Source organism: Schistocerca cancellata, chromosome 7 (genome assembly GCF_023864275.1).
Source record: "Schistocerca cancellata isolate TAMUIC-IGC-003103 chromosome 7, iqSchCanc2.1, whole genome shotgun sequence".
Lineage (NCBI taxonomy): Eukaryota > Metazoa > Arthropoda > Insecta > Orthoptera > Acrididae > Schistocerca > Schistocerca cancellata.
In genome coordinates this window covers 87,045,011-87,117,099 of record NC_064632.1, presented here as the reverse complement: position 1 = coordinate 87,117,099, position 72,089 = coordinate 87,045,011, and positions in this window count along the sequence as shown.

Sequence of the window (72,089 nt, the reverse complement as noted above, 5' to 3'; positions counted from 1 at the left end):
TGTGTTAATTTTCTTGTGCACATAATGACTTGTTGTAGAAGTCCTTTTGTTCCAGCTCTATTGCAGCTATGGGTGGCTTTCGGGGAGCCATGCGTATTAATGTGCCCCTGTTTGTTGGCAGTTCTACTTCAACAGTTGTTGTTTTCTTTGTCTCCTCAAGGGCTGCGTGAACTGAGTCAGCTTCCAAGTGAGAATTTCCAACTTCGAGAAACTTGTGGTTGATTTCCAAACGTCTTCCCTGAATCAAGATTTCTTCCACTTCTCTCAGAAACAAGATGGCAATAAAAATATTCCTGTTTTGTTCGGTACACGAATCGATGTACAGGTGTACCGCAACAATGTCGTCGGCCAGTTTCATCAAATAATCATATAGACAAGGAGCTATTCCTTGGCCACATCTTCCTGCCACTATTTCATTCCAAATGTAACATAGTGGAGACCATCCCTTGTGTCTCTTTACATAGATCGTCAAGTTTAAGGTAAAAAGTTGTCTTTCGTAGAAAAGGAGTGGATAGACATTTATGCAAATCAAAGGCCAGGGTTACTACATTGGAATTATGCTCAGCTTTCTTTTTATCACTGTCTTTCTGATCGTAAGCAGCCTGGACTAAATCCAAATGTTGCTGTCGTTCCACTTCAACCTCACAACGTTCAGCATCATCTGTACTATTCTTGAGTAACATGATGTGTTTGTCACATTTTGCACAAGTGTCGGTCTTCGGTTTCTGGAAGCTAAGACTGAAACAGGTCAGAAAAACTCTTCGATAGCACGCTTCACTTGTTGGCTTCGTACCTTCGGTTTTGCAAAATTCTTGATAGAGATGGTACATTGCTAAAATGCTCAAGTCTGGAGATAAATATTTTTTAGAAGAATGAGATCGAGAATAATGGCTTTCGTAGGAAGGAAACATGTTATTGTGTTCCTTTATTAAACCAATGTCGTCAGATGGAACTTTCGGATGATTAGAATGTTTACCATGTCCATCCTCAGAACACACTCCTCCTTCAAAGCCCCGTATTTTCTTCACAATTATTCTTACCTTCGTTTGTGTTAAAGAAAATGTACTAAGGAACATATTCTGACATACTTCTATCTTAGTCTGTAAAGAAGGACTATAAAGAAAGTACTTCCTGGGATATTTTCGCCTACTTGCAGTTCATTCAAGTTTGTTCCTTAAACGCTCCACATGTTTCTTTTCCTTGGATACATGATTAGCTATGAACTGATTTTGAGCTTCTGGGGACACTTTGTAATATTCCATAGACATTTTCTCTCTCTCATCGCCATTTACCTTCGCTCCGCGATTTTTCCTGCACTTGCAGGATGATTTCAGAACTTTTGCAGTTATAACTTTTCCTTTCTACGTCACATATTCCTTTCCTATAGTTTTCAGTTCTTTCCTCCGACTTTTCTCCCATAATTTTTGGTTTCACTTTCTTTTTCTGGCTTAATCCTGTGGATCACATTTTTTCCTCCACCTTCCACTGAACTTTGTTGTTTCGTTTTCAAGCTGCTGCCGAATTTGATCAATTTCTTCAATCCTCAAAGATCTTTCAACTGTATTTCGCACAGCTATATTCCCTCCCTCATTACTTTCATTACTACTTTCGCCACCACTTGGAACATACTCATCAGAATCTTCAAATACATCTTCATCAGAACTTGAAATCACGTCTGCCAATAATGAAAAATATGCATTTCCTACTGTACTGGTACTGGAATGAACTTAAAGAAAATAAAAATGAAATAAATTTAGTACGCAGTTGATAATCACTGGTCAACACTCATTTTCTTGCCAAGGATATTTGAGTGGCTTTAGAATGGGTTAGTGGTGCTGAGGACGAATATAGCAACCATTTATGCAGTTTGGCTCTAGTTTTTGAGATAATGCATGATTTATTCAAAAAATTAGAAAAAATTGCTAATACTGAACTCGAGCGCTACAAACTACAATGAAAAAAGAAAATAATCTTTATAAATAGCTTCTGTGAAAACCTGATAGGCATTTGTCCACGTATAAAACATAATTGAAAAGTTTCTCTATAAGTATATCATTTTCCGTCCATGACGAACCGCTTCCTGCACGCTTTCCTTTTATAGGTCTCTTCAGAACAGTCACGTTGCAGATTCCAGCAATAATCTGCCATCATATGCCTGTCCAATCTTCCTTTATATCTTACCTCTATTCCTTTCATATCTTGATGGAACCGCTCTCCTTGTTCCTCACTGAAATCACCTAGATTACGAGGAAATCGATCCAAGTGGCTGTGAAGGAAGTGCAATTTTATGCTCATGTTAGCTCCTAAGTTTTGAAAGTTAGTGAGCATGTTTTTGACCAGTTCCTCGTAATTGGGAGCTTTATGATTGCCCAAAAAACATTTTACAACAGCGACAAAACTGTTCCAGGCCGATGCTTCAGTGACAGTCATGACACTTGTAAAATTGGTATCGTTGATGAGCCTGCGAATTTGAGGACCATCAAATATTCCTGCCTTAAGTTTTTCACTACTGAGTCCAGGGAACGTATTGCAGATGTATGTGAAGCAATTACCATTTCTGTCTAAAGCTTTGGTGAATTGCTTCATTAGTCCTAACTTAATATGTAATGGTGGAAGAACAATCTTGTCCCTACTAACCAGAGGTTCATTAATGATGTTTGCTTCACCAACAGCCATATGTTCCCTTGGAGGCCATGTTTTCTGCTTCCAATGTTCGTGCTTTGCCCTACTATCCCACATGCAGGTAAAACATGGGTGCTTTGTGTATCCACTTTCTTGTCCAAGCAAGAAGTTCACCATTTTTAAATCAACACAAATCAAATATACTGAATTTTCTGCAGAACCATCTTGATGTTAGCATATGCTTCACAAAGTTTTGTTGAGTGGGCAATTGGAATAGATGCGTAACGATTGCCATTGTGTAGGAGAACACATTTTAAACTTCTAGTGGAACTGTCTATGAAGAGACGCCAGTCCTCTGGTCTATATTCCGGCAGCCCCAATTCAAGTAAAAGTCCAGGTATATTGCTGCAATACACTATAACCTCTTCTTGGTTGAAGTATGGAAGAAGGTTTTCTTCTCTCGTCCGGTAAGCTGTTATTTTAACACTTGGATGAAGACAGTTCTTTTCCTTAAGCCTGGATGCTAAGAGTTCTGATGCTTGCTTTGAAAGATTGAGTTCTCGTATCAAGTCACTGAGCTCCTTCTGGTCGAACTGCTGGGGTTGTGTCTCACGTCCTTCGTATTCCGAACCACTACTTGTACATTCCTCGCCGTGCACCTCGTCATCTGATGATGTTAGCGTGGGTAATGTTGTGAAGGTTGGTACAGGAACATCGTTGCTGTGCACCACCGGTCTTCTTGCTGACTCCATATCGGGATATTCCCACTTTCGTTTTTTGAACCTATTAAAACCTTTCACATTAACAATGCAAAAATAGCAATCTTCTGCTCTCGCCATACCATAGGCACTCCGAAGTTTAAGCTTTTCCTTTTTCGTTTTGTCCACTGCCGTAAGCACTCCACACAGCATTTACAAACTTTATGGGGTGCCCACTCCTTGTCTTGATCTCCAAGTTTAATTCCGAAATATGCCAGATACGCTTCCTTCACAAAAGGAGTGATATTCTTCCTGTTCTTTTGAAGAACGTATTCACCACAAATGTAGCAGAACTCATCTTGATGGTTCACGCAAAGACGGCGTGAAGAACTCATGTTTTCCTAAAACAAAATTGCACAAATACTACATATTATGCAGAACTTTCTTGTATTTGCATGTCAATCACATCCAACAAACATCATTAATTGTTTTGTGTGAAATGAATACTCACCTCTTATTTGCTACGTCACGATGAAAAGGTTCTATCTCCTTGAAGCTGCACTGCACATGTGTGTGACTTTCGACCATCGCCATTTTTCTTGTTTACACTGAACGCTACCTATCGGCTGTTGCGGGGATTACCTCGGCCAACAAATGAATGTCGAGTACCACCGAATTCAAATCTGCACAACCCTCAATATCTTCAACACACGCACCGCACAACAGGACTGAACACATGCTGACAGTGTGATGTTTGCATGATGTAATCCTCAACCACACAGATGCACTCCCTGAGCACAATTGTTTAATAAAGATAGTACAATATCACTAATTAAAAAACAGGTAGCAAATACATTACACCATATATGGACCCTGCAGTCGATATTATCCACATGAAACTCTCATTTCCACAAATAACCTATATCTCAAAAACCAGAGCCAATTTGGAAAAAGTACAAATATACTCGGAATGAGTATCATAACAATATCCCATTTTCGTTCAAACTTCCCTGGCAACGAAAAAAAATTTTATTTTGTAGAGCTGTGTAATATTTTAAATTGGCATTAAGTAGAAATGCCAGTCAATTTATGGTCTTGTGTTGGAAAAATTAGGGATAAATGCTCCTGATACTAGTTTATTTTAGTAAACGTACCTTCAAGGGAAAGTCACGAATTCAGCGGTGATATGTGCGGTGCAGTTTGTGTTGTTTGTGACCACCAAGACTGTCTAGACTCCTCACTAACGATGCGCCGAATGGTTAGGGGAGTTGTTAAAGGAGCAACTCTTATTACTGTGTATTCCCGCCAGATTTAAGTCCAATGTCACAGCACTGTTTCAATTTTTGAAACCATCTGTCAGCAAAAATGGCCAAAGTCGACATTGGTCCTTCTAACAACAAATGTAAAATAAGAGGGAAGGCCAGTGCCAAGACTGGCCCTTATACGCTGATTGGAACTTGATAATACACTTTGGGGCTTACACCTTAAAACCCCAGTATCTCTCATCCTATTTGGTTTAGACACTGGCCGTTTTAACATTATATAGAGCACGTGAAACTACATGACGTACACCAATAAAACTAGTTTTGACAAATATTGACATTGGCCCTTTTAGAACCGAGCTACAGAATAGTTACGAGCTGTCTGGAGACAGAAGCTGTACTGTCAGGTAGCTAGCTAGCCTCGAGGAACATGGAAGTAACGAGGGACTGGGAATGTTCTATATGATGCCAGCATTGGACGTCGTTCATTCAGCGTCTGTTTGTGAAGCAGGACTCTAGCTTTTCATAAAATAAAAACAGAAATGAGTTAATTTATATTACATGTAAGGTGTTATGAAATTAACCACTAAGTAGCTTTAGAGGATACAAAAACTTTTATATTCAGCGTGAGCCGTCCAGTGACAACTTACAAGGAAGTTGAAATTGTCTTATGTCCGAACTAGCTGGCTTTAGACGAATAATTTAGAAACTAGTTTTCACTTTAGAAGTGAGCACAGGACCTTATCAACAATGGATCCATTACTGCCCGTGTTGCAAATTTTAATTAGGACAGTGTTCTTGTGAGAACAGCTAAAAAACTTTTCGGCTAATTTCCAAGTAGTTTCGTACGATAGCCAGTTTAAAACTACTTGATATTTGACGTCCGTCATTTGCCGCTACAGTGTTGCCGCATCGGCTGTTGGTTACCGCTCGGTTACAGTCGACACACCAACACGGCGGGTCCCTTCACTGTTGCTGGTAACATTTAACGTGGAGCATTGTTGGAGGCGGCTGCCGTGAGGTGTGACGGAAATGAGATACGCTTTGCGGACAGCTGATTTTAAGTGATAAATGACGGAACTGTGGAAGCCGACGTATTTTGTAGCCCTGAATTTAAACTCATGTCCTAACCTAACCACGATCTCGTGATGTGCAATGTATCCGAGAAAACGGTGGTCAACAATGTGCGGCAGAACTGAAATCGGGACAGCTTCGTTTAATGTCACTGAAGCTAACCTCTACGAGCAAACTGAAGACAGAATTTCAGTTCCAGCGTTAAAAGCAAACTAATTTTTTGCCGTCATTGGTTACCTGGAACTATGCCCACACTGGCTACTCGCGCTGTCGCGTTAAGAACCGATGAGCAGTCCTCTTTGGCACTTGCTTGAAGATTACAGGCGACACAAGCAGATTCGAAACGCAAAAAGAATGACAACAAGAAAATAAGAGCAAATAAAAAAGTCAATACGACGATGAAACTGACGCAGCAAAGTATTAGTAATGAAAAAAATTGAATTTAAACCCATGAATAGAATAAAAATAATAATCAGAGTCGTTTGATTAGATTTACGAATAAAAGAATTTCACAGCATTTGACAAGATCCACGCCTAAGACCTTCTACATGTCAGGTTTGCATACTAACCATTGCGCTGCGCCATTACACTGCACAAGGCTGTTACATTTATGACTCTGCTGACCCAATCACAACGATTAATTCAGCTTTCAAATATTTGGCTTCATCCAATGTCGTGCAAGGTGTGGTGTCACCGCCAGACACCACACTTGATAGGTGGTAGCTTAAATCGGCCGCGGTCCATTAGTACGTGTCGGACCCGCGTGTCGCCACTCAGTACTTGCAGACCTAGCGCCACCACATGGCAGGTCTAGAAAGACGGACTAGCACTCGCCCCAGTTGTACGACGACTTTGCTAGCGACTACACTGACGAAACCTTTCGCTCATTAGCCGAGCAGATAGTTAGAATAGCCTTCAGCTAAGTCCATGACTACGACCTAGCAAGGCGCCATTAGCCTTACATAGCAATTGATAATTATCGTCTAAAGAATGTCTCAACAAGAACGATGTATACCAAAAGGATGGATTAAAGTTAAGTAAACAGACATTACGTTCTTTTCTTATTAGCATTCATTGAGCGTCCTGTTTCAGACTTCACGATATTCTGGGTGAGCTTATAGCGTGCATATCGGCCCCCTCAAAATAACACTGTGTCGGCTCTTATGTCGGCACAACACAAGGCTTATCTAATGTAAGCCGATCTCTGTGATTTATAATAACTGTATACGTGAAGCTGAATCGCATCTTGTGCGAAAGGGCCCAGTAGCGTTTGCTTAGTGAAAAGCGTGTATTTCGTTACCATTGTTGTGTTTGTGCGTGTGTTTTCGTGTGGTTATCGTGTGTAATGAAATAAGAAATAAAAGAAACAGACCCGGCAAAGCAAAGGAAGAAACCCGGACAAGGAATTGGAACTCACTAATTGTTGTGTCAGTCTGGCAACGACGAACTGTACAGGCGTGACATTGAGCGATCTGATTGGAGGAAAACTGCTTCAACGTGTTAAGTGTTAACAATCAAGTAATTTTAACAATAATTCCGAAGGATCTTACGTTCATGTGCGTATTTTATACAGCAGAATACCTTGAATTTCATTTCATTTCTTCAGCGGGTAATGAGAACAACTCGAAACTGATCTAGACTATTTCAGAGAGACTACATGTATAAAAACGTTCTCGGAAAAGCAAGCTGTATAGCCAAGAGGAATGGTAGAGTACTGAAATGTAGCACTTTTCAGGTCCCGAAAACAATTTCCAAATTATCCAGTTGAGCGGGCTGTATCATGGCAATAGAAAGCAAAAGCGGAAGAGAGGTGATCATTCTGACTAATGGGAACTCTGCAGCGACCTCCGCCTCCGCAGACGGCGCATTATGATGGGGAGACGCCGCCCCGGAAAGGTCAGGAGCGTGATGAGGAGCTGCGGGAACGCGAGGCAGGCCATCACCGACGCGGCGGAATGAGGATGGATTCTTCTAGCCGCAGATGCGCCCACGCGCGTTTGCACCAGGAGGCGCCCAGATGCCACCATCCTTCCTCATTTATAAACTAGTCACAAGTTCTGCTTTGTTTCTGTCGCTGATTTCCTCCAGGAGAAATGGTATACGAACACTCTCCAATCAGAGAGAATGACTGTTTTCGAAACACACACTTCTGAAGAACCTGTAATCACTAATTCAAAGAAAAAATATTTCAGAAATAAAAGAGAAGGGGAGCTAGAAATTAACTCCTTACGTTGGTTAAGCGTTGCATACGTTTTTCAAGCTGATCTGAATTCTTAAGATGCGATACTTTGGAATAAAATGTTATGCACTGGCTATGATACCAGTTTTTCAGTCAACGACGAAGAAGGATCCACCATAATTTATGGCGTTCCTTGCCAATTTGGTAGGTCCTAAATAAAGCAGATCAGTCGCACAGCACAAGAAAATTGCGTCGAACGTGAAATGTACAGCCGCCATCTTCGTCCTATAAAATCTGCAGTGGCCGAGCACGATAGTTCCACTTGATCATCAGCGAATTATGTCAACCTGGAGATTCTGAACATGGCTCCATCATCGCAGATAATCTTTAAAGCTGTAGGAATACGATAATTGTAAAAATTAGCCTCGATGCTTCTGTCGCTTCTCCCCGATACACAAACCATTCGGTGACTAATTATATCGCCAGAGTCATTCGATCAACCACAGTGCATCGTCATTGTGAATGGTGTTCCCTGGCGCGGGATGAGTTAGTTGATTGTAATAAGAAACTGTGACTGGATCTGACTGGTGTCAAGCAACTGGAAGCTGGATACCAAACGCACCTCAAGTATTATCCTGTGGAGGAGACTCAGCTAAGAGGGAGAACTCATAGTATTGCACCATCCCACCACCCAACACTTCCGAGGAGCTGCCTCCACTGATAATGAAACTGAGCCCTTGAGATATATTTCACCTGTTGGAAGGGGTAGGATGTATGAAGTGTCAGCAGTTCAAATGTACAGCGAAAGGCAAAAGGATGTGGAAGCATCACCTTGTGTACTTCGTGTGTATCCCTGCAGGCCTCATTCAACACGCGGAAGAGGATACTCCAGCGCCCAATGAGGGAACTGATTGCAACAAACTGCTGATTATGGCGCCAGTTTGAACGAAGGATGCCTGTCGTATAGGCATCCAAGTATCATTTCAGTGACTGGCTGAGAGGGTTGAGAAGACCAACTTCTGTCGTTAAAGCCCAATCTACATAATTGACGACAGAACTCATCGTCGCCCACTAGTTCTCATTCTAGTGGATGGCTTGAACCACAAACCTCGAAATTTCTGTAACAAGCTAGGCTATGACTTCATAGACTTGCACCATAAGGTTGAGAGCTGTAGAGTCTTCATTAATGGTACAGGGGTACACTACATATTAGAGACTGCTACCCAGGTGCCTTCTTATGTGTGCAGTGAAAGCAATATATGTTTTCTTAACTAGGCGATCCTCCATCTAGTACAGATAATCATTCTTGTCAGAGTCCCTAAAATTCACAAGTATTACAAAAATGAATGTATGTACGTGTGTATGTATGTATGTATGTGTGTATGTATGAATGTATGTACAGATATGAAGCAATTCTTAGAAGAAACAAAAGTCAGCTTTAAAACAGGCCCACGTGAGAATCTGACAGTAAATTATGTCATAGACGTAAGTCCGAAAGTCAGAGCACAGTTGGTTACGCAGAAAATGTTATACACTGGATTTTGCTCAGCCATTGTGAAGGACTACGTTGTAGACACCATATGCTACTACTGCCACGACTATGGGCACATTGCAAAATACTCTAAGGAAAACAAACTGATATGCTCCCACTGTGGAGTGTGTGACAATTTCAAAAAGCGAGCTCCAGCGTGTGTTTCTTGTGCGAAAAGGAAGAAATCGTGCAGGCAACTAGGTAAAGACTGTGCGACGTATCAGATGTTCTTGGAGCGGGAAATTCAAAGAATCGAATGTGGATTCTGAACCATTGTGCAGTCCGGTGGCTAGCATCATAGGAAACCACAGAGTAAATAGAAAGCAGCAAATATCACGACAGTTGAAGAAGATGAAACACTGTCCAGGAAGGAAACTATTAAACACGAGCCCACTGATCAAACGGATTATAAAATTACCTGTCATCCTTTTAAGAAACGGAAACCTCCATCGAAGAGCAATCGAGAGGCAGAAAGAATCAAAATATTCTGGTCCAATGTGGAGGGCAGAACGACAAGGGGCTTAGCGACACGAACTGAAAACGTGACTGACTATCTAGATAAGGCCGATAACGAGATGGACAATAAGAAGGAGAGAAGGAGCGGAGTTTGTGGAAGTGACTAAGAAGAAAGGAAAATAAGAAAGGGACAGTATGCCCAACTCTAGACACGGAAGACTTAACGAAGGACATACTATCAAACTCAGAAAAAATAAAACGCGCAATAAATGCAAGATCTGAAAGCAAGCAACATGTTATAGTAGCGGAGTGTGATAGCACGCAATTGCTAATAGAAGAAGATTATGAAAATACACAGATCGTAGAACATACAGACGGCAACGGGAATTACGAAAAGGATACAAGCAATGATGGACATGACATAAAAAATGGAAGAAGTTTATGGCCAGACCCGCGGCCTGTTTACGAAATGTGTGAAAATACACTCCTGGAAATGGAAAAAAGAACACATTGACACCGGTGTGTCAGACCCACCATACTTGCTCCGGACACTGCGAGAGGGCTGTACAAGCAATGATCACACGCACGGCACAGCGGACACACCAGGAACCGCGGTGTTGGCCGTCGAATGGCGCTAGCTGCGCAGCATTTGTGCACCGCCGCCGTCAGTGTCAGCCAGTTTGCCGTGGCATACGGAGCTCCATCGCAGTCTTTAACACTGGTAGCATGCCGCGACAGCGTGGACGTGAACCGTATGTGCAGTTGACGGACTTTGAGCGAGGGCGTATAGTGGGCATGCGGGAGGCCGGGTGGACGTACCGCCGAATTGCTCAACACGTGGGGCGTGAGGTCTCCACAGTACATCGATGTTGTCGCCAGTGGTCGGCGGAAGGTGCACGTGCCCGTCGACCTGGGACCGGACCGCAGCGACGCACGGATGCACGCCAAGACCGTAGGATCCTACGCAGTGCCGTAGGGGACCGCACCGCCACTTCCCAGCAAATTAGGGACACTGTTACTCCTGGGGTATCGGCGAGGACCATTCGCAACCGTCTCCATGACGCTGGGCTACGGTCCCGCACACCGTTAGGCCGTCTTCCGCTCACGCCCCAACATCGTGCAGCCCGCCTCCAGTGGTGTCGTGACAGGCGTGAATGGAGGGACGAATGGAGACGTGTCGTCTTCAGCGATGAGAGTCGCTTCTGCCTTGGTGCCAATGATGGTCGTATGCGTGTTTGGCGCCGTGCAGGTGAGCGCCACAATCAGGACTGCTTACGACCGAGGCACACAGGGCCAACACCCGGCATCATGGTGTGGGGAGCGATCTCCTACACTGGCCGTACACCACTGGTGATCGTCGAGGGGACACTGAATAGTGCACGGTACATCCAAACCGTCATCGAACCCATCGTTCTACCATTCCTAGACCGGCAAGGGAACTTGCTGTTCCAACAGGACAATGCACGTCCGCATGTATCCCGTGCCACCCAACGTGCTCTAGAAGGTGTAAGTCAACTACCCTGGCCAGCAAGATCTCCGGATCTGTCCCCCATTGAGCATGTTTGGGACTGGATGAAGCGTCGTCTCACGCGGTCTGCACGTCCAGCACGAACGCTGGTCCAACTGATGCGCCAGGTGGAAATGGCATGGCAAGCCGTTCCACAGGACTACATCCAGCATCTCTACGATCGTCTCCATGGGAGAATAGCAGCCTGCATTGCTGCGAAAGGTGGATATACACTGTACTAGTGCCGACATTGTGCATGCTCTGTTGCCTGTGTCTATGTGCCTGTGGTTCTGTCAGTGTGATCATGTGATGTATCTGACCCCAGGAATGTGTCAATAAAGTTTCCCCTTCCTGGGACAATGAATTCACGGTGTTCTTATTTCAATTTCCAGGAGTGTAGAATGAGACTGGCTAAATTAGAGGATATGCATGTGCTGCCCATAGCAATAAGACACCTGGTTAGGCACAACCATCCAAAAGACTTACCCACAAAATATCCTGACACGAAGGAAGCTGATCATATTTAGCTCAGTGTCAACAACTTGCCTACGAATACGAAGGAACTGCAGACACTACTTCGAGTCGTCCTTACTAGGAGACAGAAGATACTTGACATTTAGTATCTGTACAGGCAATTAATGGTGACACATGGTCGAATTGTGTATGATTACAGGTTACACTGGCCCCATAGCTGTCTTCTCACTAGGTTCCCGTACCAGTCACTTTCAATCAAATCACACCCCAACGGCAATAGAACAGGGACAAAAGATTACAACCGGCCAGATAAATGCGATGAGTAGTTCCATGGTTACGCAGGAACTCTGGAAACTGTTAGATGCGTTGTACCTACGAATACAAGGTAAACAGGAGCCATATTCCAGAAACGGTGCATTACCCCATATTCCAGTTACAGCACAGATCATAACAACAGTTCAACATCCAGTGGCTGCGATTGCGGTGCCAGATAATAACACAACAGTGACAAAGATGCAGCAACTCTGTGACAAATATGCCGTGGCAATAGAAATTACAACTGTCTTAGGAAAATTTTATATTACTAATGAGTATTTTCAATACAGTCAGGAAGTGCAACCACACACAGGAAACTTAAAAACAGCAGCAATACTGGGTTGACACGAGAGAGACATTTTTGTAATGAATGCAAACGTGAGATCAACAGTATGGCATAGCAGAATAACGAACGAAAGAGGACTCGGCCCTCAGGATATTATAAAAGAACTTCACTTCATGTCATGAATAGGCCACTCAACCGCCCTACTTTCCAAAATCGCCAGTTGCGGCAGCAAACATAGATATCACCCTCGCAAATTCGAAAGTCAGTGACCACACTGTCAACTGGAAAGTCTGTGCCGGACTTACAAGTGACCATAATTTCCTTTACTTCACAATTACAAACCAGATAATGACTTGGATACTAACATCCAGCCCGAGCGACTATGCAATCTATGCAGAGCGAGCTAGAAACTTTCAAAGGCAGAATTCCAGAAACAACCACTGCAGGGAATCGGATTTTATGTTCACGCCAAAGCAGACGAGTTGGTGCGAACGCTGCACGTGGCGTAAGACAAGGCGATCCCATCATTTGCTAGGAAGCCAAAGGGGTTTGAAATTCCCTGGAGTCCAGCTCTACAGTCCTTAAAACGTAAAGTAAGGCAGGCGAGGAGATACAACCGAAGATCTTTAGGGGAAACAAAACGAGAAAGAAGGCTGATTTTCTATCCAACAGGCAAAGAACAATAAAAATAACAACTGCACCAAGCAACACTAGAAAAATAGGGACGTACATTAAGGATCAAGAGGTAACAGATGTTTGGGGGTTTCCATAAAAACTTGCAGCAAATGAGTTTCGATCACCCACTGTGTTATCAACCCTGACGAGAGACTGGAAAACATCAGCGTAGTGCCTACTCAGAACTTCGTTGCCCGACGATGCAATGATGGAAAGCACAGAGTTCCAGCAGAATCTTCGCTCTAAATTACAGGAGTAGCATGTGAAAATCAGTGTTGTGATTCCATTTGACCAGGAGGAAGTGAGTCTGGCAATAACGAAGTTAAAGAAGAAAAAAGCACCAGGACCTGATAGAATAGTGGCAGAAGTGTTGCGTCAGCTAGTGAGCCAAATCGTGACATATATAACAGTGTTATTAAACGAATGTATTTTGAAAGGTCGGGTGCCCAGAATCTGGATAATCTCGAATATCATTATGCTAAAAATGGGGAGGAGAAAGACCCAAGAGGGCCGAAACCTTACAGAGCGATTTTCTTGGTCCATGCTCTAGCCAAAGTACAGGAAAAGCATCTGTGCCGCCGCCTGAGGGCTACAGACAGTTACTAGGTTGGTTCAAATGGCTCCGAGCACTATGGGGCTTAACATCGGAGGTCATCAGTCTCCTAGAACTTAGAACTACTTAAACCTAACCAACCTAAGGACATCACACACATCCATGCCCGAGACAGGATTCGAACCTGCGACCGTAGCAGTCGCGCGGTTCTGGACTGAAGCGCCTAGAACCGCTCGGCCACCGCGGCCGGCGACAGTTAGTAGGCATGAGCCCCTTGCAGTAAGGTTTCAGGAAAGGGAAATCCACCGAGGATGTGATAAATCACGCAGTGATACTGTGAACACCTCACACGACTGGTATAGTAAAGGCATAATTATTGATGTTGCTGGGGCGTTTGATAATTTGTAGTGGCCTGCCCTGTTCAAAAGACTGAAACAGGTGGATTGTCCAAGGTGTCACCGTAACAGTTTACGAGATTATTGCACAGACAGGCAGGTGCAGTCATAATATCCTGGAAACAGAATTGTGAAAGACATCACCAAAGGCTGCCTACAGGGCTGTTTTGTGGTCCAGAGTTCTGGGATGTGGCCGGCCGCGGTGGTCTAGTGGTTCTAGGCGCGCAGTCCGGAACCGCGGGGCTGCTACGGTCGCAGGTTCGAATCCTGCCTCGGGCATGGATGTGTGTGATGTCCTTAGGTTAGTTAGGTTTAAGTAGTTCTAAGTTCTAGGCAAGCAAGGCGAAATACCCTCAGACTTCAAGAAGAATATAATAATTCCAATCCCAAAGAAAGCAGGTGCTGCCAGATGTGAAAATTACCGAACAATCAGTTTAATAAGCCACAGCTGCAAAATACTAACACGAATTCCTTACAGACGAATGGAAAAACTAGTAGAAGCCGACCTCGGAGAAGATCAGTTTGGATTCCGTAGAAATACTGGAACACGTGAGGCAATACTGACCTTACGACTTATCTTAGAAGAAAGATTAAGGAAAGGCAAACCTACGTTTCTATCATTTGTAGATTTAGAGAAAGCTTTTGACAATGTTGACTGGAATACTCTATTTCAAATTCTAAAGGTGGCAGGGGTAAAATACAGGGAGCGAAAGGCTATTTACAATTTGTACAGAAACCAGGTGGCAGTTATAAGAGTCGAGGGACATGAAAGGGAAGCAGTGGTTGGGAATGGAGTGAGACAGGGTTGTAGCCTATCCCCGATGTTATTCAATCTGTATATTGAGCAAGCAGTAAAGGAAACAAAAGAAAAATTCGGAGTAAGTATTAAAATCCATGGAGAAGAAATATAAACTTTTAGGTTCGCCGATGACATTGTAATTCTGTCAGAGACAGCAAAGGACTTGGAAGAGCAGTTGAATGGAATGGATGGTGTCTGGAAGGGAGGATATAAGATGAACATCCAAAAGCAAAACGACGATAATGGAATGTAGTCGAATTAAGTCGGGTGATGTTGAGGGTATTGGATTAGGAAATGAGACACTTAAAGTAGTAAAGGAGTTTTGCTATTTTGGCAGCAAAATAACTGATGATGGCCGAAGTAGAGAGGATATAAAATGTAGACTGGCAATGGCAAGGAAAGCGTTTCTGAAGAAGAGAAATTTGTTAACATCGAGTATAGATTTAAGTGTCAGGAAGTCATTTCTGAAAGTATTTGTATGGAGTGTAGCCATGTATGGAAGTGAAACATGGACGGTAAATAGTTTGGACAAGAAGAGAATAGAAGCTTTCGAAATGTGGTGCTACAGAAGAAAGCTGAAGATTAGATGGGTAGATCACATAACTAATGAGGAAGTATTGAATAGGATCGGGGAGAAGAGAAGTTTGTGGCACAACTTGACCAGAAGAAGGGATCGGTTGGTAGGACATGTTCTAAGGATCACCAATTTAGTATTGGAGGGCAGCGTGGAGGGTAAAAATCGTAGGGGGAGACCAAGAGATGAATACACTAAGCAGATTCAGAAGGATGTAGGTTGCAGTAGGTACTGGGAGATGAAGAAGCTTGCAAGGGATAGAGTAGCATGGAGAGCTGCATCAAACCAGTCTCAGGACTGAAGACCACAACAACAACAACAACAAGTTCTAGGAGACTGATGACCACAGAAGTTAAGTCCCGTAGTGCACAGAGCCAGTTCTGGGATGTTGGCACAAGCTATTACTGAACCAGCTTCACAGTATAACAAACACTAGCGGTAGCATCGCCTACGCAGAGGATCTGCTAATTATAGTACCTGCTGACACAATGGATAAATTAGTGGAAAACGATGGGGTAGTATTTGAGAGACTAAGCAACTGGTGCGTAGAAAAACTACCAACAGCAGCGTACAAACAGTCTATATGTTACTAAAAGAAACATTATCAAGAACGGGATATCCCGCAGTCAGAATAAATGACCAACCTGTGAAAGGAAACGAAGTACATAGACACATCGATGAAAAACAAAATTTCCATGCAAAGGTAAAAATCGTTTGTCAGAGAAGCATTAAAATCCTAAATTAAATAGCACCAATTGGCCATAGAGGCTGCCATTAAGTGCAGTAAGAACGTGCCACAACCCAGTCTTACTAGTTGTTGTGAGCCACAGGTCGGGTCGAGCGTTTCAGCTCACAGAGCCAGAAAGGTAAGGAGAGCACAGAGGAGTGTACTCCCATGCCTGACAGGCGCGTACAGAACAACACCAACTGAGGCGTTGCTGGTGGTATTAATCTTGCTACCTGTGTACCTAGCAGTAAGAGAGAGTGGTTGGCACAAAAAGTTTGAATATGATAAAGTAAAGGAGATAGCACAAGAGCCGTATCGAATAAGGAAATAAAGCATTCATTGATAGATAATAGCAATAAATCTGGGCCAGGGCAGAAACAGGGAGGAGAACGTATCAATCCCTTCCTAACATAAAAAGAAAGAACAAGAAAGGCATACTTCCTGCCGACCAGGGGAGCTATGCACTACCTCTCGGGACATGGTTCATATCCCAACTACATACTAAACGTAGGACAGAGCACCACAGACACTTGCGAATGTGGAGCAATCGTACCCTGGATCACAGCGTCTGGAAGTTGCCGTTGGACAAGATGTTACGTATCAGGACAGGAACGCATTTGGAGATGCAACAGTCGATATCATATTAAGGGATGAGCAACTGTGGCATAAACTGAACTCGCTTATAGCTAAGATATCAGATTATGAACTGCAAGCGCACATGGCTGAGAGACAACCAAGAAGAGGCGTCACATCATGACAACGAGACGCTCCACGGCAGAACATCCACCTGCAACAACCTTCTGGAAGCAGTGAGCAGACGACCCTCGGGAAGGACCAGGAAGGGCTTCCTGAAACCCTGAAAGCCATCTCCCAATCTCTACATCTTGGCTGGCACAGCAGCACAGCCCCTGTGAATGCCGAGTTGCGTCTCAGTGCGCCGGGGACTAAAATCCAGAAAAGTGACAAATCCAGCAAGGTTCTAATACCAAGTGCAGTAGTGTATTGCAGTGCTGTGTAATATAGTGCTGTATAGTATAGTGTTGTAGTAGGGTAGCCCAGAATTATAATTTACAAAATTGTGACCTATCAATGCCGGGTAGTGTAACAGACCAGTAGTGTGTTCTTTCTGGATTCCGATGGAACAGATATCTGTGCACCAGATGTCCAAATGATAGTATTCAAAGTTTTTGTTTTTCCTTATTATTATTTACTTGTTTAATGTAGCTATTCAATGCTGATTGGTTAGTTATTACTAACACATTGGAAATCATTTTAAGATGTTGTGTGCCTTATTCATGCCAGTTCATGTGCAACATTCGGTCTGTTCTTTTTCATATATAACAGACTAAAAGAAAATAACAAATAAATAATGTATGTGTCTATGTCTCAAAACATGGAGAGATCAATGCTGGGCTATACAAGAAAGGATAGGAAAAGCGCAGATGACTTCCGGTCTGTGACGAAGGTTAACAACATCTTAGAGACAGTAGTTTCCTCGAAACGGCAGTGGGCTGGCCACATTGCAAGAAGAAAAGACAACAGATGGACGAAGCTAGTACTGGAGTGGAGTCCGAGAGAGCACCGGAGGCCTAGAGGAAGACCACCAGACAGATGGGACAAAGACATCAAGAAGATCGCTGGTAACACCTGGCAGAGAACTGCCCAAGACTGTCCCACTTAGAGAAGACTGTTGAAAGCCTACCTGAATCCATGACTCGAAGAGGCCACATCATTTAATGATTGAATTGGCTGATGATGATGATGATGATGATCTCTCACATTTTCTATATCTCTGGACCGATGTCAACCAAACATGGTACACATATCACTGTCAGGCAGCATCGCTGTGGTGGTAAGAAAGACTAGCCTACCATAGATCAGGAGATATGACGTCATAAACATTGATATGCGTGAGAAACGGCCACATTGTGCATGACGTTTAAATTTATTACTTCTGTGCTACTAAGCCAAACCAGTCTGATAACTCTTTAACCAAATATCAAGCAATGACTACTTCTTGAGAAGATTCTTTATTTTTGTCTTTAAAACATTTTAGTTGTCGTGCCATTAATCTTGGCAAGATTTTTATTTTTAAAAGTGAGACTTTTTTCTCTGAGGAGACTTCTTTGGTTATCTCATCGAAAAATTTCAAAATCTTTAAAGCCTGTTGCATTATCTCTCAGTATGTATATTTATATTTAAGGTGATCGGTTTTCCAACCAAAATAGTGAGGCAGGCAATTATTGGAACTTTATTTAAAGTAAATATTTGCAACAGCTCGTAAGTAGATCTCCATCTTGTTGGAACATCTTCTTCCAGTTTCAGTCTGTCTTTTTTAAAAATTTCTTGCGTCTCAGTAAGTCTGCTTAAAGTAAAGGGTTTCTCCTTAAGAAATATAACAACTCATTTGATCTCATGAATGGCTTTCTGTATAGACTTCTGAACTGCATGATGTGCAGTGAGCTTTAAAGAATGCGCAAAGCGTCGGACATGTGGAAGTTTCAGAAACATCGCAGTTAATTTCATATCTGACAAATCTGTTGTTATGGAAGTGATTTTAAAATTGATATTTTATTTGGGACGACAGACTTAACACAGTTTGAGATATTTCCTGCAGTGTGTGTCTGTCTTCGAATTGTGAGCACTCTAAAAAGGTATGGCTTCAGATCACTCTTCTGATCTATGCAATGTGCAGTGAGTGTATAAAAAATAATGTTATTTACACCCATCAGACGAAAGACAGACTACTTTTGCCGTGGTCATGTCATTTTTAATCTTATCAAATAACTCATGATGTAACGTGCTCTCTCGCTTCACTAGGAGCAACAATTTTTGACCTATCGAACACGTGACTAAACTGCTACTGAAATTGCATGAACACTGAGGAATGAAGGAGAAATAAACGAGTACCAGTACACCTAAGTTGTTAGGAAATTGTAAATTATCAAGCAAGATCCTTACAATTGTTTTGGTAGCTCAGAACTTTCGTTTTAGCGTCTGGTATGAAGGAACTCAGGTTCAAATCCAGGAGAACCCTAGGAGTTTTGTTTGACTTTGTAAGGTGGCAGAATAAATGAAGGTCAGATTCACACCTTACGTGAGAGCTTTATACATCGCAAGGGGAAGGTGAATATGACACCTAACTTAATTCGGCAGTAATGAGCAAATTTGCCTATCAGTATGTAGTGCAAAAAGGTATGACACTCAATCGACGGTAATTAACACACCATTCCCATAATGCTTGTTTGAGCAGAAGGGGAAACAAGCAGCGAGAGGCATTTTAGTTTGGAATTCAGAGGAACAAGGGCAGAGGCAAGGCTGCACTACAGTGAGTACCATGGAAACCACTTAAAGGGGTGGACCAGGAGGAAAGTCAACGATGGACCAGGTGACTCAGACAGGAAGAGCGAGTGTAACGGCCCGTATGAGGGAGGACAGGAAAGAACGCTTTTAGAAAACTGCATTTCAGAATTCCAAGAAAGACCAGTGACGCTTTCTCGATCTCATGTCCAGTGCATGGTACACATGTGAGAGAGTCAATGTACGCATTTAGGCATCTTAAATGGGCACAAAACGTCCGATTGCCGGGAACGCGCTAGTAAGGAGAATAGAGCCACAGTTTTGATGCAATCTAATGATAGGGACCCTGCAATTGGTAGAGAGAGTTATCACAAAATAAGAGGAACGCACCTATTGGTCGAAAAAAGCCATGATGTGAAGAATAAAAGAACCCAGGTGCTGAGACAGTTCGGCTAAGAGTAAAACAAGAGAGAAATTTTCAGGAACTCTTCTCTGAACTGCCGTCAAGCGCAGAATGGAGCGCATAACGCTCTGCACGACGCAGAGAAGTCATTTGTGTGAACACTGGCTTCACAGCGGCTGATGTCGAGCTAGAAATTAGCTGTAGCATCGTTTAGCTCCAACTGTGGAGAAACGAACCAGCCAATTAGTTAATGGTTCTTGCGAGAACTGAGAGGGCATTATAATGTACACGTTGCTCCAACCATGCGCGTTTATATCGCCACATTTCAAGACTAGGGATGAGTACATGCTCTCTTGCATAATGAGAAACATAGGGAAAGTTTCTGCTGGAAAATTCAACAAAGGTGTAATTATTTTTATAGGAATTTCAGTGGAAGAGAGCGGCCTAGCAGACGAGAGCTCATCACAGCTTAAGGTAAATACCGCGTGCAGAGGCGCAAACTTGTTGGTTCACCAGCTTGCGTCCACTGTAAACTCGAGCGACCTTTGATAATCCTTTGCTCAATTAGTCACATAACTAACCATCCACTGTAGACTTAATTGTCATCCTAAAAATAGTACCGAACTTTGAACCGGAATCGGACGATTTTTGTAGTACTGACCAACATCATAACGTAAGTGTAGGAACAATTTTGTAAAGAAACTTCTACTTAAACTTTAATATTGGCGTGTTTAGGAAAATTTAACCTTCTGAGAGTTAATATTTAATATTGTTGTTTTTAGGATTATTTCACTTTTTGATGTTGACGAGATGCGTTATCCTGACAACTGGTTTTTGTTGTCACATTGAAAACTGTGTAAAAGCGTGTATTTTTCTGCTGATATCGCGACATGAAAAATGTCTTTTCACCTTGCACAGTTGTCGTCAATCCTAGAATAAGTAAACCACAAATATTGCACCTTATAATCTGATACTACTTTCTCTGCTTGGGCATCAAGACAATTATACCAACACAACGTTCTGAAACGACATCACTCTTTCCGTTTTCAGAGCGTTCTGGGCCACTGCATTCTGTCTGCAAGAAACTTACACGATGTGAATTATGGTATATTGTTTCCTTTCATTTACTGTTCAGATGTCTGTGTATTCCGACGAGTCCGCTGAGGACCATAAAGGGCGAATTCTTTCTCTAAATGAAGTTATAAATCATTTAATCTTGGAGAAAAAAAATATTGTGCAGCTGTTAGAACTAAGGCTGTAGGAGTACAAATGTGTTGCAACCACGGAAAGAAACCAGCCACTGATTCCAATGTGCATGCTCCTTTTAACATTAGTATTTTGTGGTACAGGATATTTTCAGATGGTGGCTGGCGATTTGTTCCAATAGGTGCAGCAACATTTTGCAGAGCTGTCCTCAAGGCATCGGCCTGCATTGCCTGACTGAAGAAAGAATTCATCAAAATACCTACGGAAGAAAATAACATGACGAACATCCAGCGTGGTTTTTACAAAATATCATGTTTTCCTGGCATTTTAGGCGCTGTGGACTGTACCTGTATCCACATCTGATGGTTTTCATTAAACGTAAACGCAATGTCAGGCGCTAAGCTTAATCAGAGCGGCCTCAAATGCACAAAGGCATCGCACGTAACTTCGAGATAAAATCTATCTGTGAGGACAATCGAGAACTAATAGAAAATGAAGCTAACAGGAGTTAGAATGCAATGATTGCTGAATTCATGAACAATGTGTTTACAAAAACCAAATACGCCTTTTCCTTGTTGGTCGTAGTAACTTTATCAGTATTTTTGCTTTCTAATGCGTCATTATATTGGCTCAAGAAGATTTCCAGCAAAAAGTCTTTTTTGTATGGGGTGAAGTTCGAAGATTGGGTACCAGGTCAGGCGGGTGTATCAGTTTCTTTCGCTCTTCAGTGTATATACATCATCCTGGATGTTTATCTGTAAACATTGCCGTTTTCCAGTAAATTACCTAGGAAACCCAAGCTGCGGTAATTGCTGTGCTAGAGGAAGCAGCAGGTCACAATCATAAGCTTTCGTAGGATCCGGAAAAAAAACAGCAAATATTTTTCTCATTTAATGAAACCTGGATGTTCGCAATTTGAATTGTGGCTGTACCGTGCCTAAATCGGTGTTGACCACATGGGATAATGTCCTCGTTTTCAGTCGAATTTACAAGTTGGCGTTTTATTATTTGTTCCGTCTTACTGTACATTGATGATATCGTAGTTGTTCGTTGTACGACATCGCCGTTTTACGGGCCTTCCCAATCTAAAATACTGATATAATGCGATCAGTCTTCAGCTGCACATTGTTGACATGATTAAGCCATGCCTTAACAAATGTTTTTGGCAACATATTTTTCCCACGTTTGGCAGCACGAAAACCGTGGGGTACGATACATTAAGGGGCCACAACGCGACATTCTTATGTCTTGCATGTGCTCTGTGTACATTTTTTGTGTACAAAGATTCTTTCAAAAAGATGTTAAAGTTCATTATCCGATTGAGCATCGTGCAGATTGTTCTCTACTGAATATCATATGATGGACTAGAAAACTCTAGCGAGAAGACAGAGCGGGTAGTGCAATCTGTTACCGGCATGTGGTGTTTCCATCAAATACGCTTCAATACGGGTATGACGTAATGTTTTCCAACTAGGTCTCTTCTTCCGCTTGACTCCAAACTTCACTGGCTCCTATACGCGACTGAAATGTGTTTAATGTTCTACATCGGAACGCTGCCTGTGGTTCTTCAACAGCTGTCGCGTCACGGCAGCGTCTCGCTCTTCACCTCTGCCTGCCTCCCCCCCCTCCCTTAACCACCCACCTAACTCCACCGCCAAATTGGAGGCCTTCCGCCATTCGACTTTGCGAGGATTCTTCTTATAGTTTGCATGTCCAGCACACGAAGCAGACTGAGGTAGTCCGCAAGACAGTAACGGCATTCAGAAAAAGTTTTCAGGTTGTCGTGTGACTAGGGCCTCCCCTCGGGTAGACCGTTCGACGGGTGCAAGTCTGTCGATTTGACGCCACTTCGGCGACTTGAACGTAAGGAACTATGATTCAGGCCACTTAGATAAAGTGAACCATTTGATACCACTTTTGGTTTGAACTATTTGATGAGATTTGATTTTCAAAATACGCGATACGTGGTTTCAGTGGGGGTTTTCGATACTTTGAAACATTCCTAGTAGTAATATTTTTCTTTTTTGCTTGTAATGAACAACAACATTTTCGTAAGTTCCAATTCATGAATATAATATTCCAGAAAAATTGTCATCCTATGAGCGTCACTTTAAATGCAGGGGAATATGAGTGCGAACACAATTTTGAAGATAAGTACTTTCGTAAGACTTTATAACATCCCATCGTTTAATTTTTTTTTTTTTAAGCATAGCATACATCACACAAATCATGAAATTTTGTTTAGGCTGTTCCTGACTGTAACTGATATTCATGATGTAAAAAATTACCTTTTGTTTAAAAAATTTGCTAACTTCCCGAAAAACATTCTCATTTGATATAAAATGAAGAAAGTGTTATATGTAAACAATACTACAAAGACATAAAAGTCCGGAAACTTCAGTGCGTAACTGGTGATTATTCCTTTTGTAACCAGTTTTGTTCTTGGAATTTCATACTCGTGAAAACATATAACTTTGTCTTAAGTTTCGCTAGTAAGAAATATTTTGGCGCTGATACGTATGTTATAAATATTGTAAATGCTCGCCACCCTGAATTCAGTGCATATCGTAGTTCAACACAGTTACTTCTTGGTTGACAACAGGGCATTCTCCGTTGGTACTTCTTTGCAAGCATTCGTAGTTCAGTTGTAATTTGTCTCTAAAATGCGCCCCAAAACGTGAGACTTGTACTAGTTTCTTCTTGGAAATATTTTCTTGTGAAACAGTGTTTAATGCAATGTACTTCTTTTGTATTTTGAATGCTCTTATTATGAGAATGGAACCCAATGTTTGTCTTGAGTGTGCTCGAGTTACTTTTGAACGTAATTAACATCGCAGGAGAGCTTCTGTGAAGTTTGGAAGGAAGGAGACGAGGTACTGCCGGAATTAAAGCTGTGAGGACGGGGTTTGAGTCGTGCTTGGGTAGCTCAGTCGGTAGAGCACTTGCCCGCGAAAGGCAAAGGTCCCGAGTTCGAGTCTCGGTCCGGCACACTGTTTTAATCTGCCAGGAAGTTTCATAATTAACATCAGATTGGGAGATACATGTTTTAACCAAAACAAAAATCTCAGACCATTAGTAAGACGACGGCAACAGAAGAATTTTCCTTATATATCACAGCGGAATTTAACTATTTTTAATTATTTATTGAATGCGACCTTCTCTAATTTTTGACTCGTAATGCTACATTAGCAGCTACAGCTCTAGCGATGCTATGACTGATAAATATTGCATCACTGCATAATGGAAAGAGTTACAGTTGAATTTGGTTTTTGTATCTCTGATAGTAATTATGAGAAGTACCGTCTTTTCAAGGTGCTCTGGGATCTTCGGATTATATCAGTTTCAACGGTCTTTTTTTTACGTGCCATTTGTAAACTGAGGATTTTTTTGCTGCCATGTGTGGAATTTGACAATCTATCCATAGGCGCAGAGAGCCAACCCTGTCTTGCAGCATCTCAGAATTGGCGGTACTTGAAATTTTACAGAAGAAGAGGCAGATATCCACTCCTCTTGAACGTTACCCTGACCTCGTAATCGTGTTGTACATAACAAAGCTCGCAATTGCTAATTCACTCTCTTGTGTCCATTTGGCTACAGTGTAACCTATTCTATCAGTTCACGTAGGATCCCAAAGCGAGAGATGTGTAGTGAATTCTCCCATTATTACCTTTGGCTTCGCAGCCACACTGATCTTAATGCAGGAACAGTTACTATGGAAATGAAAATGAGCGTTTGGCGTCATTGACCGCGAGGCCCCTTTGTAAAGCTGGAAATGCATATCCTCCTGTTTCCATCTATTGTACGATAATTTATTTTTCCTTATTTTGTTACCTGAAGATATGACATTTCTGTGTCTTTATATATTGTAATTGTTTTACAATTTATATATATATATATATATATATATATATATATATATATATATATATATATATATATATATACACTCCTGGAAATTGAAATAAGAACATCGTGAATTCATTGTCCCAGGAAGGGGAAACTTTATTGACACATTCCTGGGGTCAGATACATCACATGATCACACTGACAGAACCACAGGCACATAGACACAGGCAACAGAGCATGCACAATGTCGGCACTAGTACAGTGTATATCCACCTTTCGCAGCAATGCAGGCTGCTATTCTCCCATGGAGACGATCGTAGAGATGCTGGATGTAGTCCTGTGGAACGGCTTGCCATGCCATTTCCACCTGGCGCCTCAGTTGGACCAGCGTTCGTGCTGGACGTGCAGACCGCGTGAGACGACGCTTCATCCAGTCCCAAACATGCTCAATGGGGGACAGATCCGGAGATCTTGCTGGCCAGGGTAGTTGACTTACACCTTCTAGAGCACGTTGGGTGGCACGGGATACATGCGGACGTGCATTGTCCTGTTGGAACAGCAAGTTCCCTTGCCGGTCTAGGAATGGTAGAACGATGGGTTCGATGACGGTTTGGATGTACCGTGCACTATTCAGTGTCCCCTCGACGATCACCAGTGGTGTACGGCCAGTGTAGGACATCGCTCCCCACACCATGATGCCGGGTGTTGGCCCTGTGTGCCTCGGTCGTATGCAGTCCTGATTGTGGCGCTCACCTGCACGGCGCCAAACACGCGTACGACCATCATTGGCACCAAGGCATAAGCGACTCTCATCGCTGAAGACGACACGTCTCCATTCGTCCCTCCATTCACGCCTGTCGCGACACCACTGGAGGCGGGCTGCACGGTGTTGGGGCGTGAGTGGAAGACGGCCTAACGGTGTGCGGGACCGTAGCCCAGCTTCATGGAGACGGTTGCGAATGGTCCTCGCCGATACCCCAGGAGCAACAGTGTCCCTAATTTGCTGGGAAGTGGCGGTGCGGTCCCCTACGGCACTGCGTAGGATCCTACGGTCTTGGCGTGCATCCGTGCGTCGCTGCGGTCCGGTCCCAGGTCGACGGGCACGTGCACCTTCCGCTGACCACTGGCGACAACATCGATGTACTGTGGAGACCTCACGCCCCACGTTTTGAGCAATTCGGCGGTACGTCCACCCGGCCTCCCGCATGCCCACTATACGCCCTCGCTCAAATTCCGTCAACTGCACATACGGTTGACGTCCACGCTGTCGCGGCATGCTACCAGTGTTAAAGACTGCGATGGAGCTCCGTATGCCACGGCAAACTGGCTGACACTGACGGCAGCGGTGCACAAATGCTGCGCAGCTAGCGCCATTCGACGGCCAACACCGCGGTTCCTGGTGTGTCCGCTGTGCCGTGCGTGTGATCATTGCTTGTACAGCCCTCTCGCAGTGTCCGGAGCAAGTATGGTGGGTCTGACACACCGGTGTCAATGTGTTCTTTTTTCCATTTCCAGGAGTGTATATACAAGGCTTGGCCAAAAGCGAATGCAATGGAAACACTACATGGCCAAGCTATTACAAAAATATAGAATTTTTGGCGCGGGTCGGGCGAGGCATTAGCTGTTTATGTCAACCTCGTTTCCTGCCAGCAATTACCACAGTGGGAAGATTACAGAACATTAATTAGAGGGTTGTGGATTCGAGTCAATACACGAAAGAAATTTTATTTCTTTTATTTGAATTTGTACCTTACTTGCTCTGTAAATAACTCAAACTACTAATGAATATATATATATATATATATATATATATATATATATATATATATATATATATATATATATATATATAATGAATTTATGTCGATGTATCTTTGGTTTGGTTTGTAAATATTATTTGTATTTTTACGCTGGGTCTTGCCTAGGGAAAACTATGCTATCGAACGATTACTTCGATAGGTGGTGTGGAGAACCAAAGTGTTTAGGATCTTTGGTATTGTTAACTCTGCCGCGTGGAGCGCGGACAGAGTGGAGTTTGGCTGTAGTAGGGAGGTGGAGCAGGTGTGTTGAGTGACGCTACCGCGAGTTGCCGCGCTTTCGGAGTTTGGCAGCGTGTAATTGTGCTCGACTTCTTGTGATAGTTTCTGGCACGGTGTCGTGGACGGGAAACATTAGCTGCCACACATGAAGAGCCCCTTTCGCCTGGTGACCGTGTCGAGAAGAAGGCGCGCCAACGTCCAGCTTCCGCAACAGCGACGGCCGACAATAAGTGATTGTCGCCACCTCCTCGATCGACGACTTCAAAGCTTCAATCAACCAACAAGGAGGACTGAAAGCACGTAAAGTTTTACAACTGTATGGCAGACCTCAGCTTTTCAAACTGTTCCATTTGCATCACTAAAATACAGCAACTTAGTACGAACCTTTGTTGCTCATTGTCCCAATTGCATTACCAAGCAGGATCCCTTCCTTTTCCGAAATGAACCCAAGTGTCTTTGAAATTCAAACGCCAGCTTTAAAGTAATATCATTCCATTTCACTGCTTTAATTTCAAAGTTCAGTTAAAGTATGCATAGCTGGCTACAATAACCAAACAGAACTATATTTAGATTACACAAGCACAAATTAAGAGAGCGAGTTTTGTTACCATATTTTAGCTTGGTACGTACTAAATTTTACTATTGTTAAATGTTCAGAATAATTTAATTCAAGTTTAAAGTTAAATCTCTTAATTCTAAATTGCGTAGATGCAAGTAGCTTTTGAGATGATTATTGAGGTAGCCCAAGACTAACCTTATTTTATTTAATTTCGTATTGCTTCAGAAACAAAGTTCACTATTAATTTCAATCACTAAATTAACTTTCAATTTTCTGGTTTTATTAATTCTTTTGCTAAATTAAGTCAGAGTGTAGCGAAATTTATTGCTTCTGACAAACATTCAGTTTTCACACAACACGTGTCAACCTTCAGTTGCCACGCTTTTAGTGCTAATTTTATGTGCATTAACCTTGCTTTTTCAGTTATTATAGTAGTTGTCCATAGGACTGGCGATCGTAATTCTCCCCAAATCTCAAATATCTAATTAACGCCAGTTAATTGCTAACGTAACGACAGCACATTTACTTTCTTTATCAACTTTACCCTTTCTTTCATAATTAATTTCCACCAATTTCATTTGCAATTTTCCTTTCATTTAGATGTAACCCTTTCTCCCTCTTTACCGACAGATTAACTTCGGTGATTCCATTAGGTACACGCGGTTTAATTTTTCACTGTCATTAAGGTCGATAAGTGAGGGTGGGGGGATTACACCTTGCGTGGCAGGTTCGGCCGCGTTGGTGCAGGTCTTATTACATTCGACGCCACATTGGGCGACCTACGCGCCGGATGGGGATGAAATGATGATGAAGACAGCGCAACACCCACTCCCAGAGTGGAGAAAATCCCCGACCCAGCCGGTAATCGAACCCGAGCCGGTAGGACGGCAATCCATCACGGTGACCACTCAGCTATTTGGGCGAACAACAGTATCTGTACAAAAATTGAAATGAAGAGATATGTATCTGAGCCTCTTTTTATCAAGATAGCGCTTACCGAGTGGATGGTACCAGGAATTACGAGTTGTACAGTCGGACGTAACAAAGTCTCTTCAACTACGCTGACAGAAATGTTTCGTGTTTCTGGTACACTTTGTATAAGATCCTCATTTGCCCTCGGCGAGTGTGCAGAAGCTCTGTCTGTTAAACGATTAGCCATAATGGACGAAACATGTTGCAAGGGAGTCCATAGCGACCTCTTTGGTGCCCGTACACTGAATGTGAAACAAAAATTGAAGCATCTGGCTCAACTTTTTATTTGATATCTTAAAGAAATTGTCAAGTTTATCTGCAGTGGGTGAACTATTCCGTAGCCAGTGAAACTGTGGCGGATGAAAGTAGACTGGCGTAACATCATACCGATTTGGTCCCCAGTAACTTTCTGTGAGACACGCAGTGTCGTGACACCCTACGGTGTGGCCTGACTGGTTTTAGGAGCAACCTGTGCTTTTTGTGGGTTGGAAGAGTAAACATATTTGTCAAGGGTGATTCATTATGCGCTGTCGCTCTGGTAAAGCAGGCAATGTCTCTGTGGCTAGTGATAATTCTGCCGTCGTCGCATTTGTTTTCTGCCGTTTAATTACTGCTTCCTATTAAAACGTAATGCTGTTTCGTCGCATGAACTCTTTTTATCTGTTTCTGTGTGTTATACTCCGGACTACGTCGATTAGCAAACAAGTAACTGCACAACGTCCGCAAACTGGTGGGGATGCTGTAAGTAGGCTGTTCATGTTTTCTTTATGTAAGTAGGCTGTTTATGTTTTCTTTATGTAAGTAGGCTGTTTATGTTTTCTTATTGACAACGTTACGTAGCGCTCTATATGAAAATCACTGGCTGTGCTGTGTGCAGTCTGTGGCTAGTTTGCATTGTTGTCTGCCATTGTAGTGTTGGGCAGCGGCAGCTGGATGTGAACAGCACGTAGCGTTGCGCAGTTGGAGGTGAGCCGCCAGCAGTGGTGGATGTGAGGAGAGAGATGGCGGAGTTTTGAAATTTGTTATACTGGATATTATGAACTGCTATGTATATTATGGTTTTTCAACACTATTAAGGTAAATACATTGTTTGTTCTCTATTAAAATCTTTCATTTGCTAACTATGCCTACTAGTAGTTAGTGCCTTCCGTAATTTGAATCTTTTATTTAGCTGGCAGTAGTGGCGCTCGCTGTATTGCAGTAGTTCGAGTAATGAAGATTTTTGTGAGGTAAGTGATTTGTGAAAGGTATAGATTAATGTTAGTCAGGGCCGTTCTTTTGTAGGGATTATTGAAAGTCAGATTGCGTTGCGCTAAAAATATTGTGTGTCAGTTTAAGCACAGTCCTGTACTATTTTTCTAAGGGGACGTTTCAATGCTTTCGCACGCTTACATGACGAAGAGTGGGCCACTGCAGTGGACACAGCGCATTCCACTGCGACGTCGTTGACCGCCGCATCGCAATTAATTATTACACTAAAAAGTCGTGCTGGCGTAAGGATCCACTGGGAAACGGATCCCTCGTATATACCTAAGCCTGTGGCTGCTACAGTTTGTTACTTCAAATACGAGAGACGTTTAATAAGAAATGCAACACGCTTTTTTTTCTAAAAGCAGGTTGGTTTTTATTCAGGATTCCAGAAGACCGTATTACTCCCCACTCTTTTGGCTACAAAATCTTATTTTTCAACATAATCACCGTTCACGGTGACGGCCTTTACACCACATTCTTTGGAAAGCCTCTATACCCACATGGTACCACTCTACCGGTCGACATAGGAGCCATCGTTTTGCTGAATTAATAACCTCCCCATCGTCACACCGTGGAGTGTGTCCTTCATTCGTCCGTACAGATGTAAGTCGCAAGGTGTGAGATTCGGGCTGTAGAGTAGATGAGCAAGAACAGTCCAGTGAAGTTTCGTGAGCTCTTCTCGGATGCGCTGACTTCTGTGAGGCCTTGCTTTGTGATGGAGAAGAAGAAGGTCGTTTGCATTATTGCGTCGATGAACACGCTAAAGTCATTTCTTCGATTTCCTGACCTGAAGACAAAACTTTTCCGGGTCCATCGTTGCGCCATGAAGGAGGACATCAAAAAGAATAACCCCTTCAAAGCCCCTGAAAACCTGCGACGTGACTTTGCCAGCTGAGGACGAGGCTTCGAAAATTTCTTCGGAGGAGAAGTACTAGGCGCCACTTCATGGATTGCCGTTTTGTTTCCGGCTCGAAGCGATCAACCAGTGTTTCATCACCTATGCCTATTTTCGACAAAAAATTGTCACGATCATCTTCGTGACGAGCAAGCAACTCCGCTCAGTAGGTGTTTCGTTGCTCGTTATGGTGTTTCGTTTTGCGGCGAGGAAACCAGTTGGCACACGTCTTTCGGTACCCCCACTAAGGACGAGTGTACCAACGCTACCAACGGAGACGTCAAGTTGTGCAGTTCGGTGTTTGATTGTAATACTTTGGTCACCTCGAATGAGAGTGTCCTCACGTTCCAACAGTGCAGGGGTCACAGCTGTGTGCAGCCGGCTGGCACGCAGGAGGCAGGGCAAGTTTGCGCGACCTTGCTGTGATGGTGACAGACGCCTCGCGCAGTGACAGCCTTTGGCATCTGCTGACGTCTACTGAGTAATTCACAGGTTGTTTAGTTATTTAATGTTGATCCACAGCGAGCACATTCCTTAGAACTATTATGTAGGGTGATACAGCTGCCCCTATTGATGGGTTTTATGCAGCCCGGAACGGGAAAGTTAATGTAGTTAAATTTTGTACTGGGATACGTTTTCGCTAGGGGCAGTTGTTTTCGAGTTACTCAATAAAAACGTACAAAACTGACCTTCAAATGCGTTTTCCTTGAATAACTCGAATACTGTGCTGCATAAAAAACTAACATTTTTATCTCCTCTAAACAATTTAAAATTTTGTGTACGTACTTTTCTTATTAAATGTATGTAGTAATATTTACTTTATTATTTAACTTACTCATATATGCCAGAAACTAAAGATATTTGACAGTGGTGCTTCTGAATCAAATTTTTATGCTCTAATCTATATCTGTATCTATAATCCACAAGTGATCATATGGAGTATGGCAGAGGCTACCACTATAATTTCCCCCTTTCCTGTGGCAATCATGAACAAGGTATGGGAAGAGCGACTGTTGTTCAGTGTTCGTGCCGTCTCGAATTCCTCGGGTCATCTCATTGTGGTCACTTCTCGAGATGTAAGTGGGATGAAGCAGTTCGTGATCTGACCCTTCTTCCAACATATGCAATGAACTAACGATAAAGAAATAAAATAAAACACAACGTAGGTGAGGAACATCCATTTCAAAAAATAAAAACTTTATTAGCGGTGCTCTTCCCAATAAAACTGGCTGCGAACAACTTGTATTAGGTGTGTTGCTTTTTTCGATAATTGTCAATGAACTGCCACTAAATATCACAGAGGATTTTTAAAAATCGCCCTTTGCAGATGGCTGAAGTGTTATTTTGAAAGTTGTGATACTGAGGGCTGTCAGTTGAGCTGTTGAGCCTACTCCTAAGATGTTGTTGAGTCCGACCGCTGGTGACCTACAGGGAAGGGAAGCTTCCCACAAGATCATGCAAAATTAAGAAAAAAACAATATCACACAACAGAAACATCTTATTGAAGGAAAACTTCTAGGGATAGCCCAATCAAACATGAATTTACGGGTACCACACCACACTTGAATATATTAATGTTGAGGCTTACTTAAACTACAAAATAAAATAGCAGTCACTACAGCAATTTTGTTTATTACCGCAAAGCAGTGAAGAAACGACTTCCCCACTTAGATAAGTATGTATAAATTTAATAAGTGGCCAAAAAATTGTATAACAAAACATAGCCTTAGCGCAGGTGGGTGGCACATGAAAGCATAATGTGACACTTTATCGTTGATATGGCCATATTAAGTAACTGTAACAAAACCCAATGCATAGAAGTTTTTTGACCCAGAACTGTTGAAAAAGCGAAGTTTTATTGTCCCAAGATCATCAAACAGTAACTCAAGACGACTGTTTTAAACTCTTAGGACAAAGGGTACGTGGAAAGCTTTCTTGGAAGTGTTATGTTCACCTTGCAAAGAAACTGAATTCTGCTACTGTCGCCATAAGAATTATTTCCACTGTCTCTGACACTAAAATGTGAAGGCTTGCTGGCTTTGTTTGCTTTTCATCTATTATCTTATATGGAGTTACATCCTGAGGCAATTCTTTGCACTCAGCAAGAACGTTCTTAGCCCAGATAAAGGTGCGACGTCAGTTTGGAAATTTCCTGTAGGCTGTCGTTCAGGTGTCTTAAAACTCTGTCATTTCTGCACTTACACTCTATAGCGGGATTTGTCGTGTACAATAATGACTCATTCAGAAGAAACAGCAATATTCTTTCACTGAATACAAGATGGAGAAAATGATTTGCCCTTGGGTAATACCTGCTTTAGCACTGTACAGAAAATGTGCGCTATTCATCTGGTTTTACTTTGAATAGGCTTCCAGCAAAACTGAAAAATTTGAGTGATAAACCAAAAGTCATAAAATCTAAGTTTAAAGGAAGACACCTTCTATTGTGTAGAGGAATTAATCACAGCATTTCGGAACGTTTCTCTATAATATCTTTACTCGTATACACTGACAGAAATTTATCCGTGTTTCAATGATTCTTTCCTCTGCTTATAAGCTTTTTAAGCAGCATTTTGTAAACTATGTATTGACTTGTTCCATGGAAAGGTATCTTTGGCTCGCAAGGTCCCATGGAACCAGATAAATAAATGTTCTGTCGGTTCCTGTCATGGCATACTATTAAATAAAACGTAAATAAACTACTAGAGGAAAGGAGAGCAGCTGCAATACCACGAAGAGCTCACATGACAATTATAAGCTAAAAGGGGAAGGCTGCAAGCTAGAAGGACTACGTAGAAGGGCTGTACGAAGAAAGTAACTTGAAAACAGTATTATGGAAAGAGAAGAAGAACCGTCATCTACAACTTGTGCAGAAAGCAAGTGCGTTTATTAGAGTCGACGGACACGACAGGGAATCGGTATTTGAGAAGAGAGTGAGTCAGGGCTTTAGTCAATGCCGAATCTTATTCGCCCTTTACACTGAGAAAGTATTAAATGAATTCAAGACGAAATCTAAAAAGAAATAAAATTCAGGAAGAAGCAGTTAAAGCCGTAAGGTCTAATACTGTAATTCTGACTGAGCAAAGATTTTGGAGATCAGCTGACTCAATGAATGGTGTCTTGAAAAGAAGTTGTAAGACGAATAACACCAAAAGTAAAACAAGGTTAATGAAATGTAGTCGAATTTAATCAGGTAATTCTACGGGAATTAGATGAGGAGCTCATTAAATGTAATACGTATGTTTTGCTATTTGGACAGCAGAAGAACTGAGGATTGGCCAAGGAGAGAGGATATAAAATGTAGACTGACAGAAGTAAGAACAGCTTTTCTGCGAAAGACAGAAATGTTAACATGTCATACAAATGCACTGTAAAACCAAAGAAACTGGTACACCTGCCTAATATCGTGTAGGGCTGCCGCGAGCACGCAGAAGTGCCGCAACGTGACGTGGCATGGACTCAACATCGCTCCAGCGCCGACTATAACACAACTTTCAAACTCACTTAAATCTTGATAACCTGCCATTGTAACAGCAGTAAGCGATGTAACAACTGCGCCAGACACTTGTCTTATAAAGGCGTTTCCGACCGCAGCGCCGTATTCTGCCTGTTTACATATCTCTGTATTTGAATACGCTTGCTTATACCAGTTTCTATGGCGCTTCAGTGTATAAGTGTTAGTAATTTCTTCCAAAAATTTTTGTCTGCTAGCCTCGTATGGAACTGAAAAGTGCAGGATAAGTAGAACAGACAAGAACAGAACATAAGTAGTGCTGCATCGGAGCTGAAGATTAGACAGAGTGGATGACTAATGAAGAGACACTAAGTCGAATTGGGAACAAAAAAAAGGTGTGACCCAACTTAACTAAAAGAAAATCACATGGAGGCTTACAAACAATCGTCGTTCCCGCGGACCATCTGCGGCTGGATCAGGGAACAGGGCGAGTGACAGCGGCACATAAAGTACCTTCCGCCAGAAATCCTAGGACGAAATGTGGAGCACAGACGTAGATGTATATGTCGATATGGAAGGGATTGGTTAATAGGACATATCCTGGGGCATCAATGAGCTGTCAATTTGTTAATGGTGCGAAGCTGAGAAGAGTGGACTGTAAAAGGAGACGAAGGTGTCAATAAAGTAAGAAAGTTTTAGTGATAGCGGGTTGCAGTAGATATTAGGAGGCTTACGCAGGGTAGACTATAATGGAGAGAAGCATCAAACTACTTTTCGGACTGATAACAAGTACTTCAATTAAGGAACATCTAACCGTAGCCTAAGGACATCAAGGGGCAAGAGAAATACACGGTAAATATCGGGTGGTTATAATTACATGGCGGTGATCTGACTGCTACATTGTGGACTGTATACATCGCATGACGCTGAAACATCGTAGGTATATTCATTAAGTGACGCGCTAGCGGAGTATGCTGAAAAAAATAATGATTCTACTTTCTGCCACCAATAGGAAATATGGCGCTGTAAGCTGTCATAATGTGATGTGGGTGCAGGAAAAGGCGATGAACGATCAAACTCATGATAACGATGGTTCTAGCACGTTTATTAGGATGTGAGCGCAAGTTACAACATTTTTTTTTAACATCGTTTCCTGATTCAGTAACATACTGCATCCATAACAAGGTGTAGCGGGACTTTGAATTTCACCGCGCTGCACTCATTCCCTCAGACATGAATTGTGCCGTCAGTGCTCGACGGCAGAGAAAATACTAAAATTTTAACTCTCTTTTGTTTTTCTATCCGTTTCTTTATTGTCACTCGAGAGCGAAAGCTTAATGCAAACATGATCTGAGGCTGACGTAAAACACTTAATAGCTAGTCTTGATCTGATTTTAATGTGTAGACATATTGAGGAAGTTGTTATGAAATTCGGAGGAGGGAAGCAACGTAAAATAAATTGCATTTAATATCAAGACGGTTTTGTGTACATTAGAAATTCCTGTACAATGAAACTTATTGTAAGATTTCGGAGCAGACTTTTCACGCAGAAATGAGGTAGGAGATTTTTGAAGACCTGGACACCGCACGAAACAAGAAGACATGTTAACATGGTAAAGAATTAACTCTAAGCTACGCCATTTCCTCCTGTCAGTTACATTTTGTTATTCTCTGTTCTTCTTCAATAATTTTTGTAGTCGAAATTGATTTAACTTTTGCTCAAAGACGCCACAAGCACCATCCCAACAATAGCTTTTCCGAATCACGAAGTCCGATAACTTTTCTGTAATACGAAGTCCGATTTGCTTTTCATTCTTTCCCTTTTTCACGGTCATTTACGATTTTAAAACCCCCTATTTTATTCACCATTCTTTCCCACCATTTTCAACCTTTCCTTTTATTTTATTTCCTTCTCTTTTTCTTTTTTATTAACCACTACAAAGGCGTTGTCGACAGTTGCTTGCAGCATACCTAGCGTAACCAGAGCGATATGGTGTCGTACGCTATCCTTTAGATTAGGAAAAGTCCGGTTACATCCCTGACATACAGATCATTCATATATCCCAACAACGTGCCGCCACTTGGACTTAGGTCAGGGAATCGGGTAGGCCACACATCCTGAAATTTACTAGAGATGTTGTTTTCGTTATGGAAGGTGTCTTGAAGCAAATATTTTCACTCGGCAAGTGACATGTGGTGTCGCCACCTTGCGTGAATATAATGGTACGGACACAGTTGCATTCTTGCAAATCTGGAATCACGTTTTGCATAAGGAAGTTCTGATGACGTTCAGAAGCCACTGTACGCCTATCAACTCGAAGAAAACCGGACCAAGAATGAAGGAGCATGGAAACCACACCATACTGTTACATACTCTCAGTACAGTGGATGTTCCTGCACAACATATGGCAGAATAAAATCCAATACGCGACATTTCTGTGCATTCACGGCGACGTACGGAGTAAAATATACCGCATCCGTGAAAAGAATATTCTCCACCCACGTGTCATCCATTTCCATCCACGCCAAGACAAAAGCAGAGCTACGGCGTTGTAGCCTATCATGGGGCTTCATTTGGTGATCATTCTGATTCTTGTAGAGATAACAGTGTAAAATGCGCCGCAAACTCTTTTGAACCGTCAAGCAGGGGAGACAGAATTCCCGTCACACAGCTCGAGTACTGGCTACAGAATTTTGGGCATGTGCTGCACGTCGCCTGTAGCTACAGAAACTTCACAAATAGCTGTCATGGGAATGGGCCGCCTCCCTTTTCCTGCTTCACCACCTAATTCACCAGTTACTTCTGATTTATTGATCACATTCCTTATACCATTTATTGACACGGGACCTCTTCACAGCTGTTTCTGTCGGCGATATTCGCGCAATGAAGCGCTGCTATTAGTGCCGTTCCAAAAGAAAAAAGAGGAAGAAAGCCTTTTCCGGCAGTTCACGATCTTTGATCTGAATAGCCATTGCGTTCAGTACGGAAATCTTCAACATTGTTAACCTGTTACATCAAGAGTCATTTCACAAAAAAAATAACACCAAGTGACAGACAGCATACTGGCGCCTAAACAGGAAAGATTTTACATTCTGGCTGCTTACAGTGCCATATTTTCACCTGGTGGCAGAAAAAGGGACTATTATTTTTCAGCTTACTCCACGAGCGCACCGATAACTAGGATTTTTCAGCATCCGGCCATGTATACATCCCGTGCTTCACCTCTCCGAAAAGTGGCAGTACAATTATAACTACCCAGTATTAGCTTGATGGTTAGTTTTGTATTTAGCCAAAGATCATTTGTAAGTAGGCTGTTTTGGTTTTTATGTTGGTAACGCCACGTAGCACTCTATATGAAAATCACTGAGTGTGCTGTGTGAAGTCTGTGGCTGGTTGGCATTGTTTAGTCGCTATTGTAGTGTTGGGCAGTTGGATGTGAACAGCGGGTAGTGCTGCGCAGTTGGAGGTGAGCCGTCAGCAGTGGTGGATGTGGGGAGAGAGATGGCAGAATTATGAGAGCGGACAATCTGGAAGTGTGTCCATCAGAAAGAGAAAAACTGTGATACTGGATATCATGAACTGATACATATATTATGACTTTTGAACACTATTAAGGTAAATACATTGTTCGTTCTCTATCAAAATCTTTCATTTGCTAAGTATGCCTATCAGTAGTTAGTGCCTTCAGTAGTTTCAATCTTTTATTTAGCTGGCAGTATTGGCGCTCGCTGTATTGATGTAGTTCGAGAAACGAAGATTTTTGTGAGGTAAGTCATTCATGAAAGGTATAGGTTATTGTTAGTCAAGGACATTCTTTTGTAGGGATTATTGAAAGTCAGACTGCGTTGCGCTAAAAATATTGTGTGTCAGTTTATTGATGTTCAGAATAAGTAAAGAGAGAAATGTCTGAGCACGTTCAGTTTTGCTGAGCTGTTTGAAAATCAAATAACGTAAGGGGTTTACCAGCACAGTAATTCATAAATTTTTCTAAGGGGATGTTTCACATTTTATAGTTCTGTTAGACATGTCGTCTTCATAGAAAAATAATAAATAACTAAAAATTAACAGATTACACTCATATAATTACGTACAGGTTGAGTTAGTTCCAAAACTAATGTTACATTCATTACTCCCATCCCATTAAGAGTCAGTGCAGACTTTGCACTCACTGCACCGGCTCCATACGGCTCTGTCAGGCTGACGTCCGGACCGTAACGCTACCGCTGTTTCTCCAGCTCTGGAAGTTGAAAGGAAGTTAACGTTTTCCCTCACAGATCTTCGGCATACATTTTTCAATACCATGCGGGTATTCTGGTATATTCTGGGACGACATAGATGTATTTTGTCTTTAATTTTTACAAACCCTGAAATTTTTTGCCAACCACTACTTTGCATTATTTAAATAATCTATTAGTCTACAATATGTACAGGGCTATTACAAATGATTGAAGCGATTTCATAAATTCACTGTAGCTCCATTCATTGACATATGGTCACGACACACTACAGATACGTAGAAAAACTCATAAAGTTTTGTTCGGCTGAAGCCGCACTTCAGGTTTCTGCCGTCAGAGCGCTCGAGAGCGCAGTGAGACAAAATGGAGACAGGAGTCGAGATAGCGTATGTCGTGCTTGAAATGCACTCACATCAGTTAGTCATAACAGTGCAACGACACTTCTGGACGAAGTTAAACAAAGATCCACCAACTGCTAACTCCATTCGGCGATAGTATGAGCAGTTTAAAGCTTCTGGATGCCTCTGTAAGGGGAAATCAACGGGTCGGCCTGCAGTGAGCGAAGATACGGTTGAACGCGTGCGGGCAAGTTTCACGCGTAGCCCGCGGAAAATTGGCTCATGCCAGAACTGGAGACCGACAGCGCCGACTTCATCTTTCAACAGGATGGTGCTCCACCGCACTTCCATCATGATGTTCGGCATTTCTTAAACAGGAGATTGGAAAACCGATGGATCGGTCGTGGTGGAGATCATGATCAGCAATTCATGTCATGGCCTCCACGCTCTCCCGACTTAACCCCATGCGATTTCTTTCTGTGGAGTTATGTGAAAGATTCGGTGTTTAAACCTCCTCTACCAAGAAACGTGCCAGAACTGCGAGCTCGGATCAACGAAGCTTTCGAACTCATTCATGGGGACATGCTGCGCCGAGTGTGGGAGGAACTTGATTATCGGCTTGATGTCTGCCGAATCACTAAAGGGGCACATATCGAACATTTGTGAATGCCTAAAAAAACTTTTTGAGTTTTTGTATGTGTGTGCAAAGCATTGTGAAGATATCTCAAATAATAAAGTTATTGTAGAGCTGTGAAATCGCTTCAATCATTTGTAATAACCCTGTATTGTTTAACAGATATGTTCTAACTTTTTTTGAAATATGTTAGTTTTAGTTATCTCTTTAATTTCTTGGGCAACTTATCGTTAAGTTTCATTCTCCAGTAGAAAACTGTACTGAGTTTTTTGTTTAATTTTTCCCGGTACGTGTTAGATAAGTCTTACTCTTGCCCATTAACATGGCTAGAGCCATTATTGTAACAATTACTGACTTTTTTTAAATTTGTATAGTGGGTTGATAGATGTTCTCACGATGTGTCTAGATTACCCTACTCTTTCAACATACTTTTAGAGTAAGCCTGGTTATTGTCTTGAGTTAGTTTTCTTATCGTCCTTTCCTGTAGTTTAGATGTAGTACCTCTACGCTGTGCACTGATCCCCAAAAAATAATACCAAAACTGAGTACTGCGTTTACTTAGTAATAATGCTGAAAACTTAATACTTCCGAATTTCTTATGTGAAAACACTTAAAGCTTTTTAAATAAAACGATCGTTATTGACACTTTTGATCACTATCTCAACACAGTCATCCTGGCAACAAAGACATGTCTCCCAGCCGTAGACCAGTTTGTTGATACCGCCACTGTAGAATGTTTAACTTCGTTGACGGAGCGTGCACCACTTCGTCTTTGTCAAAGTGAAGTCCTCGAAGGTGCTCTTTAAGTTCTGGAAACAGGTGAAATTGAATGGGCCAAGTCGTGACCGTATTGAGGATGACCGATGGCAGTGAAACCAATGTGCCTCATTGTAGCAGATGTCGCAGCACTCGAGTGTGTTCTCGAATTACCAGGCTGAACGAAAAGGAGCTCCGTGTGTGGACGAAGTTTTTTGTGCTGACAAACTCGAATACTGCACGGACACAGTTGCGTTACACACCGCCAAGTTACACGCCACACTTGGAGCACTCCAGCGGTGGAGGGCTGCAAGTATGTAGACGTGTAGTCAATACATGTGTGTAATGTTAATTCGAAGAAGAATGGAAAAAGTGATAGAAGCCGTCCTCGAGGAAGATCAGTTTGGATTCCGCAGAAATGTAGGAACACGCGAGGCAATACTGACCTAACGACTTACCTTAGAACATAGATTAAGGAAAAGCAAAGCTACATTTACAGCATCTGTAGATTTAGAGAAAGCTTTTGACGATGTTGACCAGAATACTCTCTTGGAAATTCTGCAGGTAGGAAGGGTAAAATACAAGGAGCGAAAGGCTATTTACAACTTGTACAGAAACCAGTCGGTAGTTAAAGAGAATCGAGGGGCATGAAATGGAGGCAGTGGCTGGAAAGGTAGCAAGAAAGGGTTGTAGTTTATCCCCGATGTTATTCAATATGTACATTAAACAAGCAGTAAAGGAAACCAAAGAAAAATTTGGAATAAGAATTATAGTTCGTGGAGAAGAAATAAAAACTTTGAGGTTTGCCAAAGACGTTGTGATTCTGTCAGAGACAGCAAAGAACTTGGAAAAACAGCCGAACGGAATGGACAGTGTATTGAAAGGAAGATATGAGATGAACATGAACAAAAGCAAAACAAGGATAATGGAAGGTATTCGAATTAAATCAGTTGATGCTATGGCAAACAGATTAGGAAATGAGACGTTTAAAGTAGCAGATTTTGCTGTTTGGGTAGCAAAATTACTGAAGATTGCCGAAGTTGAGAAGATATAACATCATGTACACTGGCAATGGCAAGATAATCCTTTGTGAAGAAGAGAAATTTATTACATCGAATTCAGACTTTGGAAGTCTTTTCTGAAAGTATTTGTCTGAAATGTAGCCATGTATGGAAGTGAAACATGGACCATAAACAGTTTAGATAAAACGAGAATAGAAGCTTTCGAAATGTGGTGCCATAGGACAAAGTTGAAGATTAGATGGTGTGACGGTACGTCACATAAATATTGACATTTCAATCGGTTGTAAACAGTGAACAATATTGTGAAGTGTTAAGGGTGAAGTAAAAATTATTTGTAAACCGTAGTTAACGTATTTTATGAACATAATTAGTATAAAAGATACAGTTAATGTTCTTGAAACAACTGATATGCAGCGATAATTTAAAAGTAGCATCTTTATTTAAAACATGTCTATGAAAATAAAAAAGGATCGAAAAAAGACGCGAGTGTACGGCAGAGGAGGACGAACGTACTTTATGGTAGACACACTGTTTTGTTTCGTGATACGGAAGGCAGCCATTGAGCGGCTACACATATTTTATGTAAGTTATTCGGTATTCTGCTAAAATAAACTAATTGTTGGTATCACAAAATGAATTTCTTTGTAACAGTTGTCACCTCAAATTGTCGCAGCGGCTGATTATTTTTAATAAGCATTTTTTCAGTAATTTGCGCTGTGGGAAGCTCATCTACATCTACATGATTACTCTGCAATTCACATTTAAGTGCTTAGCAGAGGGTTCATCGAACCACAATCATACTATCTCTCTACCATTCCACTCCCGAACAGCGCGCGGGAAAAACGAACATCTAAACCTTTCTGTTCGAGCTCAGATTTCTCTTATTTTATTTTGATGATCATTCCTACCTATGTAGGTTGGGCTCAACAAAATATTTTCGCATTCGGAAGAGAAAGTTGGTGACTGAAATTTCGTAAATAGATCTCGCCGCGACGAAAAACGTCTTTGCTTTAATGACTTCCATCCCAACTCGCGTATCATATCTGCCACACTCTCTCCCCTATTACATCTTCCGATGCAGCCTCTGGTCGGCCATTATGCGCCGCAATATTAATTTATTTTTCAAAGTGTTAACAGAAACTGTAAATGCGAGAGATTTCGTTGTAAGAACCTTTCTAAATTGCAACAGATAATTAATTTATGTTAAAGTTAATTTTTTAAATTATACAGATTCCATAAGTTCAGTGAGTTTTATCTTGGCGTCTCCACGGCAACAATCGAAATTCTCTCGAGCCTTGCTTTGCAATCAATAAATAGAAATTAACAAAATTACATTCAATTCAGTTAACGGCTACTAAGTTGGTACATGAATAACAGCGGCCCTTCAAGAACCCGTTTCATATTTACTTACGTACGTAAGTAAAAGTGATAAGAAAAGATAATATCGCTCAGAAAAAGAATCATGCTCTAACAAAAGAAAAATTCACATGATATATATATATATATATATATATATATATATATATATATATATATATATATATATATATATATATATATATATATGGCCATGAGGCCATATATAACGTAACAATGGGTCGATCATGTAACTAATGAGAATATACGGAACAGATTTGGGTAGGCAAGAAATTTGTGGCAGGACTTGACTAAAAGAATGGACCAGTTTATAGGAGACATTCTGAGACACCACTTCAGTATTTGAGGGAAGTGTGGGGGAAAAATCGTAGAGGGAGACCAACAGATGAATACAGTAAGCAGGTTTAGAAAGATGTAGGTTGTAATAGGTATTCTACATCTACATTTACGTCTACATCCATACTCCGCAAGCCACCTGACGGTGTGTGGCGGAGGGAACTTTGAGTACCTCTATCGGTCTCGTATTGTTCGTGGAAAGAAAGATTGTCGGTATGGGTCTGTGTGGGCTCTAATCTCTTGATTTTATCCTCATGGTCTCTTCGAGAGATATACGTAGGAGGGAGCAATATACTGCTTGACTCCTCGGTGAAGGTATGATCTCGAAACTTCAACAAAAGCCCGTACGGAGCTACTGAGCCTCTCTCCTGCAGAGTCTTCCACTGGAGTTTATCTACCATCTCCGTAACGCTTTCGCGATTACTAAATGATCCTACAACGAAGCGCGCTGCTCTCCGTTGGATCTTTTCTATCTCTTCTATCAACCCTATCTGGTACGGATCTCACACTGGTGAGCAATACTGAAGCAGTGGGCGAACAAGTGTACTGTAACCTACTTCCTTCGTTTTCGGATTGCATTTCCTTAGGATTCTTCCAATGAATCTCAGTCTGGCATCTGTTTTACCGACGATCAACTTTATATGATCATTCCATTTCAAATCACTCCTAATGCCTACTCCCAGATAATTTATGGAATTAACTGCTTCCAGTTGCTGACCTGCTATACTGTAGCTAAACGGTAAAGGATCTTTCTTTCTATGTATTCGCAGCACATTACAATTGTCTACATTGAGATTCTATTGCCATTCCCTGCACCATGTGTCAATTCGTTGCAGATCCTCCAGCCTTTCACAATTTTCCATTATTACAACCTCTCAATATACTACAGCATCATCCACAAAAAGCTTCATTGAACTTCCGATGTCATCCACAAGGTCATTTACGTATATTGTGAATAGCAACGGTCCTACGACACTCATCTGCGGCACACCTGAAATCACTCTTACTTCGGAAGACTTCTCTCCATTGAGTATGACATGCTGCGAAATCCAATCACACAATTGATCAGATAGTCCATATGCCCTTACTTTGTTCATTAAACGACTGTGGGGAACTGTATCGAACGCCTTGCGGAAGTCAAGAAACACGGCATCCACCTGGGAGCCCGTGTCTATGGCCCTCTGAGTCTCGTGGACGAATAGTGCGAGCTGGGTTTCACATGATCGTCTTTTTCGAAACTCATGCTGATTCCTACAGAGTAGGTTCCCAGTCTCCACAACAGTCGGAGATGAATAGGCAGCATAGAAGACTGCGGGGAACTGCGTGAAACGAGTAATTGGACTGAAGATCGCTACAACAACAACAATGTTAATAACGCTTGTTTTATTTAAACATCCTTAAGAGTTTTCACATAAAAAATTCGGAGACGTTACTTTTCGCCACGCTTTCGTAATTAAGTGGCAGTTTGTGTTACAAACAGATGATAGGACTATAAGGGAGTACCTTACTGAAGACATCATCTTATTCGGTTTCATACAATTAAGTGAGACTATAAACCAGACAGAAGAGACCAGTCTGCTACGAGATAATTACTTCCGCGCCATTTCCACAAGGAAACCTATTAACGCAGTGACCGCAATCTGCAAGTGGTTTCCTCTGTGTCAGCAGACGTACTGCCGGTTTCTAAGGATTGCCAGAGCTGGCGTGGACGCACAGCAGTTCTGTTTAAAAGAGACGAGAAAGGGCGTCTGTTTCGGCCTGGGTGCGGCGGCGGTAATTACTCGCTTGTTAGCGCGGGCCATCCCTTCCGTCCGGAGCCATTACGGCGCCGAGCGCAGCCTGACAGATTGGTCCGCTGTCTAGCCCGGCAGACGGCTAGGGCCGCTCGATAAAAAGAAAGCGCCAGCCGAGATTCTGCTCCCAGGCTCTCGTCGTCCTCCGCTATCGAGGTGCTTACAGGCCTTTCTGCTTAAAGCGTCCCGGTGTTACCATCTGTTGTCACTGCCAGAGAATTAAACTCCCGGCTGTTCGTTTCAGTAGAGACTGGTGGTGAGCTTTGGTCTACACGAGTCTACCAGGACTGCATCGCAATGGCACAGGGTGAAGCAGATAAAAGTAGCCCGATTAAGTATCAAGTTTTGTGGTAAGGTCTTATGGGACCAAACTGGTCATCGGTCCCTAAGCTTACGCGCTACTTAATCTAACTTACACTAACTTACGCTAATAAGGACGACACACGCAACCATGCCCGAGAGAGGACTTCCGTCGGGAGGGGGGGGGGGGGGAGCCTAAAACCACGCGGCTACCTAGCGAGGCTAAAAGTACCGGGTGATCAAAAAGTTAGTATAAATTTGAAAACTGAATAAATCACGGAATAATGTAGATAGAGAGGTACAAATTGACACACATGCTTTGTATGACATGGGGTTTTATTAGAATCAAAAAAATGCAAAAGTTCAAAAAAGTACGACAGATGGTGCTTCATCTGATCAGAATAGCAATAATTAGCATAACAAACAAAGACAAAGCAAAGATGATGTTCTTTACAGGAAATGCTCAATATGTCCACCATCATTCCTTAACAATAGCTGTAGTCGAGGAATAATGTTGTGAACAACACTGTAAAGCATGTCCGGAGTTATGGTGAGGCATTGGCGTCGGATGTTGTCTTTCAGCATCCCTAGCGACCTCGGTCGATCACGATACACTTGCGACTTCAGGTAACCCCAAAGCCAATAGTCGCACGGACTAAGGTCTGGGGACCTGGGAGGCCAAGCATGACGAAAGTCGAGGGCTGAGCACACGATTATTACCAAACGACGCACGCAAGAGATCTTTCACGCGTCTAGCAACATGGGGTGGAGCGCCATCCTGCATAAACATCGTACGATCCAGCAGGTGTTTATCAGCCAGGCTGGGGATGATGCGATTCTGTAACATATCGGCGTACCTCTCACCCGTCACGGTAGCAGTTACAAACCCAGAATCACGCATTTCCTCGAAGAAAAAAGGCCCGATAACGGTAGATGTGGTAAATCCAACCCATACCGTGACTTTCTCGTCGTGCAATGGGGTTTCCACGACAGTTCTAGGATTTTCGGTAGCCCAAATTCTGCAGTTGTGGGCGTTGACAGACCCTCGGAGCGTGAAATGAGCTTCGTCGGTCCACAACACGTTACTCAACCAATCGTCATCTTCCGCCATCTTTTGAAACGCTCACACTGCAAATGCCCTCCGCTTCACTAAATCGCCAGGTAACAGTTCATGACGCCGATGGATTTTGTACGGATAGCATCGGAGGGTACGCCTCAGTGCCAACCAAACAGTAATGTATGGAATGCCGGTGCGACGTGCGACTGCACGAGCACTGACTTCCCCGTGCATAGACGAACCCCCTACAGTCTCCATTTCTTCCTGAACTGCCTCAGCAGCATTACGCCTTTTGCTCGGTCGGTCACTACGGGGTCTATCGTCTAAACAACCCGTGACTTCGAATTTCGAAATCATTCTCACCACAGCTGCATTTGTCAACGGACCTTTACCCGTTGGAATCCCCTTCCTATGGCGATCGGATCGTAACGCTGAACTAGCACATTCCCCATTCTGATAATACAGCTTCACTAAAGGCGCCTTCTCAGGTAACGTCAACATGCTGCGACTGCTGTCGTTTCTGATTCTCTCTCTCATTACAGCTCCTTCTATACACGATTGTCATGCGCAGTCACTGACGTTTTGCTGTCCAGCGCCATCTGTCGGACATTTTGTGAACTTTGTTTTTTTTTTTGTTCTAATAAAACCCCATGACATTCCAAGCATGTGTGTCAATTTTTACCTGTCTATCTACATTATTCCGTGGTTTATTAAGTTTTCAAATTTATACTGACTTTGTGATCACCCGGTATAAAGGAAACGCAGTGAAATTACAGAATCGAAGAGGTGACTTGGACTTATCATTTATTTACAATGAAAAATATGGTGACAAATACATTTATAAGAGATAATGAAAGTGACCTCCTACAACTTCAGTACACAGCTGTGCACGTCTAAACATATTCGGATATACACGGCGTAAAGTTCGGATATCGATGGCGGCAACTTCACAGCTGATGTCGTATTTCAGTTTCTGTATTGTGTGTGGATTTGTTTCGTACATCTTGCTCTTCAGCTACCCCCACAGGAAAAAAAAGAAACACATGTTGTCAGATCCGGTGAATGTGGTGGCCGTAAATTTTTCCTGACAGTGTGTTCCTAAGCGGATACATCATGGCCTTATTCCAAGGATACCTTACACATGAGGCATGTTGCCCCGTCTTGCTGTAAGAAGCAGTATTGTCTTTCATATTCATTGAGTTGAGCATAAAACATATCAAAAATTTCCGTATAAGAACTTCGCTGAGAATAGTATCAAAAAATTTCAGCCCAATGATGCCCCAAACGCCGATTTTTTTTCTCCATGGATTGGTTGCTGACACACAATGTTAGTATTCTCCCTTGCCCAATATCTCGTGTTCTATAAATTCACATGACCGGAAAGATGAAGCCATCCTTCATCACTTATGATGAAATGAAAAGTTTCTGACAGGCCGTCGATGATGTTATTCAAAAGCCACGTGCAGTAATCTACACGTTTATCACTATCACCCTCTCACAATGGCTGCACAGCCGGCGCACGATATGGCTTCAAATTACGACTTTTCAATATCCGCTGGCAACTCCTCCTACTTACATTCTCCCGTTGGGCCAGTTAACGTGTAGACTTCTTTGGCCTCTGAATAATTCTTCGGCGAATGTCTGCAATAACTTCTGGAGTGCGGTCTGAAGGAATCCTTAGCCGTTTTACGTTTTGCACAGACCGTAGGTGCGCCAGTTTCTATGCAGATTCTGTGTTGCTCTCTTTGCTGGTAGTCCGCTATCCGCGTACTTGACACCGAAAATTTCTCGGGTTTCCTTAATCGAACCTGTTTTCACGTGTACTTCCACAATTTCAATTCTTTCTTGTATCGAGAAAGTCATTTTCCAACTCCTCTGATGAAATAAACTGAAATTCTGACGGAAGAATACTAAAAATCGATTATTACATAAAAACAGTCCATTGTTGTAGCCCTGTACTCTATTTAAGAAGTCGAGATATTGCATTCGCGCTCAAAGGGGAGGCGGGCTACTTTTAACTGTGCCACCCTGTATGGTGCAGGATAAGAATTTACTCAGGTTCAGAAAAGTAATTCGTTCAGTTTTTAGCATAGTTTTCCATGCATCTTTCTCCTGTTATCTCAAAATTTCGATTTTTAACAAATCAATGACTGTGAGTTCAACAATAATAATGTTGGCATTTGTGTGAATGTGTCCGCCTCCATCTCACTGGCTGATTGCGATGCGGAGGCCCCGTTTCGATTCCCGGTACTGCCGGGGAATTTCCTTAGTGAGAGGATTGGTATGGGGTGCATTCAGCCTCGTGAAGCCAACTGAGGAGCTACTCAACGGATTAGTGGCGGTTCCGAAGTCGAGAAACCCAGCAGCGACCCCCTCCTCCCAAATACAGCACCCATTGGAGCCGTTGGCAGAGGAAGACACCGCGGTCGGTCGTGCTCGATTGCGCCGTCTAGGGCCACTTTTATGTGTGAATGTAGTCTTTATCTGCTAATATTGCTGGTGGGTAGCTTTCGTGTTTTCAGCCGACTCGCAGTGTTGGAAAACTAACTATCCCTGCCTTATAACGCGTGTCACCTGTAAGAGATAGCCACCGAGCCAAGCTCTGCATTTGAAAGAAGTGTCCCACCAAGACAAGTAGGGTGACGTCCAGAGTATAAGTTCCATCAATAATGTGAAATACACAGCGAACGACGACAGAGAAGTAGGGGGCAAAACACCCATTTTGCTGATCCATACAGGGCGTGGAAGACCAAGAACGTAATGTTCCGATTAAAAAGTATGTCAGACAGCGATGTAGTTTTTCGCCCCTACAGCTCACTCTATACATCGAAGAAGCAGTAACGGAAATTAAAATTCAAGGCGAAACGATACCAGTGATAAGATTCGCTGATGACATTGCTATGCTCGATGCAAGTGACGAATAATTACATGATCTGTTGAATGGAATGAGCAGTCTAGTGAGTACAGAATATGGATTGAGAGCAAGTTGAAGAAAGACGAAAGTACTGAGTAGTAGCAGAAATGAGAATGGTCAGAAACTTTAAAATCAAAATTCATGATCATGGTGTAGATGAAGTTAAAGAATTCTGCTATCAACACAGCACAATAAGTCATGATCGACGGGGCAAGGAGGATATAAGAAGCGTAGGCAAGAAGGGCATGGCTGCCCAAGATAAATTTGCTAGTACCAAATATAGGCGTTAATGTGAGAAAGAAATTTCTGAGAATGTACGTTTGCAGCACAGCACTGTAAGGTAGTGAAAATGGACTGTGGGAAAATCGAAACAGAAAAGAAATTAATCATTTGAGATATGGTGCTACTGAATAATTTTGAAAATTACGTGGATTGATGAGGTAAGGAGGTTCTTCCTACAATCACCGAAGAAAGGAAACTATTGAAAACTTTGCGAGAAGAAGGAACAGGATGACAGGACATCTGTTAAGATATCAGGGAGTAAGTTCCATCATACTAGAGAGAGCTGCAGAGGTAAAAACTGAAGAGGAAGACAGTTATTGGAATACATCCAGAAAATAATTGAGGACGTACGTCGCAACTGCTACTATGAAAAAAGGAGAGAAAAATGAACAGGCTCTTACAACAAGGTAGGGTCAAAGTTTCAGGAATTATTCGCCATGGACATGGGTCTGTAAACGCTTTATTTCTATGTTAGAGTTTACTTCTCTTGTAGCACTCTCCACACGGTCGTGTGGTCAACATTACCTGATGCGGCTAATTGTCTTGCGCTGACACTGGCGTTGTTGTCAACTACACGAAAAAGTGCCTTCTGCATTGCAGCGTCCTCGTCTGTCTAGACCTCTCCTAGGCTTAAACATACCATGCTCCGTAAGACTACGATCAGTTGCTTCAAACATCCTCCTTTATATAAATGAAGATGGTATCTACTCTTTCGGACATGTCGGATAGAACAGATACCATGAGGCCAAGCAGCTCTCTGACCGAACACGCTGAGCTACTGTGCCGGCTTTCCATCTGAGCCACCGAGGACACAGACGCCTCCCGTCAGAACCACATTCCCAACTTATTGTCCCGCACTATATTCATAGTGCTCCGGTGAGCCTCATACAGGGTGAGTCACCTAACGTTACGCTGGATATATTTCGTAAACCACATCAAATACTGACGAACCGATTCCACAGACCGAACGTGAGGAGAGGGGCTAGTGTAACTGTTTAATAGAAACCATAAAAAAATGTACGGAAACCTACGTTTTTTTAAAAGGAACCACGTTCGTTTTGTTAGCACATCTGAACATATAAACAAATACGTAATCAGTGCCGTTTGTTGCAATGTAAAATGTTAATTACATCAGGAGATATTGTAACCTAAAGTTGACGCTTGAAACCTCCAACGTTCAGTTGCATGTTGTAACAAACACGGGCCACGGTCGGCGAGCAGCATCTGCAGGGACATGTTTACGATGACGACCGTGTTTACGAGTGTGGCTGTAGTGCACCGTTGTGGTTTGGTCTAGCTGTCGCAGTGTCCGCATGTAGCGCTTGCTGCTATTGTTATTCTGCATTCGTCTCCGCACGCACACCAACTGTAGTACACCGTGTTACCAGAAGTCTGTGATAGTGTAGTGTTGTAGGAACTGTGACCATGGTGTATTCGAACTCTGAAAAGGCGGAGATGATACTCATCTATGGCGAGTGTCGACGAAATGCAGCTGAAGCCTGCAGGGTGTATGCAGAATGGTACCCGGACAGAGAGCATCCAACGTGCCGCACATTGCAAAACATCTACCGCCAACTGTATGCAACAGGTATGGTCGTAGCACGCAAACGGGTCCGTAACAGGCCCGTCACAGGAGAAGCGGGTGCAGTTGGTATGTTAGCTGCTGTTGCCATGAACCTACACATGAGTACACGGGACATTGCGAAAGCCGGTGGACTGAGTCAAAGTAGTGTCATGCGCATACTGCATCGTCACCGCTTTCACCCGTTTCATGTGTCGCTACATCAGCAATTACATGGTAATGACTTTAATCATCGAGTGCAATTCTGTCAATGGGCATTAACAGAGAATGCATTGCAGTTCTACCTGTTTACCGATGAAGCGGGTTTCACAAACCACGGGGCAGTGAATCTACGGAACATGCATTACTGGTCCGTGGACAATCCTCGCTGGCTCAGACAGGTAGAGCGACAGCGACCGTGGACTGTAAATGTATGGTGCGGAATCATTGGCGACCATCTCATTGGTCCTCACTTCATTGCAGGGGCCCAAACAGCTGCAACATACATCGCATTTCTACAGAATGATCTGCCAACGTTGCTCGAAAATGGAAACGCTTCAACGTATGTGGTATCAGCATGATGGTGCACCTGCACATTCCGCAATTAACGCTAGGCTGACCCTTGACAGGATGTTCGACGGGTGTTTCATAGGACGTGGAGGACGCATAAATTGGCCAGCCCGTTCTCCTGATCTTACACCTCTGGACTTCTTTCTGTGGGGTACGTTAAAGGAGAATGTGTACCATGATGTTCCTACAACCCCAGAGCATATGAAACAACGTATTGTGGCAGCCTGCGGCGACATTACACCAGATGTACTGCGACGTGTACGACATTCATTACGCCAGAGATTGCAATTGTATGCAGCAAATGATGGCCACCACATTGAACATCTATTGGCCTGACATGTCGGGACACACTCTATTCCACTCCGAAAACGGAAACCACTTGTGCACGTGTACCTCACCCCTCATGGTAATGCACATGTGTGTCAGTGAAAAAGACCAATAAAAAGGTGTTAGCATGTGGACATAATGTGCTGTTCCAGTCTCTTCTGTACCTAAGGTCCATTACCGTTCCCTTTGGATCCCTACGTAATTCGGTGCTCTCCGATAAACACGATCGAACAGCGGAGGAGTGGTACTCAAGCGTCAACTTTAGGTTACAATATCTCCGGATGTAATAACATTTTACAATGCAACAAACGGCACTGATTACGTATTTGTTTATATGTTCAGATGTGCTAACAAAACTAACGGGGTTCCATTTTAAAAAAACCTAGGTTTGTGTTAAAAAACATACTTCCGTACATTTTTTTATGGTTCGTATTAAACAGTTACACTAGCCCCTCTCCTCACGTTCGGTCCGTGGAATCGGTTCGTCAGTATTTGATGTGGTTTACGAAATATATCCAGCGGTAACGTTAGGTGACTCACCCCGTATAAGGCTCACCGGGGCACTATGAATATAGTGTGGGACAATAAGATGGGAATGTGGGTCCCACGGGAGGCGTCTGTGTCCTCGGTGGCTCAGATGGATAGCCGGCACAGTAGCTCAGCGTGTTCGGTCAGAGAGCTGCTTGGCCTCTGTAATAAAAATAAAACTGAGTGGAAGGATCAACAAACGAACTTACCGGATGCCATGTGACGTCCGAAACGACCAAACACAACGATCAACAAAAAAAAGAGGGAGTGGATAGAGCGTCTGGCATGTAAGCAGGAGGTCCTGGGTTCGAGTCCCAGTCGGGGCACACATTTTCAACTGTCCCCGTTGACTTATATCAACGTCTGTATGCGTCTAGTGGTATTCATTTCATTTTTATTTCAAACATCCTCCTGTTGGGGCGCCGTAGTTCTGGAAAATCTCTCCCGATATAATTGAGCAACATGCCCGTTAACATCTGCCTATCCTTAACGCAAATGGTCACCTGCCAAATCCACATCTGAGTGCACTTCCATGGCGCTGTAGCGGAACCCAAGCCTGTTATGAACATTAAACAGTTGACGATACGGGCTTGATGCTAGCAAAGCAATGATGTTAGTGTCATCTCAATACAAGCAGTGAACTGAGTCACGCATCAATATCATCTTCGTTCCAGTGGAAAAACAAACGCTTGCAGTGAGCCTAAGAATTACAACATACTGTACACACTACCCAAACGCAATCTAGAGGGTATTGTATGTACTGTATTGTGTGTTAAGCGGGGACCTATAAACGACGGAGAGGCTCCGTCCCCGCCGCAGCCGCAGTGGTCCACAGCCCCACGACGACTACCGCAGGCCACTTCACCCCTCCGCCGCCCCACACCGAACCCAGGGTTATTGTGCGGTTCGGCCCCCGGTGGACCCCCCAGGTAACGTCTCACACCAGACGAGTGTAACCCCTATGTTTGCGTGGTAGAGTAATGTTGGTGTACGCGTACGTGGAGAACTTGTGCAGCAATCGCCGACATAGTGTAACTGAGGCGGAATAAGGGGAACCAGCCCGCATTCGCCGAGGCAGATGGAAAACCGCCCAAAAACCATCCACATGCTGGCCGGTTCACCAGACCGCGACACAAATCGGCCGGGCGAATTCGTGCCGGGGACCAGGCGCTCCTTGCCGCCCGGGAAGCCGTGCGTTAGACCGCACAGACAACCGGGCGGGCTATCTAGAGGGTACTTTGAACATTTCATGTAAGAATCCGTTCCATGTAATGCTGGTGTTTTCTGCTTTTGTGTGTTTTCCAAATTAATTTGATTATGAAGGGCAGCAGAAAACGAACTCTAACATGGAAATTGTTATGTGTCGACAGAGGTGCCGACACAGTGTTATTTTGAGGGGTCGAATAGGCACGCTATAAGCTCACCCAGAATATCGTGAAGTCTGAAACAGGATGCTCAATGAATGCTAATAAGAAAAGTACGTTGCTTTGGGAATACTTAACTTTAATCCATCCTTTTGGTATACATCGTTTATGGTGAATACAAGTAAGACTCTCTCCAGATGTGGTTAACTGCGCCTTGCTAGGTCATAGCTATGGACTTAGCTGAAGGCTATTCTAACTGTCTCTCGGCAAATGAGAGGAGGCTTCGTACGTCTAGTCGCTAGCAATGTCGTCCGTACAACTGGGGCGAGTGCTAGTCCGTCTTTCTAGACCTGCCATGTGGTGGCGCTAGGTCTGCAAGTACTGACAGTGGCGACACGCGGGTCCAACATGTACTAATGGACCGCGGCCGATTTAAGCTACCACCTAGCAAGTGTGGTGTCTGGCGGTGACACCACATTCCTCCCCCGCAAATCGGCGAACGGTCGTGTTATAAGGCTTCCGCCCGCCGTGGGGAGGGCCCCATGTTGACGTATGCGATGAGGTGGGGAGCCTAACAACAGGCGAGGCTGTGCCACCCGCACCCGGCCATTCGGTCCGAGGGGAGCTAGGAAACGCCTGGAAACCTACTCCAGGGTGCACGTCAACATGCGGCGCATGCGCCCGTAATGAAACAGGAGGGGCCGAAGGCTCGACCTCCATTGCGTCGGGGTATCCGACGCGCGATGACGCCATGTGGTCCGGAGAGGGCAAGTGGTCCATGGTGGAGGACAGCTGGTCACGGGAAGCGATCGGCGGCGCGTGACCCAGGGAGGCGGTTGGCGGCTGCAGCGAAGCGTCCTCTGCGGGCGGCGCCGGCGGCGGCAGCTGCGGCGACGGCGGCTGCGCGACGCCATGAGGCAAAATGGAAGGCATCGTCGGTAACACCTGGGGATGAGGCGAGCCAGTAGATGGGTCCCCAGGGCGCTGACCGGACGGCTCCGTCGCTGAAAGCAGACGGGGAGCGGCAGAACCCAGGCGACGACAGAGGCGCAGCTGATTGAGATGCCGACGCACCTCACCAGAGGCCCCCAAAACCAAATACATCGCGCGGCCGAGGCAGCGAAGAATGCGCCCTGCGAGCCAACGCCGTGAACCGCGATAGTTGCGATAGAATACAACGTCGCCTGGAGCAAAAGCAGGAGTCTGCCGCTGCACAGGAACCTGATGCGGCGGATGCAGCAAAGACATCAAGGTTCGATGAGGACGACCGTGAAGCAACTCAGCCGGCGAGCGACCATCTCGGGGCTGAGAGCGATACGAAGACAAAAAGAGCAACAACGCGTCCTCCCGAGAATGCGACTTCTTCAACTTCAACATCTGTGACTTAAAAGTCCGGACCAAACGTTCAGCGGCACCGTTTGACTGAGGCGAAAACGGCGCGGACGTCAGATGTTGAATACCATCGGCCTGGCAGAATGACTGAAATTCTGCGGACATGTATTGTGGGCCATTGTCGGAAACAATAGTCTGTGGAAGACCTTCAATGCTAAAGATAGCAGACAACGCTTGGATGGTGGCAGAAGACGTCGTGGAAGACATCCGGACAACAAAAGGAAAATTACTGAAGGAATCGACAACAACCAACCATCGAGCATTCCAGAAAGGACCAGCAAAATCTATGTGTAAGCGTTGCCAAGGGGAAGTGGCTTTCGGCCATGCAAAGAATTTCCGCGGTGGCGCGGATTGTTGTTCGGCACACGCCATGCAAGAAGAACACATATTCGTAATCGCAGCATCGATTCCGAACCAAGTACAGTGCTGACGAGCAAGTTGTTTCGTACGCACTATACCCCAATGTCCTCGGTGGAGAAGCTTTAAGACAGAGGACTGTAACGAACGTGGGACCACGACCCTAGACTGATCATTATCAGAACGCAACAACAAAACACGTCGTACAAAAAGTCTTTCCTTGTGAGCAAAAAATCTGCGAACCATCGGATCCTCGATCCGCGACTTTGACAAGGGCCATTGCGTAGCAACAAAACGCAAAACGGTAGCAAGGACAGGGTCTGCAGCTGTGGCTGTAGCTACACGACGAAAATCAATCGGAAACGATTCGACCACGTCATCAGTTTCCGCATCAATGAACATGCAAGCAAGTTCGGAAGAATCGAATGCTTTATCCTCAGCAACAGGCAAACGGGACAACGCATCTGCGTTTCCGTGCTTAGCAGTGGACCGATACAAGATATCGTAGCGGTACTGCGAGAGGAAAATAGACCAGCGAATGAATTTCTGCGCTGTACGTGGAGGTACAGGCTTGTTCGGATGAAAAAGCGATGTCAAAGGTTTGTGGTCTGTGATGATGGTAAAGTGACGACCATACAAGAAATCGTGAAACTTTGTAACACCAAACACGAGAGCCAAAGCTTCTTTATCTGGGAATAATTTCTTTGCGCTGACGAGAGCAATTTGGACGCAAAGGCAATAGGGCGATCATGCGAACCATCTTTGTGCGCAAGCACAGCACCGATCCCGAAATCCGAGGCATCTACCATCAACAAAAGGGGTTTCTGGGGATCGAATGGCGTAAGGCAAGTATTTGAAAGCAACGCCGATTTCAATTGGCGAAAGGCGCGTTCGCATTCCGTCGACCAGACGAACGGAACACCTTTACGGCGTAAGCGATGAAGCGGAGCTGAAATGGAAGAGGCATGAGGAAGAAATTTATGATTATAGTTAATTTTTCCCAACACACTCTGTAGCTGCTTCAAATTCTGCGGCGAAGGCAAGTCCTGTATGGCACGGAGGTGCTCCGGACTCGGATATATGCCTTGGGCATTAATTACATGTCCCAGATATGGCAAGTCACGAGCAAAAAACACACATTTGTCCTTCCTCAAGCGAAGACCATTTTGTCGCAAGACCTGAAATAATGTTCGGAGATTTTGTAAATGTTCCGCTTCTGTCTTTCCGGAGATCACTATATCGTCCAGATAGTTTGCTGCAGTAGGGACCGACGCACAAATAGTTTGTAAATATTGCTGAAACAATGCAGGGGCGGATGCACACCCGAATGGCAGTCTTTTGAATCTGTACAGTCCAAGATGCGTGTTAACCACCAATACGCGCTGGGATTCTTCGTCCACCGGTATTTGCAAGTACGCATCTGCTAGGTCCAACTTTGAAAAATATTTTCCCGGGCACAGTTTGTCAAAAAGATCTTCCGGGCGGGGCAAAGGAAAAGTAGCAGTCACTAGTTGTGGATTCACTGTTGCTTTGAAGTCCACGCAAAGTCTCAATTTGCCGGAAGGTTTTTGCAAAATCACTAAGGGTGAGGCCCAGAGAGAAGCCTGCACACGTTCAATGACACCTTGGGATTCTAAATCGTTTAATGTTCTTGCGACCTCATCACGCAATGCATGGGGAACATTGCGCGCCCTGAAAAATTTCGGTTGCGCGTTGACTTTGAGTTCCAAATGTGCTTCATAGTTCTTAGCGCAACCAAGGCCCGGTGCAAAAATGTCTGCAAATTCCTCACATAGACGAGAAACACTGGCTGAAGGCACAGTCTGGTTCACTGATAGGACCTGATTTACTATTGACAAGTTAAACAATTGAAATAAATCTAAACCAAACAAGTTCACTGCAGCAGAAGAACGAAGAACGTAAAAAGACACAAGTTTTGTTTGTCCCTTGTATGTTGCAAGAAGGCTGCACTGTCCTAACACAGGGATTTGCTGTCCTGAATAACTAGTGAGCTGAACATTTGCGGCACGCAACGGCGGGGCGCCCAGTTGTTTGTACGTGGCGTGATTGAGCAATGAAACTGCAGCTCCGGTATCGAGCTGGAATGGTATCACTTGTCCGGCAAAGTCCAAATCTACAAAAAGTTTATTGTCCTGCTGACGACAAGAGCGACTGTTTGTGCAACTTGAACAGACACTGGTACAGAATCACTTGCGACGTGACGGGATAGCCGTCGACGACGGCGCACACGTTTTGTGGGACGAACACAGTCACTGTTAGAGAGAGGAACACTGGACGGAGTGGCATTAACTACATGAATGTCCATGGGCGAAGGTTCCCGAGCCTGAGTGTCCTTGGTTTGATTCCGGCGCGAAGCAAAGGGCCTGGAACGGTTGTGATTGTCTGATCTGAGCTTTTTCTGGCAAACACTTTGAACATGTCCTTTCCTATTGCAGAAAAAGCAAATAGCTTGGCGTGACGGGCAATGTTCACGCGAATGTCTAGTTGCACACCGCGGGCATGATTTCAGCACTGCATTCGCTCGTTTTCGCGGGGCACGTGATGGTGCGCTTGGCGTGCGCGAAGGCTGTTTACAGTTCCTTGCAGCGCTCCCGGCGGGCCGGTTAATGCGACACACAGCTGGCGAAGTTTCAAATGATGCCTGAGCAAAGTCAAGTGTGTCTTGCCTGTCCAATATGTCTATCACTTGTTGAAGGGAGGGATTGACTAGTTTCAAAATCTGTTCCCTTATGCGAACATCAGAAACGTTCTGTGCTATTGCATCACGCACCATTGTATCTGAATAAGGAAGGCCACAGTCACATTCAAATGCGCAGTCCCTAGTAAGGCCTTGCAAAGTTGCAACCCACTCCCTGTTAGTTTGACCGGCCGTACGTTTTGTACGAAAGAACGTATACCTTTTTGCAACTACATTAACTGTTTCTTTGAAATAGGCATCTAGAGCCGACACAATTTCTTCGTAGGACAGAGATGCTACGTCGCGGCGGGGAAACAATTTCACTATCACACGGTACGTTTGCACGCCGACACAAGACAATAAGTGAGGCTGCCGCTCGTTACCTTGAATTCTGTAGGCGGCGAGATGGAATCCAAACTGGCGAGACCATTCCGGCCAGCTCTCCTGAGTTTGGTCAAACTGGCTAAACTGCGGTGCAACTGCATGTTGTGGCTGCGGTAGCGATGAAGCGGCGGCGGCCGCATCGTTTTGCAGCGCACGTTGACCCTGGACGAGCTGTCCCAGGGCATCCAATAACGCCTGCGTCTGCTGATTCTGCAAGCGATAAAATTCGGACAGTACATCTGGGGATTGTGGCGAAGCCATGACACAAGCAAATCAAATCAGAGCAAGTTACTATCAAAAGGACTGCAACGTGGGCGCGTCACTTTTCCTCGTCGCCAATGTTATGTGTCAACAGAGGTGCCGACACAGTGTTATTTTGAGGGGTCGAATAGGCACGCTATAAGCTCACCCAGAATATCGTGAAGTCTGAAACAGGATGCTCAATGAATGCTAATAAGAAAAGTACGTTGCTTTGGGAATACTTAACTTTAATCCATCCTTTTGGTATACATCGTTTATGGTGAATACAAGTAAGACTCTCTCCAGATGTGGTTAACTGCGCCTTGCTAGGTCGTAGCTATGGACTTAGCTGAAGGCTATTCTAACTGTCTCTCGGCAAATGAGAGGAGGCTTCGTACGTCTAGTCGCTAGCAATGTCGTCCGTACAACTGGGGCGAGTGCTAGTCCGTCTTTCTAGACCTGCCATGTGGTGGCGCTAGGTCTGCAAGTACTGACAGTGGCGACACGCGGGTCCAACATGTACTAATGAACCGCGGCCGATTTAAGCTACCACCTAGCAAGTGTGGTGTCTGGCGGTGACACCACAGAAATAACGCGTTTCCGGATCCGTGGCCATATAACACATTTTTGCCCTCTGTGTGTGAGGAATGTTTCCTGACAGTTTGGTCTTACCTTTTTATTACACTCTGTACAGACAATCTCTCCGGAGAGGCGGTATGTTGCCAGAAAAACGCTACATAAAAAAATTCTTCTTAGAAACATCGATGACAAAAAGTACATTTTCTGTTTACAGTTTTACAGTATTTCAAAGATGTTCTACCAGGACTGTTATTGGTTTTGCGACTATATGCTCTCTACGACAAGAAAGAAGACGCACTACGAAGGAGTTGTGCAAACTGGTCACAAACTGACATTCATACAGATATCGGTGGAAAATGCAAAATTGTGAACTTTGGCGGCTGAATGTGTGATGCTGCACCGCCGTTTCACCGCACAGCTGGCAAGGATGGTAAACTGGGGACACGTTGATACCAGGGCGTAAAGGCTACGCAAATTTCATTCCGTGTACTCTGATGTACGGTAACTATTTCTCACAGAAAGCCGTGTGAACGATATACACAGATGTCAGCATTTGTGAGAGGACGTGTAGTTGGGCCCAGAGAAGTCGGTTGGAGTAATCGGATTGGTTCAAATGGTTCAAATGGCTCTGAGCACTATGGGACTCAACTTCTGAGGTCATTAGTCCCCTAGAACTGAGAACTAGTTAAACCTAACTATCCTAAGGACATCACACACATCCATGCCCGAGGCAGGATTCGAACCTGCAACCGTAGCGGTCTCGCGGTTCCAGACTGAAGCGCCTAGAACCGCACGACCACTTCGGCCGGTAGTAATCGGAGAGTCGCTCGACATTTGAATAGGAGTGATGACACTACTCGACGATGTTGACATGAATAGGTAAACCATCGACGAACACAGCGCCAAGAAGGAAGCGGTCGACCTAGAGAGACGACAGAACGGATTGAGAAATTATCAGAGAGACACCCAGAGCCGCGGATACGTTTTATCATCGATCTGACGTGCAACTGGTGCTTCAGAGACCGCAGGGAGCGTTCATAAAAGAAAGGGCCCCTTGCGCTGACTACTGTTGACCTCTGTACAGCAACAAGCCCGTTGCGTATTCGGCCTGGAATCTCACTGAACGGAGTAGAATTCTTTTCAGTCATGAGCCCCGCTTCGAACTGAACCCGATGACAGCGAAGACGCGTCTAGAGACGCCCCGGACACCGCTGGGGTACCAACCAGACTGCCGTTCGCCATGCGACCTGAAGACTATGAGTGATGATCCGGGGATCCATTCTGTTTCATAGCAGGACACTTTGGTTGTCATCCGCGGCACCCTTACAACACAAACAACACAGCCGTAGACGATATTTTATGCTCCAACTTGTTACCCTTCCTGACAAGCCAACCTGGGGTTTCTTTTCAGCAAGATAATGCCTGTACACACGCGACGAGATTTTCTACTACTTGCCAAAACATACCATGGTGCGCAAGGTCGCCGGATTTATCCCTAACTAAGATTGCTTGGAGAATTATTGGCAGGAGGATATCCAACAAATCTATTAATCAATACCAAGCCGAATAACTGCTCGTATAAGGGCAGAGGTGGACCAACGCGTTGTTGACTTGCTCAGTCTGCGAAGCTCTTTCTCTTGAATAAATCATCCAGTTTTTCTGAAATTGTAATTATTTGTTTGTGATTATATGTACATCACACCTAATTATTTCCGTCCCATTCGGATAATTCCATCGTGGTGAGTGTTTGTTTTTTGTTTCTTGCTTTTTTAATTGTATTTTACAATCGCGATTTCGGTATGTCTGGCATTCTCAAGTAATAATTCACTGTGAAATGTGTCGATTTTTCTGTCAAGTGGACATCTGCCTCGCGTACATCCTTATTTACATGTTTGACTACATATGCAGGAAAATAAACGACATTCAACGACATTCATCTGTCACGTGTCATACCTTGTACACGCTCATTGTTTGTATTTAACTCGATAGGATTTGATACACACTTGGCCATTAAATATTTTAGGTTAGCAGCGACAGCAAGTAATGAAATTTTTTTTATTTTGTGTAAAGATTACTACATTGAACTGGTAGGTAATCTGGAGGCTACGCAAGGCGTGATAATTTGTATACATGCTTGCCAACACTAGCAGCAACAACGGCTCTGAGCTGGTTGGACATAGAGTCGAACTGAGCTTGGATGGAAGATATTGCATTGTCACTCCGTGCTGTTTCAACTCTACTCCAGACTTGATAAATTGTAGTGGCTGGCAAGTGGTGGCGTCTCAGTCTCTCGGAAACCCGAGAGCAGATGTTTTCAGTGACTCAGAGAACTGCAGAACATGTTAGTCGGTGCAACAGTCGAATGACCTCTCTGTAGCGGTACATCTGGAGATAAAATGCAAAATTCGATCTTACGCTAACTTGTTTGAATATACCCTCAGGTAACCAAAGCTAGGGAACACCCACAAGCTTAAACATCTGAAATGTAGCGTCTGCTGTCTAAACTGACGGTTATGTGACCCAAAGACGATCGTGCTGCGTACTCGGTGCCATCATGCTAGGTGCTGGACCCACATCACGAGAACGAAATGCAGTCTGACAACGTCCATTCTCCTCGGAGTCCTCGGAGTGCCCGTACACAATACGTCCATCTTGATGCTGTACACACAATGAGAAATCGTCAGAAAAGACGACGTGCTGCCGCTCCTGTGTCCTGTGTCATTGTTGGGCGCCATATTCGCACTGTCGGCACGAATCTCTTTGCTGTCGCGCCAAGAGAAACCGTAACAATGGTTGTCGTCTTGACAGACTGCGGTGTTCTACACGTCGTTGCACTGTGTGTTGGTACAAGTTCTTCTGCAAACAAGCGCATTTCCTTACTCAAGGTGTACTGATTAGTCAGAACATGATGACCACCGGAATACTAGCGGCATAAACCCGTCCAGGCGATAACAGCGTCACCTAGCGAGGAACAACTGCTAGCCAGACACACACACGGCGCATGTAGCATCAGTGCGCGTGCTGTGCGTGCGTAGAATGGGGAAGGCGCGTGGTCCATCTGTGTGATTGTGATGGCTCGGAGGCTCGACACTAGCATTTCTGAAACTGCACGTGTAAGTAGGCTGTTTATATTTTCTTATTAGCAACTATGTAAGTAGGCTGTTTATATTTTCTTATTGGCAACTATGTTAGTAGGCTGTTTATATTTTCTTATTGGCAACTACGTAAGTAGGCTGTTTATATTTTCTTATTGGCAACGTTACGTAGCGCTCTGTATGAAAATCACTGGCTGTGCTGTGTGCAGTCTGGCTAGTTTGCATTGTTGTCTGCCATTGTAGTGTTGGGCAGCGGCAGCTGGATGTGAACAGCGCGTAGCGTTGCGCAGTTGGAGGTGAGCCGCCAGCAGTGGTGGATGTGGGGAGAGAGATGGCGGAGTTTTGCAATTTGTCATGAACTGCTATATATATTATGACTATTAAGGTGAATACATTGTTTGTTCTCTATTAATATCTTTCATTTGCTAACTATCCCTATCAGTAGTTAGTGCCTTCTGTAGTTTGAATCTTTTATTTAACTGGCAATAGTGGCGCTCGCTGTATTGCAGTAGTTCGAGTAATGAAGATTTTTGTGAGGTAAGTTATTTGTGAAAGGTATAGTTTAATGTTAGGGCCATTCTTTTGTAGGGATTTTTGAAAGTCAGATTGCGTTGCGCTAAAAATATTGTGTGTCAGTTTAAGCACAGTCATGTATAATTTGTTCTAAAGGGGACGTTACACACGACCTGACGGGAGTCTGAGGAGAGTTGTGGTGAGTGTCTTCAACACCGGGCGAGAGCGAGGTGAAATCACATCCAGATGTCGAGGGGTTGGGCGGCCACTCCTCATTACAGATGTCGGACGTCGTAGGCTGGGCAGACTTTTAAAACAGGACAGACAGTGAACAGTGACGGAACTAACATCAGACTTTAATGGTGGGCAGAGTACAATTGCGTCTGAACACACAGTGCACCGAACCTCCTAGTAACGGGCCTCCGCCGCCGACGTTCCGTGCTTTTGCCAACATTAAGATCACGACATCGACAGCTACGACGGAAATGGGCACGTGACTATCAGCACTGGGCGTTGGCACAGGGCAGAGTGTTGCGTCATCTGACGAATCCCGTTACCTTCTTCATCATGCCGATCGGAGGGCGCAAATCTGTCGTTTTTCAGGACAACAGCTTTTTGGCACCTGTACTGCAGGATGGAGGAAAGCTGGCGGCGGATCCATTATGCTCTGCGGAAAATTCAAGTGGGCATCCACGGGCCCAGTGGAGCTAGTGCAAGGCACCATGACGGCCGAGGAACCGGCCGTTGTGACCGAGCGGTTCTAGGCGCCTCAGTCTGGAACCGCGCGACCTGTACGGTCGCAGGTTCGAATCCTGCCTCGGGCATGGATGTGTGTGATGTCCTTAGGTTAGTCAGGCTTAACTAGTTCTAAGTTCTAGGGGACTAATGAGCTCAGGTGTTAAGTCGCATAGTGCTAAGAGCCCTTTGAACCATTTTCGAACGGCCGAGGAGTATCGCATATTGGTTGCAGACCACGTACACCCCTTCATGACACTCATGACTCCAGACGGCAGTGGCATTTTTCGACAAGATAATGCGCCATGTCAGAAGGCCAGGTGTGTAATAGAGTGGTGGCGCAACACAGTGGCGAGTTCCAGTTGATGTGCTGACCTCCAACTCGCCAAATCTGAACCCGGTCGAAGACATCTGTGATGTGACTGACAGTCGTGTCAGAGTTCATTGGCCTCCTGCGTGGAATTTACAGGATTAGGTGACTTGTGTGTGCAGATGTGATGCCAACTCTCTCCGGCGATCTACCAAGACCTCAGTGTTTCCATGCCACGACGCATCGCCGCTGTTATCCGTGCCAAAGGTGGACATTTCGGCTATTAGGTAGTCATATTGCTGTGGCTGATAAATACATATAGCGTGGCTGTAGGGTTCTGCAAAATCAAGCGAAGAAAAATCTGTCCTCTCTGACGCTAGTCGCATGGGGTCGTTGAGTTCTCGCAAGGTGTTGAGGATGACACTGCTGAACTTACACGTTCCTCGTATATTCCACATTCGTATAACAGTGGTAGTATCCGAATCAACGCGGGCAGCAATATTGCAGAGCGATTTACCACAGCCTCGAAAGGCCATAGCTGAACTATCTGTTTGAGAACCCCGCCGTGTAATCTTTCCTTATTTACAGAATGTAGATCAAGTTACTCCCACCTGTATTGTGCAGCTGGGCTGAAACGTTAATCGTTTGCATGTAGAGGGATATAGCACACTTCACAGTACACTTTACTCAGATTTAACGTCTACTGCATGTCGCCTTCACTCTGCCTGAATTTTATATATATATATATATATATATATATATATATATATATATATATACACTCCTGGAAATGGAAAAAAGAACACATTGACACCGGTGTGTCAGACCCACCATACTTGCTCCGGACACTGCGAGAGGGCTGTACAAGCAATGATCACACGCACGGCACAGCGGACACACCAGGAACCGCGGTGTTGGCCGTCGAATGGCGCTAGCTGCGCAGCATTTGTGCACCGCCGCCGTCAGTGTCAGCCAGTTTGCCGTGGCATACGGAGCTCCATCGCAGTCTTTAACACTGGTAGCATGCCGCGACAGCGTGGACGTGAACCGTATGTGCAGTTGACGGACTTTGAGCGAGGGCGTATAGTGGGCATGCGGGAGGCCGGGTGGACGTACCGCCGAATTGCTCAAGACGTGGGGTGTGAGGTCTCCACAGTACATCGATGTTGTCGCCAGTGGTCGGCGGAAGGTGCACGTGCCCGTCGACCTGGGACCGGACCGCAGCGACGCACGGATGCACGCCAAGACCGTAGGATCCTACGCAGTGCGTAGGGGACCGCACCGCCACTTCCCAGCAAATTAGGGACACTGTTGCTCCTGGGGTATCGGCGAGGACCATTCGCAACCGTCTCCATGAAGCTGGGCTACGGTCCCGCACACCGTTAGGCCGTCTTCCGCTCACGCCCCAACATCGTGCAGCCCGCCTCCAGTGGTGTCGCGACAGGCGTGAATGGAGGGACGAATGGAGACGTGTCGTCTTCAGCGATGAGAGTCGCTTCTGCCTTGGTGCCAATGATGGTCGTATGCGTGTTTGGCGCCGTGCAGGTGAGCGCCACAATCAGGACTGCATACGACCGAGGCACACAGGGCCAACACCCGGCATCATGGTGTGGGGAGCGATCTCCTACACTGGCCGTACACCACTGGTGATCGTCGAGGGGACACTGAATAGTGCACGGTACATCCAAACCGTCATCGAACCCATCGTTCTACCATTCCTAGACCGGCAAGGGAACTTGCTGTTCCAACAGGACAATGCACGTCCGCATGTATCCCGTGCCACCCAACGTGCTCTAGAAGGTGTAAGTCAACTACCCTGGCCAGCAAGATCTCCGGATCTGTCCCCCATTGAGCATGTTTGGGACTGGATGAAGCATCGTCTCACGCGGTCTGCACGTCCAGCACGAACGCTGGTCCAACTGAGGCGCCAGGTGGAAATGGCATGGCAAGCCGTTCCACAGGACTACATCCAGCATCTCTACGATCGTCTCCATGGGAGAATAGCAGCCTGCATTGCTGCGAAAGGTGGATATACACTGTACTAGTGCCGACATTGTGCATGCTCTGTTGCCTGTGTCTATGTGCCTATGGTTCTGTCAGTGTGATCATGTGATGTATCTGACCCCAGGAATGTGTCAATAAAGTTTCCCCTTCCTGGGACAATGAATTCACGGTGTTCTTATTTCAATTTCCAGGAGTATATATATATATATATGTGGTGCATAAGTTCTTGGCGCCTTTGGTTTACATTCCGGTTGCTATGTATTTATAAATCGATCGTCATTTTTTATTTGTAGTTCACTGTTGCTATACGAGTTGATGCTTGTCATTTTGTCGTTTGGAGAAGATACTGAGTGGAGTTGTGGACCTAGAAAATGAAGTGGCAAGTGAGGAAATCGGAACATTTCCAATATATTCTTCCTTTGTGTTCAGTAGAGAGGTGACAGCAGCGGAGGCATCCAGAAACCGTGTATGGAGATAAGGTCATTGGACACAGCACGGCAAGAAACTGGTTTTCTCGTTTTAAGAAGGATCTTTTTGACATTACTGACTATCAACGTCCAGTAAGACCTCAGGGGTTTGATGAAGACACAATGTTTTGTGTCAGTGCAGTCCAGACCTGGCAAATGTGATCATTCCATCATGGTGCGACATTTGCATGCAATGGGGAAGTTCCAAATATGGGGGTATGTGTTCGGCTCGCTCTAAGCCAAAATCAAAAAAATCTGCGGGTGGCCGTATGTGGAATCTCTGCAAAAATTTGCGGGTGGCCGTATGTGGAATCTCTGCTTGCTTGTCATCAACTGGCTCGTGAACAACACCGACCATTCCTATTCTACATCGTTACTGGTGATGAGAAATGGTGTCTTTATGCTAACACAAGGAAAAGGAAGGAACGGCTGACCACAAACTAAATAAACTAAATAGCAACTCCCCGTGCGAAGAACTGCGAACATCTACAAAACATAATGTTATGCATCTGGTGTAACAGCGAAAGCGTGACCTACTACCACGAATTCCTTCCCCGAAATGTAATAATCACTGCTGACATTTATTTTCTTCAACTGAGACGTCTCGCATACGCAATACGAGAACAACGACCGGGAAGACTGTGTGTAATGATGCTACTCCACGAAAACGTGGAGTCTGCTAGACTGAAAAAAAAAAACACGATACAGGAGTTTGGTTGGAAAATCATTCAGCACCCACGGTATTCACCTGATCTTGCACCGTCAGATTTTTCACCTTTTCCTCTCTGTATCGAAGAGCTCTTAAGGAACTTTCTTTCTCGGTGAAAATGCGTTGCGAACTTGGCTCGACAAGTTCTTCGCCTCAAAACCACGTGATTTCTATAGCTGTGGAATCGAGAAGTTGCCCCAATGGTGGTAGACTGTTGTACATAGTGAAGGAGAATATATTATTGATGAATGAAGTCTCTGTTATGTGTAGCTGTTGTGTTTATTAGATTTATGGAAAAATGCCACGAGTTTATCGATCAACCCAATATATATAATGGTTTGGTGCATAAGTTCATGGCGTTGTACCATAAACGTGTTACACGTGCGTGGAGGAAATAAATATTATTGATAGAATTGGAAGGAAAATCAGCATTGGCCGTATTTTGTTGTTCTATTGTCAGCAAAATCGATTTTCGGTCACTTAGTGACCATCCTCAGTGCTAGAAGTTAAAAATTTTCACGTAACTAACAGAGTATAAAACTGAAAATCACAACTACATTTGCGTATGAACATAACAGTTTGTAGGAACATACCTGTAATATACAATTAAAATTGGTAGGCACTGGTATCAAGCTATAACCACGAGCTTAGAGCGATCACATAAACTGAGGCCGCTGTTTACATCCATCTGTACAGCAGACCTCGGCGTGACAGGGCTTGGAACGCCCTCTATATGACATGTGTCACGTGAAGATTTAATATTACGGGTTTTGCAAGATATTAACACAAAATACCTCTTGTGCATTTGTGAATCATGAAGTAATTCAAATTTGAAATGTACGTACAAAACATAGCAGATGAAGGGGGAAGGAAACATCTAAAATACACTGCCGTATTGTTTTTTAAAAACCCAACTTACAAAACATAAGACAGATCGATAATAAGTTGTCAGAGTGCAGGACAAGTGAAAAAGAAAAAGAAAAGGAAAAAGAATAATATATGAGTAACATGAAATGAGGTGTAACACAGTTTTTTTAAAAAACATATTACCGACCATCTGGCGTGGGAAGTTAGAAGTACAACGTTCGTGATTTACGTAAACTGTTACGTTAAGACTAAGGAGTCAAATATATAAAAATAGTAATAGTACGAAAATGCCATTACGTAATAATTAAAATGCCGTGAAACACAATATTCATTATAAAAAAGTTTTGAAGGTGTAGACAAACAATTTTGCTATCATATTTAACCGACATGATTATGTACATCTCGTTTGTCCCTTTGGATAAGCTAACATTATTATAACATGGTTATACGCTTCCGCATAAGCACTGGGTCAGAACCCATACATACATGACATCAAACATACACGGTTGCTTAATGTAAAACATAGCACTCATAATTAGGCATGGGAAGTTAGAAGTATACAGTTCTTGATTTACGTAAAATATTACGTTAAAACTGAGGAGTCAAATATATAAGAAATAGTAATAGTACGAAAAATGCCACTAAGTAACAATTCAAATGCCATGAAACAATATTCATTAGAACAACAACAAAAGTTTTGAGGGTGTAGACTAACAATTTTGTTATCATATTTAACGACGCGATGATGTACATATCATTCGTCCCATTTGGACAAGCTAACATTCTTTTATAACACTGGTTGTACGCTTCCACAGCAGCACGCTTATGTGATCGCTCTAAACTTCTGGTTATAGCTTGATACCAGTGCCTACCAATTTTAATTGTATATTACAGGTATGTTCCTACAAACTGTTATGTTCATACGCAGATGTAGTTGTGATTTTCGGTTTTATACTCTCTGATCGTTGTGTGAAAATTTTTAACTTCTAGCACTGAGGATGGTCACTCAGTGACCGAAAATCGATTTTGCTGACAATAAAACAACAAAATACGGCCAATGTTGATTTTCCTTCCAATTCTATCCACTATTTGGTCATGGTGAACACAACACGCCATGGAGTCGCCAGTCAATAAAATATTATTGATTTAAGTTTCTACTAAACGCTCTGGTAGAGGGAACTTATTGGAATATTTTATGTATCCCACACCAGGGCCTTGAATGAAAACTAACTCAGTAAAATTTTATTTGTTCCACACACTTGTAATACATTCAGAATACGTCTCTATTCACTTTCCACCATCCCCAATTAAATCGGTGTATCGCCTAAGAATGTCCTGCCTCAGATTACTCTCATTTCCACACAAAACGTCGTGTATCATAACGTCCGAAAGTCTGTAGGTGTAATAACCGCTGAACTTCAGAGAAATTTGTCCATCTAGGGCAGTATCTGTTGTTGCAGTTGTTGTTGTTGTTGTCGTATTCCGACCGAAGACTGATTTCACGCGGATCTTCACGCTCGTCTTTCCCGTGTCGTCCTCTTCATTTCTGCATCACTACTGCAACGTAAATCCATTACAAACTCCTCACTGCAGTCAGGTCTTCCACTTCCTCTACAATTTTGCCCCCACTTCGTCTCATTACCAAATTCACCATACCTTGAATCCTCAAGATGTGTGCATTCTTTTAGTAAAGTTGTGGCATAAATTTATTTTCTCCTCATTTCATTCCGTTCCTCTCCATTGATTGTCCAGTCAATCCATCTAACACTCTGCATTCTTGTGTAGCGTTACATTTCAAATTCGTCTATTCTCTTCTTCTCTGGAGTGTTTATCGTCCACTTTTCACTTTCGTGTATGTGTCGGTTCCAGAGGAATATGTTTCTAATACTTAAATTTATATTCGATATCAACAAATTTACCTTTTCCGGATACGCTTCTATTACTATTGCCAATCCGCATTTTTGCCCTCCCCACTTCGGTCATAGTCAATTGTTTTGTGCATAAACAGCAAAACTCGTTTTCTTTTACTGTCTAGTTTCCTGTTTCCCTCAAGGTCGCCTGATTCAATTCGACTACATTCCATTAGCCTTGTTTTATTTTTGTCGGAGTCCCATCTTATTTCCTCTCTTGGAGGCACTATCCATTCCGTTCAATTGCTCTTACAAGTGAATTTCAAAGTATTGTACAAACTTTAATTTTGTGTCTTCTTTGTGAAGTTTAATTCTCTTTCCAAATTTCTCTGTGGTTTTCTTTATTGTACAGACTGAATAAAACGGGCGATAGGCTAGAACTCTACCTCACTCGCTTTTCCGTTACTAGCTGCATTTTATCTACACATTGTTTATTTCTGTACAAGCTGTAAACAACTTTCCGATACCTATCATCCCTGTCACTTTCAGAATTTCAAATAGCGTATCCAGTGTAAACCGTCAAAAATCCTCTAAGTTTACAACTGTTTTTTAATATCTCTTGTAAGGTAAGTCATTGGATTAATATTGGCTCATATGCTCCTACTTTTCTCCGTAATGCCGTAAGCAGTTATACTTAAAAATTATAGTTAAACTAATCACATTCAGTTCTTCATAGCTATGTTATTAGAATAACTGAAGTTCTTTGTTGTCTAACTGATCTCAAAAGCTTGCACAATCGAAGGCTGCTAAGTTCCGGAGATCGTTTTACAAAAAAAATTTCCAAAAGAGCCTCCAGGCAAAATGGTTGCCCTTGTTTTCTATTTATTTTCTCATCGTGATATTGGTTTAACATTTCTTGCAGTTGCGATTTCTCAGGTTTCCTCGGCGAGATTCGTTAATAGTGTGCTTCCTGCTATTCTGCTAAGTCGTCGTTTTCGTTTTCTGCACGGTATTTCTATTACCGACCCAGCCATCTTCTTCATATACTAAAAGTTTTGCAGTTATATGTACTTGCTGTCTGAACTCCGACCAGATTGTGAATTATTGGTCTCGTACCGCTATTTATAGCGAAGTTCGATTCCCTACGCCCACTACGCCTCTTGATGCTCTTTTGTTTCTCAGAGCTCGCACTGCAACTCCGTGCAACGAAAATTCTTTCAGCGTTTTCCAACAATGGTTGACGTCATGGCCAGAGAGACTTAATAAATTCAGCACTATCCCTGTTTAATACATCCTTATTTCGACAGGCTCCTTCATTATGCTTAGCGTTTCACGGAATACAATCCGAGCTCTGAGAAACAAAAGAGCATCAAAGGGCGTAGTGGGCGTAGGGAATCGAACTCGGCCATAAATAGAGGCGCGATATCAGCAATACTATAGTTAACAGTCTGGTTGGAGTCCAGGCAGCGAGAACACGTAACAGCCAAACTAGCAGCATCTGAAGTACATGGCTTGGTCGCTCGTCGAAATATTGTGCAGAAATGGAAGCAACAACTCGGCAGAACCTCTGGAAGCACACTACACATTTCTTGCTGTTAGCGACTGAGGCTGGCCGAAACATCTAAGGAAACGATAACAAATCGTGAGAACTTCATGGCAGATTAAAACTGTGTGCCGGACCGAGACTCGAACTCCAGACCTTTGCCTTTCGCGGGCAAGTGCTCTACCAACTGAGCGACCCAAGCACGGCTGACGCCCCGTCCTCACAGCTTTAATTCCACCAGTACCTCGTCTCCTACCTTCCAAACTTCACAGAAGCTCTCCTGCGAATCTTGCAGAACTAGCACTCCTGGAAGAAAGGATATTGCGGAGACATGGCTTAGCCACAGCCTGGGAGATGTTTCTAGAATGAAATTTTCACTCTACAGCGGAGTTTGCGCTGATATGAAACTTCCTGGCAGATTAAAACTGTGTGCCGGACCGAGACTCGAACTCGGGACCTTTGCCTTTCGCGGGCAAGTGCTCTACCAACTAAGCTACCCAAGCACGACTCACGCTCCGTCCTCACAGCTTTAATTCCGCCAGTACCTCTTCTCCTACCTTCCAAACTTCAGTGAAGCTCTCCTGCGAACCTCCCCGAGTCTCGGTCCGGCACACAGTTTTAATCTGCCAGAAAGTTTCATATCAGCGCAGACTCCGCTGTAGAGTGAAAATTTCATTCTAAAAGCGTGAGAATTGAATTGCAGAGATACTCAAAACTCACGACTTCTCACGTTGTTAAACAAGACAACCATATCATCACTTTCCTTAAAGTTGCGGGCCATTAAAATTGCACGACCATGAAGGCGGCACTCAAAAAACATCAAATTGACAATAAGTCTGCGACGTAGGTGGAAATGCGAATGTTTCACATTTGAGTGTAACCACACATGGTAAGTAGGAGCA